The 72,089-nt window shown below is 42.6% G+C and overlaps 2 pseudogenes; both read left to right on the plus strand.

Annotated features, from left to right (window-relative positions):
• Window positions 1–11,256: 11,256 nt before the first annotated feature.
• LOC110553684 (prefoldin subunit 6-like) lies at window positions 11,257–11,672 on the plus strand (annotated as a pseudogene).
• A 31,678-nt stretch (window positions 11,673–43,350) lies between these two features.
• Window positions 43,351–44,143, plus strand: LOC110553686 (ezrin-like; annotated as a pseudogene).
• Window positions 44,144–72,089: the final 27,946 nt, after the last annotated feature.

Raw genomic sequence — 72,089 nt, forward strand, 5'->3', positions numbered from 1 at the left:
TACCTCTCTCTGCTTTACAGTGAAATGTGGAAGGCAGACATTTACAAAAAGTTATACCTTTTGTTTCTGAGCAAGTCTCCTTACCGTTAATTTCAGAGTCCATGGAGGACAGGAAATAAGCTCAGGCTTTGAGAAACTAGCAAGTTTCTGAGTAAACCATGTCTCATGCTTAGAATTAATAACTGAATATATCTATTAAATCATTGAATATCAACTTCAAGAGATTAAAAATTTGTTTGAATTCCCATAATCTCAATGGGCCTTTTATGTTTTGAGGAAGTTCCTGGAGGCTCAGCATCCCTTAGGTTGGTAGAAAATGTTGTGTCTTGCCTACTAGGATACCAATAACAGAACAAAGAAATTATTCCCCCCAAATCCAGCTTTGAACCAGCATGAATGATGGCTTCAAAGAGCTCCTCAGCTATTTCTCAGCAGTTGATTATTGCTTATTCAGTCTTGGGGAATCTTGTAAATTTCTGGGTTTCCTGAGTCTTTGTCGTCTTCCCCCACTGTCCTATGAAGCACTGTGAATGTTTCAATTACGAGGACACAGCTATGGATCAGAAATGAACCACTATTTTACTACAGTTGGCTCGAGGAGACCTTGTTTCGTATGAACCAAAGGTAGAGGCAAAGCACAGAAATATCTGAGTCAATTTGGGATTTGTGACCTTGACAGATTCGTATAACTTCCTTGTTCAGTTTTCTTATCTGGAAAAGCAGCTTCCCTAAAACTGTAGGACATCTCTGCCTATCTATCTTCCACATAGCACATTCTCATCAGATCCAGGCTCAACATCAAGTGAAGATGTGAAGAAAACACTGATTTCTGGCCAATAGTATGTAGGAAGAAATGTCTCTCATAGGCTTCAGGGAATGGGGGTGAGATCAGGCAAGTTGACCAACCCTTGACACCTCTGGTGCAGAAGCCGCTGTACAGACTCCCTTGGGAGTCTTCCAAACTCAACTTAGTCACAGAATGGTGGCTGTTACTGGCACCACATTTCTCTTCCACTTTTAGAAGAAAAATAAAATAAAAAATAAAGCCCTGCTTTTATTGAATTGATAGGAATCTGTGCCCAGGGAGAGTGAGTGAATCGGGAATACTTTTTATGGATTCCAGAGCTGTGCGCCCAGGAAGAATTCACCCTGTCATAAGAATTGTCGGCCCTTTCCTAAGATTCAGGCAATCAGAAGGCATTGACAGGTGCTAATGACTAACTGCTATGATTAATTTATTATAGGTAGTTTGAGCAGCAATTGCACCTTCTAGTTGTTTTTTTTTTCCATCTTGCATTTTTCCTACTCCCTTTTCTCCTTTTTCTGCTTATATTCCTGTTTCTCTGTGGTTTTCTTTTACTAGTTAGCCTGCAAGGTAGCAAGTTATAACTCACAATGATAAAATTTCTCCCCTGGGGCCAGCTGTCAGGGGACTATTAGCTTTCCGGTAACCTGGCTTGTTAGGGGCATTGAACACAGATGTCTTCAAGCACAGCTGTATGCTGAAAAGCTTTTAGCCTGCAACTTCTAGAGTAGGTTGAGTCTCCATCTTACTGACCCTCCTCCAGGATTCAAGGTAGATGCATCTGATGCCTGGACTTTAAGTCCAGAGCAGTAGAAGCAGAATTTCCAAGTAATTGGTGGCTCTTATGCCCATTTCCCCAGACCCTGGAAGTCCTAGCTTACAGTAGAGTGCCCAGCACTGAAACTGGAAATCTCTGGTCAACACATCCTCAGATGTGCCCCATCATCAGGAAGGCAGAACAGCAAACAGCCTGGACTTTGATGGCTTGAGGAGATAGCGTGGTCATTCATTTACCTATTGACAGGGTTACCTATGTAGCCCAGCGTGGCCTCGAACTGAAGGCCCATCTGCTTTAGGCTTCTGAGCACTGGGATTACAAGGTAAATGGCCATGCCTGACTGAGACCTTTTCCTTTATAAGAGATGACCTGTAGACAGATATGCGCATGTTAGACAACAGGGCTGTAGTTGGTTTTAAGGAACTGGACAGTGGGGCTTGGGATTATTTCACTCATCGCTGGGTCAGAAACAGGGACTGCCAAACAATGGCTCAAAGACAAAACCTGACTGGATACCTGTTTCTGTCAGTAGCTACTAGAACCCTGCCAGGAACAGCTTTTTTTTTTTTTTTTTTTTTTCATATTGCTATGTTCATACTACAGAAGTAGAGTGAACACCGTTGAAACGTGTCTGTTCTGGCTCGTCATAAAAAAGGGTTGATGCAATACCTTTCATCCATGATGTCATATGAAATTGGCCCAGGCTCCAGCTTGAAGACATATTTATGATCAGAAGGTTCTGAAAGTCCTCTGGTCTGATTGATAACCTGTGCTGTTTTCATGGTGTGCATGAAGGGTGGACATATGCATAGAGGAAGTGGGATGATTTTCTGCAACAGCCATTGCTTGATGTTGTGGCTTTGGATCACAGTGAATGTGGTGGTGTATTTCAGATCTTCAGGAATGTTTTCTATTATGACCCCTTTTGACCAACAAATGATATATAAAATGGGTATACAAGTAAAACACTTATTGATAATAAAGTATAAAATCTATTTTAAAAAATTTAAATATACACATAACTTTACCATTCATGAGAAACAACAAAAGTAAATTGGCATGCAAATGAAATGCTTGTCCTTGTTTATTTTACGTAAGAAATTAAATCTTGGCTGAATTGTTGGCATATTAGCATTATCCAGAGTTGACTGGTATTTTGATTTTATGATTGTCAATGCTGCAAATGTAAATTCACATAACTACATAGTAGAAATGGCAGATGTTCAGAATCATTTCAGAAATTATTGGCAATTCTGCTTTAATCTCAGTTTAAAATGTATTCAATGACTTTGTTTTTAACTCATGTCAACAACTCAAGCAGCAATTTTTAAAGCCAAACATTCTAATACAATACAAGCTGATTTGCTGTAGGTTGCTGAAGAGTCATGGTAGGAAAATATTAAAAGTCTTGTTTTCTATATCAAATCATCTTTTTAAAAAAATTAAAACTGCCATTTTATATGTATAGTGAAAGCTCTTGATTCTGAACAGATAGCAACCTCAGGTGTTTCAGCTAGCTTTCTCCATTGTTGTATGGCATCGGGTTTGAGTGCACAATGCTGTGTTCAGAACCAAGACTGCAGTAACCTGTACGATCCACACAAGTGAGAGAGTGTATCAGAAACCTGTAAGAAGCATGCATATTATGTTTTGAGTTAGCCTTTCTCCATGCTTTCAGAACCCCTTTTCTATTGTCAACTTTCTGTGGCCCCCGCATTCGGTTTTAAGACCCTATCTAAGGTCATTGGCCCACAGTTTAAGTGGCTATGATTTATTCTATGTGAATAAATAGCATGTCCAAGTGGTATTATGCCAAGTGGTATAAACTGATCAGATAAAACTATTCCTCTAGAACAGATGGGGGATGGACCGACGTCTAGGTTAGGAGGTGACTGAGAATCTAGGTTAGGTACTCATTCACAGTGAGGACAGGATCTAAGGCCACGAACATCCACTGAGCAGCTGTCATAAGCCAGGTCTGACTCTGGGTGCTAGAGACACCACAGTGCAGACAGCAATCCCTCCTGAGCTTTGCTTTTTGTCAGTTTTTGCTAGCCTATGCTTAACTGTCTGTGGAAATTGCCAGGCTGAAATTTTTGTTTAAAATAAACGGGCTTTTACCAGGTGACTTCTACTGCAAATGGTCCTCCAGCGAGGCAAAGGATGCATGGTATGGGGGAAAAAAGCCAGGAAAGAGAATTTTTGTCTCTCTGATTCACTGTTGTATCTTTAGGACTTTCAGCAGGGCCTGGCATACAGTGGGTAATCAGTAAATACTTTGTGAGTGAACACATAGGCACTGTCATAATTTATGGACACAGGAAACACAGCAGCAATACAAGCCATCCTTCATGAGGCTCACACTTCATTAAGGCAAACGAAGCCCATGTGTAATGTACATATCAAGTGTGCTAGAGAGTAGCAGCTGCCAGAGAGAAAGAACAAACCCTGGAAACAGGATCTGGTGTGAGTGTGTGTATGTGTGAAAGAGAGAGAGATTAAAAGGGTGAGAAATTAAGAAAGTCCAACATTCTAAAACTGTTTCCAAAAATAATTGCAAACTTCACATTTGATAAAGAAGTCATAGAGCTCAAAAGCAGAAAGATAAATACTGTAATGATACAGACAAAAGTCTTGAACAGATATATATATATATATATATTTGAACAGGCCATAAAAATCCCCGACAGTATGTGGAAAAGATACTTAACACCTTCCATTACTGGAGGGATGCACGTTCAAATAACTGCATCTCCTCAGAGGATGGCAACTTCCAAAGAGAAAAGAGGTAAGTTTTGCCTGGGTATGGAGGATGATGAGCCCTAGGATGGTGTTAGAAACAGCAGTTGGTACAGCTGTTCAGAAAGCATCATGGAGTACTAAAGAAATCAGAAGAACTGCCACACGACCCTTTGGTCTCTATTTTGGGTGTAACACCAATGGACATAAAATTGTCTCCTCATAAAGACACCTGTGTTTCTGAGTTCCCATGTTCACAGCACACGGCACGATATCAAAGACAGGGAGAGACACAAAAGGCCACCTGAAAGATAATATGGTATATTTGTGCTTGTGTGTAATGGAATATAATTTGGCCTTAAAAAGAGAGAGAGAGAGAGAGAGAGATCTTGCTATTTGCATAATATGGATAGACTTAGAGGGTGCCATGCCAAGTGGACTAAACTATGTGCAGAAATAAAAATAATTAATGATCTCAGCTGTATATGGAATGAAACAGACAGACAGAAAGAGAAACAAACAGAGCTCAGGTATACCGTGAGAACGAAGGTGGCTATCAATGGTGAGGTTGGGGCAGAGACATGGAGGTCAGATTATACAAAATCTCAGGTAAGTAGAGTGACTAGGCCAGGTGTCTAATATACAATATGAGGATTAATTCAATAAATTGTTATGTATGAGGGATTTTTGTCAGATTAGTAGATGGTAGCCACCCTCTAAGCTATATAGGATGTGACTATATAGGATGTGATATTAAAGCTACCTCATTGTAGCAGCCATTTTGTCCTACTTATAGACCTCATACAACACGTTATAAACTACAAACATACACCATAACTATTTATTTATTCATTTATTCATTTACTTATGTGTTGCTCACTTACCATGTGCATGTGTGTGAGCATGCAGAAGCCATGGAGTGTGTATGGAGGGTTTAAGGGAGTTTGGTTTTTCCAGTGTGTAGTTTCTGGGGCTTGAAGTCAAGTGGTCAGAGCTGACGGCAACTAGATCATTGCTGCGTTCATTTCCTTCAACCTGTGGCCTCTTCAGAAGTCCAATGTAAAGTCAAGGGTCTGGAGAGTGTCAATTTGTTGTATCTCAGACCTATTTGCAGCCTTGTTGCTGATCTTCCTAACTGAGTAAAACAAAATCAGGGCTTGCCTTCGTAAAGGCTTTTAAGACATGAGTATAAGGTTCCCCGTGGTGCTGAAACTCCTCACAATAAAAGCTCAGACTATAAATTTTGCTGTGCTTCCCTGCTAAATGAATACTTTGAGTGGAGACAGGCTGGCGGGAGCTGGAAGTTATAGCTTAGAGTGAGTGCCGGCTCCATAGCTTCATCCTAGGGAGCATCTCGGCAGAGGTGAGATGGTGGCGTGTGAGAACTGCTGCACAAACACTGGAGGGGGACAAGGGACGCTTGGCCTGGGTCAGCTCAGTGGCTGAGCTGCCATGCCTTGGCATGGTTACGTCACATAGGCATTAGGAGAATGAAAGCAAGGAATGAAGGGACGCGATGTTTGATAATGAATGAGCCTGTGAGGAGACCCATCCTCTCTGACCCTCAGTTTTTCCTGGAAGTCCCACAGACAAGTGGAGGAGGAACTTGGATGTGCAGACACACAATTTGTACTCAATACAGTGCTTAATAGTCTCTATTTGCTTAGAATGCCCTGGATTTGGGGGATTGTATTTCTTTCTCATACTTAAAAAGTTTAAATGAAGCTTGGCCAAATGCAAAACAAAAATTGCTTAACTAAAAAACTGTCAACCACAGATGCTGGGAATGAATTTGATGAATGCTGTACAGTCAGAACTTAGCACAAGCTCCCCCCCCCCCCCCCCCCAGCTACGTTCTCTAACTCCAGGCCTCTTCAGTTGAAGGAAATGGATATGTGGCCAAAATCAATGAGATCTTTAGCTGTGAAAAAATTTTAAATTATTACCCAGCGTCTCCTGAGTTTTTTCATCAGCTTTCTTTCAGTGTGTTGTGATTGACTTTGATGACGGTAAATCTCTTGTAATGCCATAATTATAGGAGCAAGCCTGATTCAGTTTAGCTTAACATCTGTGAGGAAAATGTGGTGTTTGATTTGTTTCTTTTTAATTTGCAGTTTGGAAGAGTTTGATGAATCTGTTGGTCGAGTCATCTGCTCTTGTCTTAAGTTACACCCATTAGAGGTTGTCATAGATCCATCTGTGTCATTAGGAGTACTGGCGACTGAGTGACTATGGATTTGTAACTATATTAAAAAAACAAAAAAAACCCTATGGCTTCTCTGTTTAGATCACAATGCAGTCAGCACTCCATCCAGCCAGGGCTTTGAGTTTCCCACCGTGAACAGAAATGGCATTCACTTATTGGGTGTCATGACTTGTCATCCTGGCTTTCCAGACCATGTTGAGTCAAAAGTTTAGATTCATTTCCTTAAAATCCAAATATTTGGTTTTGTTAAATCATGTTTGGAAACTGACTGGTTCAACTGTCTCTTGAAAGGACACTCTCCCAAGAGGAAGAGTGTGTGGACAAACACTGGCCAGTCCACAAGTTCTCAGTCTATTTTTCTGTTTGTCTTTTTGTGTGGTGCTAGAGCTGGAGCCTGGGTCATGACACGCCTGTGAGTGTTCCGTCACTGAGCCGTTCCACAGCCATCTTCCTCTCCTGCCGTTGTTGTGTAGCTGAAACCGTAGATGAGCCTCAGAAGGCCAGCAGCCTGACCCAGCAAAGCCACGCTAAAGGGCAGACACCTCAGAAAGACTCAAGGGGTGCTTGTTGGCAGCATGTCACCTATCCAAAGGCATGCGTTTGGTGTGTACCTGGGGAAAGTGAAAACCAGAGGTTTAAGACTTCAAATATTTTCAGTTAGGCCCTTCTTTGCATGTGTGTGTGTTTGCATGTCTATGTGGGCGCATATGCACTTGGGTAGGCATGTATGTAGAAATCTGAGGTCAGCATGTGGGCCTTTACTCTGTGTGTTAGCCTACATCTTAAGGTGTTTTTTTTTTTTTTTTTTGGACATTTTTAATTAAAAAATTTAATAGTAATTACAGTTTATTCACTTTGTATCCCAGCTGTAGCCCCCTCTCTCATTCCCTCCCAATCCTACCCTCTCTCCCTCATCTCCTCCCATGCCCCTCTCCAAATCCACTGATAGGGGAGGTTCCCCTCCCCTTCCATCTGACCCTAGCTTATCAGGTCTCATCAGGACTGGCTGCATTTTCTTCTTCTGTGGCCTGGTAAGGCTGCTCCCCACTCAGGTGATCAAAGAGCCGGCCACTGAGTTCATGTCAGAGACAGTCCCTGTTCCCATTACTACAGTCCATGTTCTACATTACAAGTTCCCACTTGGACACTGAGCTGCCATGGGCTACATCTGTGCAGGGGTTCTAGGTTATTTCCATGAATCCATCTTAAGTTTTGAGACAGGATCACTCACTGAACGTGGAACTTACCGATTCAGCTAAACATGCTGGCCAGACAACTCAAGAGGTCATCTTGTTTCAACCTTCTTGGTACTGGGATAATATGTTTGGCTTTTTATGAGTGTGCTGGGGACTCTGAACTCAGATCCTAAAGTTTGTGTGTTAGCACTTTCAATAAAGTGACTAAGCCATCTCTCTACCTCCCAAGCCTTTTGTTGTTGTTGTTACGGTTTTTGTTTTATTTTGGTTTGGGGTTTTTGGTTTGTTTTTATTTTTTGAGTCAAGATCTCACTATGTAGCCCAAGATGTCCTCAAATGCAAGCATCACCTGCCTCAGACAGTGTGTGCTGGATTGTCCTACCACAATCTGTTGATTAACTTCTAATGTGATGTTTAAGGACAAAAGAAATGTATCTTGTCTCTCAGTTTAATGATGACCATAAATTGAAAGTAATCATTACCTTACAGAGTTGGAAAATAGCATGAATAGAAAGCTAGACAGTGGGGACTAAGAAGAATGAAACACTCAGATGGAACCCCAGTATCACTGGAGAGAACAGACATGGGCTATTTGAGTACTCACCATTTAATTCTTAACAGTGTGTGTCCTTGTGTAGAACGATACTGGAAGCCAGATTCAATGCATAGTCAACTGGTAGATATTTCATTTCTGCACTTGTAATGGGTGCAAAAAGACTTTCATCATTTCAGTCGCATTTCTGAACTCTGAGAACAGGAATGTGGCAGGTTCCCAATTTCCCAAATAACAACCAGGATGTCAATACACTGACCATGGGACAAAAACATTCTCTGGTCAAAAAATTGCTGCATCTGGCTTTCAGATTTAGCTGGTTCTATTAGAGCCCTACTTTAAAAAGGCAACAATCCCTGTTCCAAAGTTATGTTAAACAACTAGGGAAACTTAATCAGTAATAAACATGACAGGCTACTTTATAGCATTTGTATATGAAACGATAATATTTGAAAAACATACATTGACATAAATCGATCTTGACTTGAAGTTTAGAGGTCTAACGATTTATATAGATTTTCAAATTTTATTAAGGAAACAGAATGAAATCTAAAAACCAAGAAGGAAAATAGACACTCAATTGTGACAACAATGAATAATGAATCCTTTATATGTAAAAGTGTCTTTTTCAAAGTTAATATTTAGGATAGTGATAGATAGGTCATAGCATTTTCCCGAGAACAGACATAATGTATTACCATTGATGCTTAGAAACTCTTAAGTATAAAACATCTCTGAGAAGAGGATTTTTTTTCCCCATAAATTTTGGTTTTCAAACATCTTACTCAGTATTAAAAGAGATGACATTTTAGGACAAACGTATTTCTATCTCCCATCTTCCATCCACCTGCAGGCTCTTTCAACCCAAAGAGCACCATGGGGTCCAGCCAAGCTGTGTTTGCTTGAATGGAGAGAAAGAATGAATGACACAGAAGAGGGCTTCAGAAACTAGCCCGTGGGTCATGCAGCTGATCAGGATGCCACTCAATGGGCATTGTTCACAGCCAACTTTTAAAATGGTATCGCTTGAGTGAACTCAAAGAAATGAAGGCGTGTGAGTGAGTCCAAATGTGTATCTTTGTTAACTGAAGGTCGACTCAGAAGGGCCAGCAGTGTACTTGCTAGGGATCAACGTGAAGCTTCTGAATTTCAGCTCAATTAGGTCAGCGTAGCCTGTACAGGCATTCTGCTGCAGGCCTGGGTGACTCGTCCCACAGTTGTTAGAAGAATCAGCTTTTAAGGGCTGATAAGTGGTATTCGGGATGTCTGCTGCTAGAGTCAGGGTACTTGATTAAAGCAGTGTGGGACATCTTTACACGGCCTTGCAACATCAAATTCATTATTAAAGTTTTGTGTCCTGAATTGGACCCGTTGAGAGGATCTTGAGCAATCGCGTTGTCTTTTAGCCACTCCCCAAGCTGACGAAGCTCCTCTGTAAAAATATCTTGTTCGCTTTCTGCTGTCATCCCTGAATTTAATTTGCCATGGATTTTTGTTCCTACTTCTCACTTTTGAAAGGCAACGACAAAATTCAACTCTCGAGTCGGGAGTGTTGGGGAGGAGAGTATGCCAGTCATCTCGGATGACCCTTAAGCTCATGGGATGAAAGTGTTGCATTGGTACACCTGTGGCAATCAGATAGAAAGAACGTGGAAGCCTCTCAGTCATGTTCATCACAGGAGAGGTACATGGCCACAGACCTCCAGGAGACTGAGTAGGCCTGGAAGACAAAGTCGGCATGCTGAAGCTGACTTTCCGAAAAGACTGTGAGCTGAAAATGCCCACAGCTCCTCCAGATGCCTCTGTCTGACAGTGAGCTGTAGCCTGCACTTCACGAGAAATGTAGAAAACAAGACAAAACTCCCCCCTTTGGGGGAGTCTGGGGTGGAGTGTGGACTCAAGAAGGCATCTCATAATGTGGTCTGTGAATCGTATGAAACTGCATTTGCATACGGTAAAGCTCAGGCTTTAAAACTTTTCAAATTAGACTTTGTAGGATATTTGGATGATGACGATAGAAAAGTTCAGTAGGAAGAAAACAGCGCAAGAAACCTGGACTGCAGTCTCTCACTATCGTACCTATGCAGCATGACTTTGGCTAGGTAATATAACCATATGTAGTCTCTGTCTGTCTTCTGTCTGTCTGCCTCTGTATTTTAAAGTTTTCTACATCACTTCTTTTTACTTTTATCTTTATTAGTTCATTGAGAGTTTTGTCCAGTGTATTTTGATTATATTCACCTCCTCCTCCTCAAGCCCTTCTAGATCCATACCTCCCATCCCTGCCCACTCAACTTTGAAGGGGACTTTATGCCTTCTTTAAACAAAAGAAGGAAAGAAAAAGAAAGGAAGGAAAAAAGGAAGGAAGGGTCCAAGTTGTTATGCCTATAGATTCTTGGATGTATGGCCTTCTACTGGAATGTGACCACCCACCCCACCCCCCTTAAAGAAAACTGACTGACCCTCTCCAGCAGCTATCAACTGCCAATAGCTCCTCAGCTAGGGACAAGGCATTGTGCCTACCCCTTGTCTCCACAGCTAGATTCTCTCTGGCTTGAGCCTGAACAGGCCTTGCACTGGCTGTCACAACTGTGAGTTCATACGGGCAACTGCCCTGCTGTGTCCATAAAACAGTTTCTTTGTAGTCATCCACCCCTCTGGCTCTTACACTCTTCTGACCCATCTTCAAAATGAACCTTTTGGGTGTGGTATAAATGCCCCATTTAGGGACACACGTATGAACACACACATATATGCATGCATATATGGATATGCACACACACAGATGTAATGACATAAAAATATTCTGGTTTCTGGTTGCACCTACAAGGGCCTCAGACGCCAACAGTCCATACTGAACAACGACAACAATAAAACCTGAATTTGAGGGTTTATTGACACGGGCTAGAACGTGAAGAGGGCCAAAAAGGGGAGCCCAGGTGCCTTCCAGAGCCTGAGACCCAGCGAGCCTCACCCAGGAGGCTTTCACCTTCACCATGGCTGAGCTGATCCAAAAAAAGCTGCAGGGAGAAGTGGAGAAATACCAACAGCTGCAGAAGGACTTGAGTAAATCCATGTGAGGGAGGCAGAAGCTTGAGGCACAGCTAACGGAAAATAATATTGTGAAGGAGGAACTGGCCTTGGTGGATGGATCCAGTGTGGTGTTTAAGCTTCTGGGACCCATGCTTGTCAGGCAGGAGCTGGGAGAGGCTCGGGCCATGGAGGGGAAGAGGCTAGACCATATCACACGGAAATCAAGCTCTAAGAACCATAGCTTCGGGACCTTGAGCGACAGTCAGCGACAGTCAGAGCAACAGAAGGAACCCCTTGCTCAGCTGCATCAGGGGTTCCAGTGGGCCCAGGCAGCAAAGATGGGGGCTTCTGGAAAGGCCTGACCCCATGGGAGGGGGAGGGGGAGAGATGTATGAAGCTAACCCAGCCAACCAAACAACCAAACAAACAAATAAGCAAACAACAACAAAACTGAATTAGAACAATCAGCAACTCTTGGATATTTAAGAGGACAGGACTCAGAGGTAAACTGCTATCCGAAAAATTGAATAAACCAGAGTAGAAACTTCCCCAGAACAGCTACCAAAGTAGGAGGAACTGAGTCCTAACTGCTGGAGACTAGTGGAGACAAATGTGAAAGTCGAAAAAGCACCAAGGGAATCACTCCTCAGGGGCCCACAGAAACTGACTGGCTTAGGGAAACTGTCAGAGAAAAGTCCCCTCATGCCCCTGCAAGGGCAGGGAGCAAGTGGGTGTTTTAAAATAACCTAGAGTAGCTGGGCTTGGTGGCTCATGACTTTACTCCCAGCACTCCAGAGGCAGTAGCAGGCAGATCGCTAGGAATTCGAGGCCAGCCTGGTCAACAAAGTGAGTCCAGGACAGCCACGGTTACACAGAGAAACCCTGTCTCAAAACAAAAAAACAAAAAACAAAACAAAACAACAACAACAAAACCCTAAAATAATCTTTTGAGTGCCAGGAATGGTGGCACACACCTTTGATCCTGGAACTCAAGAGGCAGAGGCAGGAGAATTTCTGTGATTTCAAGGTCAGCCTGGTCTACAAAGCAAGTCCAGGACAGCCAGAACTGCTTTAGAGAGATCCTATCTCAAAAAACAAAAGAATAACAACACCAACAAAGCCAGAACAATCTGTTGTTGACCAGGCCTGTTCAGGAGAAACTGTTGAGCTGGAGTCTAACCTGCAGAGGCTTTGAGAACCTCATTGAAGTGGGGAAAGTTGCATCCAACTGCCGCCAGATCTAGCTTTCCCTGTGGGAGAAGGGAACTACCCAACTTCAATCATTCCTCACTATTGTGGTTTCAAAATTACACAGATGCCATATTATTACAGGCATCACAGAACTGTGTAATCATTCAAAAGCTCTTACATTATAGAATTTCTCTGCATACCGTATCCCAATCTTATTTTCCATACTCTGAAGCCGAGCACTTGTAATGATACGTTATGTGTAACCCAGCCATGTTTAACCAATACACATACATACGCGTAAATGTGTGCACATATGTTTTAGGACACATAAACAGACTCAAGAGTATGCGCAAGCTTTGCAGAGCTCAAGTTGCATGACCTTAAAAGTCACAGTCAGCAACGTCTCAATGGCCTCTGTCTGATGGGTAATGGAGATTTAGTGATGTGCTCAAGAGTAGCTCTCTCAGGAAGATAGTTCACTGAGAATTGGTGAACCTTCATACTCTGATTTTCTAAATACTTTAAAAAAGACCGCAATTGATTGGGTAAATTAAAAAGTATGTGCTGAGATAACATCCACAGACAATTCTTAGAGCTTTATCAATGACTTTAGAGCATATTTTAAAATTCATAATACATTTTGTTTTATTTTTCGAGACAGGTTTTCACTGTGTAGCCCCGGCTGTCCTGGACCTCTCTCTGTAGACTAGAAATTTCGGAACTCATAGAAATCCTTCTGCCTCTGCGTCTTGAATGCTGGGATTAAAGGTGTGCACTACAATCTCCTGGCTTAATCCTTTTTTTTTTTTTTTTTAATTCACCATAACCTACCTTTAAAAAAGTCTTTGTTTTCCCAAAGAGTTGAAACTTTATGTGGGGTTAGGGGGAGGGGCTTTGTGCTTTAGAAACAAACACCATACATTCCAGCGTTCTCTGTCCTAGCTTCAGTTTGGATTAGTTAGCCCAATGTCTTCCTCTCATCCCTCTCCCTTCCCCTGCCAGCGTATGTCCCCATTATATGAGTCTTCACACTGTGTAACGTGCTGCAAAGAGGCCAGGACGTCCAACTGCTGTGATCTGCTGTGCGCTGGTACCTGAAAGTGCATCATCAATGTCCAGTAAATACTTGTTCAAAGATACTGTATTGATACTCTGTTACTTGGCTTTCGTGGGACCACAGCACGCTAAGCTTTAAAGCCCTACAGCGTGAATATGCTGGGTACAGAAAAATATTTATGGAATGTTATAAAAAATGACTAAAGGATTAAGCCAACAAGTGCATGAAGTAAGGATAGGTCACTAGCAACAAACACAGATATCATTGCTAGACAAGGAAGCTTCTCTTGGCCCAGTTAGAAGTCTGAACTGGGCTTCTTTGCTTCACTGTTAAGGGTAGACTTTTACTTTGTCTTAAAGCTCTCTTGGCCTGCTATCTTTTTTTTTTTTTTTTTTTTTTTCTTGGCAAAGAAACCAGGTTCCTTCAAATAAATGATGGGGTGTATAGATTAAGCTAAATAATCTTTAAAATGCATTGATTAAGTTAAATAATCCTAAAGACATTCCAGTTAGGGCATGACTTCAGAGTTGAGGATGGACCTTGGTGGTAGATTGCTTGTTGCATGGTCCTGGGTTCAACCCTCGGCATAAGACAACAAACAAATAAAAACTCCCATCACTTCAGTAATACTTTTTAGCCTATTCTACATACAGCATGTCAGATCTCATGACATTTTCGTGTCCATGTTCCTTGGATTTTCTTAGGTTTCCTGTGTATGTCTCGTGTGTGTATGTGTTAGCAAGCAGTTCACTTTCTTACCTCATGAGTTTGCTGCTGGATGAGGATAAGTTAAGAATCAAGGACATGCGAAGCCATGTGTGAACTGCTAGCACACACACACACACACACACACACACACACACACACACACACACAAATACCGTCAAGCCTGAAATAATTCTCTCTTTTTAATTTAATCCTTTTATATTTTGGAGAATTCCATATAGGAGAACTGTATAGCATCTCTCTTTTTTTCTATCCAACTCCTTCTACTCCTACTTCTTCTTTTATTTAGTTTATAGACAAACACATAGACAGAATTTAGTGTTACCTATACGTACATGTGTTTAGACCTGACCACTTGGGACTGGATAACCTATAAGGGATCTTTTCCCCAGAGAAAACTGTCTCTCAGCAGTTAGTGATTGGCTACAGCTCTTCATCAAGAGATAGGATCATGGGAAATTTGCCCCTATCCACATGGACATGTCGGCTGAAGTGGTCATACTCAGGCCTTGTCAGTGACTACATCTGAGATTTTACATCTCTCTGCTTGCAACTTTCTCTAATATGTTGCTACATAAGAAGTTTCTGAGATTATCATCCCTAGCCTAGGGCCACTGCAGGGGAGTTTCTTGGCTGAGTGCATGAACTTTTTTTTTTTAAACTAATTGTATTTATCCATAAGTCACTATTCATCATTTGCCATTTACAGAAGACATGTACAATGCCACCCAGATATCCTTTGGAGAGAGCGATTGAATTAAGCTAAGCATAGATGAAGGCACAGGCATTTTACTGGACAGCAGGCGCTCTGCATCCATCAGGGTTTGAGTTTCTGTTGCTGCGTTCATGGATTTCTTGAGACTATGGACTGGCTGTGGCCTGACCAGAGGTGAGTGAGGGATTTGGAGGGAGAACAAAAGCAATGAGAAAGAAACAAGGCACTTACTGACTTACTACTGTGGCCAGAAGCCTAGCCTGATCATGCACCTCAGTCTGTAGCTTATAAACTTGCATCTTTTCTGGGTAAGTGTTCTGTGATTTCTTTCCTACATAAAGAAATGTTCTATTTGGAAGGGCCTGTCAAATAGTGGATTTTGTAGGGTTGTTTGTTTGTTTGTTTGTTTGTAAACTCTGGTTTCTCCTCTATTGTTTTAATGTGCCTCAGGAGTAAAGTTAAAAGTCATGCAAATGAAAGCAAATGGAGATGTAAAGATTTACATCAAAATAATGTTAAAAAAGAGAGAAAAAAATCTACCAGAATAAGCAGTCCGTAACAAACAGAGCTGTCTTGTGTATCTTGAAAACTCTTGTGTTGGGACAGAGCCATCTAAGTCTGGTCTCTGGGACTGATAGGATGGGGGTGGTGAGGTGGGCAGGGTTGGTGGGGCGCAGAGTGGGTGTTCCAGTTTTGTGGTTGGAGGCATGGTTTCCCCTTTAAGAGGTCTGTGTACCTGTCCTGTATGATTGGCACTTCAAACTACTCCGCCCTCAGAAAATTTCTATGTAACAACTGAAAACAATGAACAAACTCAAAGGCTACAGATTCTGAATAAACTCAGAAAGTCATGAAATCAAGAAGGAGAAACTGGAAATTCCATACCGGAGAGGACGTGGCCTGTATTATATTTAGATTTTAGGAAAACCATTGTCATATAAAATCTTACAGGTAACTGTAATCACAGGATCATAATAATAACAATAATGTTCGTCAAAGTAATACAGATACTTGGACAATCCTTAAATCCTTTTTCAAACTGTTTTTATATTTATTATCACTCTAATGTTTCCAGTCCCTCCAGGACAGAAAATTAAGTATAGACTGTCCGCATTTGATGAACAAGAGAATCAAAGTTAGAGCAGTGGCCACTTGGACCTGTTCATGAATGCTGGGAACTCAGTATTCAGAGGGTCCTATTTTTTTTTTTTCCAACAAATGTCGTTTTAGTTTCTTTTGTAAATGTCAAGGGGAATCTTTCTTGGGGTTTCTGAGCAGCTGACCAGCTCTCTGGATTGTTCTGTTATTCATAGGCCAGTGGGTGGGTAGCATTTGTCCTTTGTAACCCCTTCATTCAACCCTAAACACAGATTTTCTGTTTTGATAAGAAGAGCTGGGCTTCAAGAAGCAGGGGTAGGACTGAAGTAGCAGAGAAAAAAGCTGCATGCCTGTCTTGGCTTAGCCTCCCGGTATATCTGTCGTTCCTCCTTAAGCAGTTGCTGGCCTTTTCCAATGAGTTTTCTGTGGCAAATAACTCCAAATGCTTTACAAAGAGAATCGCTTGCAGATGTGGATATGATAACCTGCAGAGCAGGACTTAAATATAGTAATTGTCTCGAGCCTGCTCTTAGCTGTGGCGACAGCGTCTCTACTATGTCATTAGGGAAAGAATTACTGCGTCTTGGAACACAGAGAGCCAAGCTTCTGGCATCAGCTGTCTCTTCCACGTTTTAAACAGAGTTAATTGGCTCCTCACCAAACCGATTAGAGCATGAGGTTAAAACACGTGAGGACGGAAGAGAATAAAGATAACTGGCAGAGGAGAGTGTCCAAAATTTTTTTAAAAGATTTTTATTACTATTACTGTAATAGCTGAGAAGCCATCTTTGTGCTTGACTCATTGTCTCTTTCATCCCAATTCTCTGTTATTGTCTTCAGTGAAATAACGGCAATTTGAAGGTAAGTGGTTTTGAATGCGGAATTTTTTTCAGCAACCCATTTCCCCAGGCCCTTCCAACCTAGCACAGTCAAATAGAACAGCCATAAAACTTTGGGGCCAATGAAATTGAGGCTCTCTAGCCTCAGGTCCACCTAACAAGCAGATGCAAGTGCTTTGGGAAAGAGAATCATGATAATGATTAATAATGTCTGCTTTAGGCTGAGGGGCGGGAGATACACATTTTTAGGCTCTGTCCTTAGATAAAATATAATCATTGTTCTCTTTACATCCTCTGTGAAGACCATAGTTAGCCAGTTTACCATATAGGCTGATTTTCTTGGAATAATATTCCTCTTGAAAAATAACTCTCAAAGGTGAATCCAATGCTTCCAATGTGATCTAGCTAAACAGAAGACAATGGGAATGTGATATCCATTGACCCATATTATTATCAATGTAGATGACAATGGCATTCATTTCTTTGCAGACATTTCATTCTTATGATTCATGCTGATATATGGCCCAGGTTATTTTCATACAGCAGTCATTAATGTAGTGTGATTTGAGAGGGACGGTAAGGCCCAACCACTTCCAAAGTGTGTCCTTACAAGACTGTCTACTGTTGCTCTCTCAACCTCCGGTCTGACACCCCCCCCCATTATAGTTAATCTCTTGAGTTAGACTATTGGAGAATAAACTGAGTTTAGACTATTTCCGTTGGTATGTTAGAAATCATTAACATGTTGATGTGAAGTGGCTTTTTCATTGCCTCAACATATATTCTCTAATTACCCACCATACACTGGAAATATTTTAGGCAGTGTGGATAAGATAATGAACAAAAGAGATGAACTTGCTTTCCTAATGGAGCTCAGATTACAACGCGGGAAGACAGATCATAATCACAAGCAGCGATCAAGGAGACAGTAATAAAAGCTATGGAGAAAGCCCAGAGGAGAAGAGAAAATGAAAGTGATAGGAGAAGAGATTGAAAGGGTTGACACTGAGTGGTTAGGGAATGTCTCACTTGGAAGATTTAACGTAATGGAAGTGAGAAGCCGCCTGGACATCTATGGGGAGATTCCCAGACATCAAAACTGTAGGAGCAAAGCTACGGCACCAGACCTGCCACATTTAAGGGAAAGCAAGATCAGAAGGTGATGGGTGAGAGCCATGTGGGAAACGCTGCATTAAAAATAAGGTGACACCCAAGACTGACCTCTGGCCCTATCATGCATGAGCCCCACCCCATACACATCCTGACTCATGAACACACACACTTACACATGTGCACATGTACACACACACACACACACACACACACCATTATAGTTACATGGAGGAAGATGACAGGGCCAGAATGTGGAAGCTGTATAAACTATCATAAATTGGAAGCCCTTGGTGAGCTCACTATGAGCAATTTCAGTGAAATGGCTAAGACAAAGCCATGATCAGAGAAGCAAGGAGATACCTTTGAACATTGCAAATGACAAGGATAGACACAACATTCTTTCTGGTGGACTGAACACAGAGCTGAATGCCTATCAGGCAAACAGCCTGCCACTGAACCACATCCCTGGCCCCAAGCACACATATTAATACATTCTTCTGAAAAGGAGAACACAGAAATGAAGAGCAGATGGAACTACAGCTAGAAAGGAGAATAAAATCACTAATTCTTTTTTTTTTAAGATGAGCTTTTTTCTCTGATGAAAAGAAAAGACCTAGGAAGAAGGGATTCTTGGTGGAAGGCTTATCCTCAGGATCTTGAATGGATGAAACCCAGGATGAAGAGCTTTGGGGGAAGGAAGAAGAGCATACTTCTTGGGTTATTATACAAGTAGCATGTCTACTCTGTGCAAGTAATTGTTTCCCTAACTTGAAAAACAAGATAGACACGCTTTCTGCCCTTAGGAATCTTACATTGTAGTGGGGAAGACAGATAATAAGCAGGTAATAGAAATTCAAATCACTATAACTATAATGAGGAATGCAAAAAACAACAGGGAAAGAAATGGACACTGGTCAGAGAAAGCATCTGCACTTATAATCCATTTTATTCTCAGCAAGAAATTACATCCCAAGCCTGAGTGAGTAAGGGGTGGGCCTCTGTTTGGCCATTGCATTATTTGCCCCTGGCCTTTCTGTGAGGTGAGCCTGAGATCTGAACATACAATTGTATGTGTCAAGTCTGAGGTATAATTATGGGAAGGTATTAAAACAGTAACAATCGGATAGAAGTGGATACTGGCAGCTGGGGGATGCCTTCTGATGGTTGACTGGAATCTGGCAACTGACAGAATTTTTCCAGGTCTCTCCTGGCTCAGGATCTCAGTTCTGACAAGGAGAAGCAGAGAACATTGGGTAAAGGTCAGAGCACTGGTCATCAGGGCTCAGCCTTAGGGGAATATAGATCATAGGTAAAACATTAAGCCAGCATTGATTAGGAACACTGAGTGTCTGACAGAAGGATTTTAATTACAGAGGTGAACACGAGTTAGCATAATCTGAGAACTTGTCAATGTGCCCATTAAAAGGTTAACACATTTTCTTATGCCAAATTTATGTAAGAACAAAACCAATTTAGTTGATCAAGATCAGTATGGTGGTTTGAATAAGAATAGTGTCTATGGCCTCATAATATTTGAGTGCTTAGTCACCAGGGAGTGACACTATTTGAAAAGATTAGAAGGGTTAGAAGGTGTGGCCTTGCTGGAGTAGATGTGAACTTATTGGAGAATGTATGCCACTGCAGGTGAGCGTTAAGGTTTCAAAAGTCTACACTGTGCCTAGGCTGTCTCTGTCACTCTGCCTACAGATGAGGATGTAGCTCTCAGCTACTGCTCCAGTGTCTGCCTGCATGCTGCCTTGCTCCCTACCATGATGATGATGGGCTAAGCCTCTGAAACTGTAATCAAGCTTTCAATTAAATGTTTTCTTTCATAAGAGCTGCCTTGGTCATGGTGTTTCTTCACAGCAATAGAATGACAACTAAGACAGCCAGCATTCATAATTCAACATCCTTTGTGAAGAAAGGGGGAAATGAAACACACAGGGTGCATAACAAAATGTCAATCAAAATAAACACCAGGTTCCAAGATATTTTGGAAATTCAAATACAGAAAAAAAAATATTTTTTTAAGCCACATGATGTCATGAAGGGGCTGCCTAAGGGGAGACTATTTTGGGGGAGAGCCTCTTGTCATTGAAGTTGCAACTTGTGAGGCTCCCACGTGTGTGGAGGTGGAGTGATACATGTTATTTTTAAGCCCTTGCTAAACTTCCAGCGTATTTAACATGTGCCTCTGGATGGAGTGGAGCACAGACCTGCAGAGGCTCTGTGTGATTTCAAGAGTGGATTTCAGTTCAGATTCTCAATATTCCTGCCTGGCATTTATCTCTTCCTGTGCCTCAAGTGCCACTGAAGGGAGCTGGGTTTTCTCCAGCCCAGCTGGGTTGGATTGCAGTGAAGCAGTGACTTGAAAAAGTTTACAGTTTGCATCAATCCACTCAAACCTAATCATGGCTCACAGTGGGTAAAATTACCCCTTCCTGCAATGCAAGGCTCAAATCTCTCTGCTGGAGTTCTCCTCTGTTCCTTATTGCATGTAACGCAGGTTATGCTAGCCTTTACAATGGCCCTAAGCCTTAATCACTCCCATCTGTTCAATATTACACGGTAATTTGGTAGTGAAAAAGTACTAGGCTAGGAGCCAGTTTGATTTTAGTCCCTAATTAGCTGTGTGACTCCACAGAATGGTTCATCTCTCTCTCAGTTTATAATCTCTTCCTCTCTCACTGAAGTCTCTCTACTCACCCTCTGACCTCCCCAAATGGCAGGGGGTAGAGACACAGCTCCAGGAAAGTACCTTGAGACTTCATACTTGAGGATGCAGAGGTGAAGGGGAAAAAGGGAGGTATCCTTATCTCAGCCTTACACACACACACACACACACACACACACACACACACACTCACACACCCCTCCTCATGTTGGGTTCTGTCTACCTCCTCTCACCAATAGTGGTGAAATGGCCCAGCACCCACCAGAACCCAGGCCTTCTGCTTGAGCTCTGACTCATCTCCTTTTTCTCACAATGCTTGCTCTTCATTTCTTCCTCTTCATTGGCTCTCCTACAATCATGCTCTCATATCTCTCCACGATCTTCTCTTGTCCATATACCCTGCTAGCGACTGTCCATCTCACAGCTACCACGGCCAGTGTGCCCTCGTCCAGTTGTCTTTGTGCACCATCTCAGCAAAGCCTCCAGCAGGGTGCCTGCGGCCTCTACTCTGTATGATACTGCTTTCTTTCTCATTCTCCTCTCCGTGGTTTCACGTCATATGAACAGTCTCCGTGAATGCACTCATGTCTCAGTCTGTACACTCTTGATTTCTGACTATAGTTCTATAATTTGATAACATATTTTGTATACTCTCTAATTTAAAAAAAAATCATACGTGTGTTATTTTTGTCTGGACTAGCATTAGTTATTTTTAAAGTTTTCTTGATTTTCTTTGCCTTTCCTTTTTTTTTCTTTTCCTTTCTCTTCTTTCCTGCCAGTGACCCAGCATTAGCATGTTAATGCACTCTTAGCATTTCTCACCCTTTGGATACATCTGTTTCACTTTTTTTCCTGGAGAGTTCTCTCTGAGGACCTTGTTCTCTATTCTGAACCAGTCACTCCTGCCTATCATCTTGGGACTTCTCTTGACCGTCACTTGACGATGTGAATATGATTCAGGGAAACGTTACTTGCCAGTCATTTGTGAAACATATTAGGACCAGAAAAAAAAAATGGAAAGAGGAACAATGATTCAGTGGGCTTTTGAATGAGTTCAGGCTGGAGAATACCAGCATGATTTCAAATTCTCTCATAGCTCTCAGTGACATGCTTACAAGGCCCCTCTTCGTCTTTCTGTGTTCCTCAGGGTTCAGTCACATGATCAGTGACTCTCAGAGTTGTGGGACAAGTGATGTACTTTCTAACTAGATTGTGCAGTTGTGGGAAATGAGGGGATGTTAGGGGACATATCCATGGCTGTTCAAGAAGCCATGCGTGTCCAGATACCTAGATGTGGAGGTACGAGGATGGGAGAAACCTGTGGTTCTCCAGTAAACAGCAGTCACTGAAGGGCAGCCTCTTCTCTGGCAGGCCACCAGGGCTGGGCTGCAGAGGAGCATCCTCTGGCCATTCAAAGTCTGTTGCTTTCACTTAATTACTGTGACCTCCAGAGGGCAGAGGCTACTGCCCTTCTGTCTCCAAGTTTGAAACCAGCACCTGGTTTTGGCCAATTTAGAATCATTTAGATACATGGAGCACAATTCTAGCTTAATCAAATCGTTTGTGATGGTTAGACTGCACCCCATCCTCCTCCATTTTACATGTCTTAATCTCCAGTACCTCACAATGTGACTGCATTTTGGAACAGGGCCAGCAGAGAGACTATGAAGCCCGGAAGAGGTCATTAGGCTAGGCTTTAACCAGCATGACTAGTGGCCTTTGAAGAAATGTTGACAGATACAGAAAGAAGACTATATGAAGTCAGACAGAAGAGCCAGCTTCAAACCAAGCGGCCTCAGTAGGGATCAACCTTGCAACACCTGACGTGTAACTTCTCATATCTGGAACTGAAGAAGATAAATTTTGCTGTACAAGACTCCCACTCTAGGCTATTTACTGCAGTTCCCTGGTAAAAGAGCGCATTGAGCAACCTAGCATGATGACTTACATCTCGTGTGCCACGGTTAGGGTTCTAGCTTCAAGATCGTTGTTATCAACGAGGCAAACGTTGGTAATCATGCTTGACACAACAGCGATCCAATGTGCTGATGTTCTAAGCTGTTTACGTGTATTAGCTGATTAAATCCACACATGGATAAAATAAAGCATAGCTAACTCAGCTAACTTGCTTCAAGTCACAGCTCCAGAGCGCAGTGATGATGCCAGATGCCAAACCCTGGCAGCCCAGTTGCCCCCTTCCTCTCCTTGGGTCTTTTTGACCTGCAGGACACCTGACCTTTCTTTCCACTTTCACAGCATCACTCTGTGGGCGTCACATCTTGGGTTAATCTTCCCCTTTCAGGGTCATGCATCAAACTTCCCTGTCCTTTCAGTGGATTTCTGCTTTTGTTCTCGGGGGCACTGTGCCAGGGAACCTGTTCTTAGTCCCAGTGCACATATGACCACAGCAGGACAGTGGTGACGAATCCATATTCCCCCAGGGAGTAGAGACTCATCATGTGGTACAGGATTGCTCACATGGGGAAAAGGAACCAGGTAGCCAACATTTATTTCTAGAGCAAAACTAGATTTCTATGCCACCTCTTGCAGCAGGTTGGAGTGTCCCCTCCTGCGGTCACCTGACTACTGGCAGATGTCAGCACTAATCCTGAAGTTTGAAAAATCACATATTTGTGGTACTGTTATTTTTTTTTAATCAAGCCTCAACTAAACTGTATTAAACACAAAGATTTGTATCTATATGAATGGCCAGGGTTCCCAGAGGGCAGATTAAAATACATTTGGAACAAAGAGGGAATAGGGAGCCACTATAAATGCCCAATGAAGCCATGAAATCAGAGTCCTCTTCCTGCTGCTGACAGATTGAATTTTAATTATACATCCTGAGTCCTGAGACAGTCTACACAGAGCGAAGTTGAATCCTTTCCTGATGTTTAAAACACATTCCTTTTTCATTTTAAAAGAAGCAAACGAGGCCCCCCATATACCCTGTCTCAATAGGAAAAGTGATACCCAGCTATATCTCTGACATCGGACATGGAACTACAGGATTTGAAGTTTTCCTGTTGGGTTTTGGTTTAGTATTTCCTCACTATGTCTCCATTTCTCTCTTTTGGAAAGGAAATGTATAGTCTGTGCCATCGTATGTTGGAAGTATGTAACTTGTTTTATTTATTTATTTATTTATTTACTTATTTATTTATTTATTTATTTTAACTTTACAAGGGGCTACAATTAAGAAAGTAGTTTGATTCTCATAAGAGATTTTGGAACTCAGACTTTTAAACTGTGTTGAGACTGTGAAAAAAAATATAGAGACTTTTGAAGTTAGGCTGAATGAATTTTGCATTATATTATGGCCGTGAGCCTATGGGGGCTAGGGAGTGCAGTGTGGTGGTTTGGATAAGAATGGTCCCCAAAGCTCAAATATTTGTATATCTGGTCCCCAGTTTGTGGAACTGTTTGGGAAGACTTAGGAGGTGTGGCCTTGTTGAGGAGCTGAGTCACAGGGAACAGGCTTTGGAGTTTCAGAAGACTCTGTGATTCCCAGTGTGCTTATTCTCTCTCTCTCTGCCTTATGATTATGGACCAAGATCAGCAAGATGTAAGCTTTCACTGTTCCTTTTCTATTATGAACCCTAATCCTTGAAAACTAAAAACCAAATTAAATGCTCTCTTTTGTAAATTGACTTGGTCATGGTGTTTTGTTGCAGTAACAGACAGTAATTAAGATAACAGGCAACTCCAAATTGTATTATTTGCTATTGTTTCATGATAAAACCTTATCACCACTTTTCTTCTTTCTTTCTTTCCTTCTGCCTTTCTTTCTTTCTTTCTTTCTTTCTTTCTTTCTTTCTTTCTTTCTTTCTTTCTTTCTTTCTTTCTTTTTCCTATATTTTGCTTTAAAAATACTCTATTCTCTTTGTAACCTGGAGAACATAAAGGCAGGAATGTCTTCACGGCATGTCACCTCTACTGCCATTCACATGGGGCCCCATGCTTGATATGATCATTTGCATCTAGTTTCTTTTTTTTTCCTTTTTTTTTAATTTTTCATCAATTACACTTTATTCATTCTACATCCCCCCATAAGCCCCTCCCTCCTCCCCTCCCAATCCCACCCTCCCTCCTCCCTCTGCATGCATGACACTCCCCAAGTCCACTGATAGGGGAGGTTCTCCTCTCCTTTCTGATCTTAGTCTATCAGTTCACATCAAAAGTGGCTGCATTGTCCTCTACTATGGCCTGGTAAGGCTGCTCCCCCCAGGGGGAGGTGATCAAAGAGCAGGCCAATCAGATTATGTCAGAGGCAGTCCCTCTTCACATTACTATGTAACCCAATTGGACTCTGAACTGCCCTGGGCTACATCTGTGCAGGGGTTCTGGGTTATCTCCATGAATAGTCCTTGGTTGGAGTATGAGTCTCTGGGAAGTTCCCTGTGTTCAAATTTTCTTGTTCTGTTGCTCTCCTTGTGGAGACCCTGTCCTCTCCAGCTCTTACTATTTCCCAGTTCTTACCTAAAATTCCATTCACTCTGCCCAACAGTTGTCCATCAGGCTCAGCATCTGCTTTGATAGTCTGTAGGGCAGAGGCTTTCAGAGGCCCTCTGTGGTAGGTTCCTAGGTTGTTTCCTGTTTTCTTCTTCTTCTGATGTCCATCCTCTTTGCCTTTCCGGATGGGGATTGGACATTTTAGTTAGGGTCCTCTCTCTTGCTTAGTTTCTTTAGATGCACAGGTTTTAGTGGGTTTGTCCTATGTTGTATGTCTATATGAGTGAGTATATACCATGTGTGTCTTTTTGCTTCTGGGACAACTCACTCAGGATGATCCTTTCCAGATCCCACCATTTACCTGACAATTTCATGATTTCCTTATTTTTCATTGCTGAGTAATATTCCATTGTGTAGATGTACCACAATTTCTGCATCCATTCTTCAGTTGAGGGGCATCTGGGTTGTTTCCAGCTTCTGGCTATTACAAATAAAGCTGCTACAAACATGGTTGAGCAAATGTCCTTTTTGTATACTTGAGCCTCTTTTGGATATATGCCCAGGAGTGGTATGGCTGGATCTTGAGGAAGCGCTATTCCTAGTTGTCTGAGAAAGCGCCAGATTGATTTCCAGAGTGGTTGTACAAGTTTACATTCCCACCAGCAGTGGAGAAGGGTTCCCCTTTCTCCACAACCTCTCCAGCATGTGTTGTCACTTGAGTTTTTGATCTTGGCCATTCTCATGGGCGTAAGGTGAAATCTCAGGGTTGTTTTGATTTACATTTCCCTAATGGCTAGTGAGGTTGAGCATTTCTTTAAGTGCTTCTCTGCCATTCGATATTCCTCTACAGAGAATTCTCTGTTTAGCTCTGTTCCCCATTTTTAAGTGGATTACTTGGTTTGCTGCTTTTCAGCTTCTTTAGTTCTTTATATATACTGGATATGAGTCCTCTGTCAGATAAAGGGTTGGTGAAGATTCTTTCCCAATCTGTAGGCAGTCACTTTTTTCGATGACGGTGTCCTTTGCTTTGCAGAAGCTTTTCAGTTTCATGAGGTCCCATTTATTGATTGTTGCTCTTAGAGCCTGTGCTGTTGGTGTTCTGTTCAGGAAGTTTTCTCCTGTACCAATGAGTTCTAGGGTATTTCCCACTTTTTTTTCAAGCCGATTTAATGTGTCTGGTTTTATGTTGAGGTCTTTGATCCACTTGGACTTCAGTTTTGTGCAGGGTGATAAGTATGGATCTATTTTCATTTTTCTACATGTAGACATCCAGTTGGACCAGCACCATTTGTTGAAGATGCTATCTTTTTTCCATTGAATGGTTTTGGCGTCTTTGTCAAAGATCAGGTGTCCATAAGTGTGTGGGTTTATTTCTGGGTCCTCTGTTTAGTTCCATTGATCCACCATTCTGTTTCTATGCCAGTACCATGCAGTTTTTAAAACTGTTGCTCTATAGTACAACTTAAGATCAGGGATGGAGATACCTCCGGAAGATCTTTTATTGTAGAGGATTGTTTTAGCAATTCTGGGTTTCTTGATATTCCATATGAAGTTGAGAATTTTTCTTTCCAGGTCTGTAAAGAATTGTGTTGGTAATTTGATGGGCATTGCATTGAATCTGTAGATTGCTTTTGGTAAGATGGCCATTTTTACTATGTTAATCCTGCCAAGCCATGAGCATGGGAGATCTTTCCATCTTCTCATATCTTCTTCTAATTCTTTCTTCAGAGATTTGAAATTTTTTTCATACAAGTCTTTGACTTCCTTGGTTAGGGTTACTCCGAGGTACCTTATGTCACTTGTGGCTATTGTGAAGGGTGTTGTTTCCCTAATTTCTTTCTCAGCCCTTTTGTCTTTTGTATACAGGAGGGCTACTGATTTTTTTGAGTTAATTTTGTATCCGGCCACTTTGCTGAAGGTGTTTATCAGCTGTAGGAGTTCCCTGGTAGAGTTTTTGGGGTCACTCACGTATACTATCATATCATCTGCAAATAGTGATAATTTGACTTCTTCCTTTCCAATTTGTATCCCCTTGATCTCCTTCAACTGTCTTATTGCTCTAGCAAGGACTTCCAGCACTATATTGAAGAGATATGGAGAGAGTGGGCAGCCTTGTCTTGTCCCTGATTTTAGTGGGATTGCTTTAAGTTTCTCTCCATTCAGTTTGATGTTGGCTATAGGCTTGCTGTATATCGCCTTTACTATATTTAGATATGTGCCTTGTATCCCTGATCTCTCCAATACTTTAAACATGAATGGATGTTGGATTTTGTCAAATGCTTTTTCAGCATCTAGGGAGATTATCATGTAGATTTTTTCTTTCAGTTTGTTAATATGGTGGATCACATTGATGGATTTCCGTATATTGAACCACCCCTGCATACCTGGGATGAAGCCTACTTGGTCATAGTGGATAATATCTTTAATGTGTTCTTGGATTCAGTTTGCAAGTATTTTATTAAGTATTTTTTGCATCAATGTTCATAAGGGAGATTGGCCGGAAATTCTCTTTCTTTGTTGAGTCTTTGTGAGGTTTAGGTACCAAGGTGACTGTGGCTTCATAGAATGCGTTTGGTAATGTTCCTTCTGTTTCTATTTTGTGGAATAGTTTGAAGAGAATTGGTGTTAGCTCTTCTTTGAAGGTCTGGTAGAATTCTGCGCTGAAGCCATCTGGTCCTGGGCTTTTTTTGGATGGGAGACTTTTGATGACCGCTTCTATTTCTTTGGGGATATAGGACTATTTAGTTGATTTACCTGGTCCTGATTTAGTTCGGTAAGTCAAATCGATCAAGAAAATTGTCCATTTCATTTAGATTTTCAAATTTTGTGGCATATAGACTTTTGAAGTAAGTCTAATGATTGTTTGGATTTCCTCAGTGTCTGTAGTTATATCCCCCTTTTCATTTCTGATTTTGTTGATTTGGGTGGTGTCTCTCTGCCTTTTAGTTAGGTTGGCTAAGGGTTTGTTGATCTTGTTGATTTTCTCAAAGAACCAGCTCTTGGTTTCATTGATTCTTTGAATTGTTTTATTTGTTTCCAATTGATTGATTTCAGCCCTGAGTTTGATTATTTCCAGCCGTCTACTCCTTCTTGGTGTGTCTGCTTCTTCTTTTTCTAGGGTTTTTAAGTGAGCCATTAGGGTGCTTGAATGAGCTGTCTCGAATTTCTTCTTGAAGGCACTTAGTGCTATGAACTTTCCTCTTAGCACTGCTTTCATTGTGTCCCACAAGTTTGGGTATGTTGTGTCTTCATTTTCATTGATTTCTAGAAAGACTTTAATTTCTTTTTTTTTTTTTTTTTTTTTTTTCAATGCAGTTTATTCAGGAACATTGAACAATCCTCGGACCCTGGGGAAAGCCAGCCCACAGCTTAAATAGCCTCTGGGTAGCCAACCCAGGCATGCCACGGGGGCAATGCAGATAGGTCCACATACATGGAAGCAAGCCAGATCCTCGGCCTTAGCCAAATGTGGAGTTGTTCCTGACAGAGAGCACTCACCATCGGGAAGGTGGAAGGCGGAAACCAGCTCCATCTTTAAGGCATAGCATTCTGCAGCTCTCTACAGTTCCCCCTTTTTGTTTTAGACGCATCAGGCAAGAGTAGAGGTCTGATCTCTGATATTAGAAATAAATTGGGACTTTGTACAGATGTTCATTTAGGTGTCATCCACCCAAAGAGCATCGGACCCGTCCGATACCTTTTTCTCAGAGGCGGGACCTGGGGCATCAACCCGCATGCAATCAGACATGCTCTTCTCTGGGTCCAAAGCGGCTGACCCTGAGTGCAGTGCTTAGCCTCGCATCCTGAGCGTATCATTTTAGCTTTTTATGGTATCCAACCATGCTTGGGGAGAATGTCTTGCTTCAATGGCTGTAAAGGCCTGAATGATCATGGCTGCATCACACTGTTGTGAGACTCTAATCTTGCATATATACCACAGGCAAACCAAGGAGACCAACACCAGAAGGCCTGCTAACACTCCCATGCCCGCCCATTCCTTCAGATGATTCATGGCTGCAGCAATCCATGTTGATAATCCTGTGGCTAGTCCTGCGTCCACTCCGGTAGAATTTACTGTGACAATGGCCACTCTCAGCTGCTCCATCGTAGTATCGAATTCTCTAGTCCAATTACCTAAAATATAGCTCGACAATTGTTTAGACAGATTTGCAGCGCAGGAAAAATTCTCATGTTGTATGCTAGTGACACAAAGTCCAGCATACTTTCATTGACAGCCAGGTTGAGCGATTTGCCATAGGGTATCAATTTGCTCCTGCAAGAGGTCAATCCTCTGATTGAACACCATCAAGCTTCCTTTTAGTTGAGCATTAATTCCTTTATGTACAACTAAGGCATGAGCTACATTGGCTAAATGATTATTCAGGGTCTGAGCAGTCTGCCCAGTATGACTCATGGCTAATGCCCTGGTGGTAGCTCCAACAGCCGTCAATGAGATGGTAGTAACAATGGTGGCTGTAGTTCCAAGATCCCTTTTCTGTCTGAAGAGAGTCATAGCGTGAGGGGCATCAATGGGCATAGGCATCCAGTGAGGCATGCGAGTAACCAGGGCATACCTAACTTTACTAGCATTGGGGTTTAAAAAAAAGCGAGTATCATTACCACAATTACTTGGCTCTATCTGGCTAATAATGAATAAAAATGGGGGATATAGACAAACAGGTGTGGGCTTATAGGAAATATTATGAGAAGCCTTAACCCCTCGTTGGAGCATCCTGCGTCAGTTCTAGAACTAGCAGTGGTGGTGTCCGAGGTCTGAGTAGGTTCAGGAGACCATTGCCCCCAGGGGCGAGACGTGCTCCATGCCAATTGACTAACTCCATGTTTGCCTCCCTAATTTCTTTCTTTATTTCTTCCCTGACCCAGCTGTCATTTAGTAACAAGTTGTTCAGTTTCCGTGTGTGTAGGCTTTTTGCTATTTCTGTTATTGTTGAGGTCCAGCTTTATTCCATGGTGATTAGACAAGATACAAGGGATTATTTCAATCTTCTTGTATCTGTTGAGGCTTGCTTTGTGACCCACTATATGGTCTATTTTGGAGAAGGTTCCATGAGGTGCTGAGAAGAAGGTAAATTCTTTTGTGTTTGGGTGTAAAGTTCTGTAAATGTCTGTTAGGTCCATTTGATTCATGACCACTGTCAGAGACATTGTTTCTTTGTTTAATTTCTGTTTTGTTGACCTGTCCTTTGTTGAGAGTGGGGCGTTGAAGTCTCCCACTATTAATGTGTGGGGATCTATATGTGCTTTAAATTTTATCAATGTTTCTTTAACAAATGTGGGTGCTCTTATATTTGGGGCATAGATGTTCAGGATTGTGATGTCTTCCTGGTGGAATTTTCCCTTGATGAGTATGAAGTGTCCTTCCCCATCTCTTTTTATTAATTTTGGTTGAAAGTCTATTTTATCAGATATTAGAATGGCTACTCCTGCTTGCTTCTTGGGTCCGTTTGCTTGGAAAGTCGTCTTCCAACCCTTTACCCTCAGGTAATGTCTATCTTTGTGTCTTAGGTGTGTTTCTTGTATGCAACAGATTGCTGGGTTTAGTTTACGTATCCATTCTGTTAATCTGTGTCTTTTTATTGGAGAGTTAAGTCCATTGATGTTGAGAGAGATTAATGACCAGTGGCTGCTAGATCCCTTGATTTTGATGTTGGCTGTGGTCATCAGGTTGTGTGCTTGGTTGCTTTTTGTTTTACTGAAGTGAGGTTATTTATTTCCTGTGTTTTCTTGAATGTAGCTAGTTTTCCTGGGTTGTATTTTCCCTTCTAGTGTCTTCTGTAATGCTGGATTTGTTTGTAGGTATTGTTGAAATTTGTTTTTGTCATTGAATATCTTGTTTTCTCCATCTATGAGGACTGAGAGTTTTGTGGGGTATAGTAGCCTGGGCTGACATCTGTGTTCTCTTAGGGTCTGCATGATATCCGTCCAGGCCCTTCTGGCTTTCATAGTCTCTGTTGAAAAGTCAGGTGTGATTCTAATGGGTTTGCCATTATATGTTACTTGGCCTTTTTCTCTTGCAGCTTTTAGTATTTTTTCTTTGTTCTGTATACTTACTGTTTTGATTATTATGTGGCGGGAGGATTTTCTTTTCTGGTCAAATTTGTTGGGTGTTCTGTAGGCCTTATGTATTCTAATTGGCCTCTCCTTTAGCTTGGGGAAATTTTCTTCAATGATTTTGTTGAAAATATTTTCTGGGCCTTGGAGAAGGGAGTCTTCTTTTTCCTCTATACCCATTATTCTTAGGTTTTGTCTTTTCATATTGTCTTGGATTTCTTGGATGGTCTGTGTCAGGAATTTTTCGGATTTAACATTTTCTTTGACAGATACTTCGATTTCTTCCATTGAATCTTCTACACCTGAGATTCTTTCTTCCATCTCTTGTAGTTTGTTGGTTATGCTTACCTCTGTAGTTCCTGTTTTCTTCCCTAGATTCTTCCTTTCCATTATTTCCTCCATTTGTGTTTTCTTTAATTTTTCCAATTCTATCTCCAGGTCTTGAGTTGTTTTCTTTACTTCCTTCACCTGTCTGATTGTACTTTCCTGTTTTTCTTTTAGTTCCTTCAACTCTGTTTCTTTTATTTCATTCAGTGCTTTCAGCATTTCCTTTCTAAAGGCCATAAACTGTTTGGCTGCAGCTTCCTCTATTTCTTTGCGGATGGCAATATTCTGTTTGAGTTTATCTTCCTCTATGTCTTTACGTATCTTATTTGTTTCCTCTGTTATCATCTTCATGAGCATAGGTGTTAGGTCATCTTCTTGGATTTCAGTTATGCTGGGGTGTTCAGGGCTATTTGCCCCTGGGTAACTGGGTTCTGGAGATGCCATATTGCCCTGTCTTTTGTTGCTGGAGCTTTTACGCTGGCCTCTACCCATTGTGCTATCTTAGGTGTTTGGGGTTATTTTCTGGTGGTTCCTGGGGATCCTGTGGTGGAGAGAATCCCCTTTGCAGAAAGCTGGTTTTTCCTGAAGGATGTCTTCTCAGCTTTTTGGGTATAGTCCCTGGATGGCTGGTGTTTTTTCAGGAGTTGCTCACCTCAGGGATATAGACCTGAGTGGTAACTATGGTCTTTGTTAGTCGAGAGGGTTCTCCTCTCACCCAGGGAAGTCCTGAGGGCAGCTGCCACGTTTCTGGGTTTCTTGTTGTAAATTTAATGATCAGGTGCTGTAACCCAGTTGGACATCAGGCGAGCAGCAACTGTTTGTGCCTGTGTCTGGAGCACAGCTGAGTGTTGGCCCCACTGGTCTGCTAGACTGCTAGACTTTTTCTAGGGAAGGATTGGGTGATTTAAGTCAGTACAGTCTTCTTCCTTCCCTGTGGATTCTCTGGAGACACGGACTCCCAGTGTCTTTTTTGCCCTGGTGCACACTGCTCAGTGTCTGCCAGCTGGCTGGCCGCAGAAACTGCCTGTGCCTGGAGCACAGTTGAGTGATGGCGGCTCAGTCTCCGCCAGCTGTCTGGTGCGCAGAAACTGCCTGTGTCTGCCTTTGTGGCCTTTGGGAGCCTGGGTGCCTCCCTAAGCTGGGTATTTTTCCGGGGACGTTTTCAGGCTGGGGGTGTCGGCTAAGTGCTCTGAGATCAAACCAGCCGTTTCCCTCCCTGTGTGTTTGCACCGGACAGTGAAACTCTTTCGCTGGTTCCCTGGTGCCCACAGTTCTATCTCAGGCGGCGAATCAGGCGTGCAGGCATGCAGGGCTCTGTGCTGGAGCCTGGGTCTCGGGCTCTGGCTCAGGGCTGGGTCCTAGGGTGCCCGTGGAACCTGAGTCTTTTCCAGGGGATGTCTGGGTGACCTAAGGCCGGTCCCAGTCGTTTCCTGTACCCTGGGGTTATCTCTCTACTGAAAATTCCAGTCTCTGATAGTGTGGTGCGCACGGTTCAGTCTGGGACCGTGACCAGAGACACTGGCTTGTGACTCTGGGCTGGGGCTGGAGCTGGCAGCCAGCAGCCAAGTGTCTGGCAGAACCGGGATCTCTTCCGCGGTTTAGCCGGGTGAGTTAAAAGCTGATTGAATCCCCCACCGTGGGGTATCCTCTCACCTGGGAAACAAAATGACTGTGTTTTATGGCCGCAAGTTCTGATTACTGGTCACTATGCTGATCCTGCTGCTGCTGCTCAGAATGAGAGTCCTCCCTGCGCCACCATCTTGCCCCTCCTCTCTCTGCATCTAGTTTCTTAAAATTCTTAGAGCAGTTGGAAGAAGGGACTCTGTGCTTTCGCTTCGCAACAGGCCTCCAGAAAGAAGCTGTGCCCACTCCAGTTCTCTTTGGCATGATTACTGATTGGAGCAGGAGAGTGGAGTATGAAAGGGTAGAGAATGCATGGCTGAGGCCCTTTGAGACACAGTCCCTTGTCTCCATTCTGTTGCTGTAGTTTCAAAGCACCTACTAGGCTAGGGATGTAGCTCAGTGGTAGAATACCCACTTGCCTGGCATGTGTGTAGCCTAGGGTGCCATTGCCCACTGTTCCCATGCACAGGAAAATGACTAAAGACACAGAAATTAGTGCATTTTGTTAAATCTATTCATAAAAACCAATGGAGGTGATTTAACTCATGGACTGTAGTTGGTGAATCCCAAACCAGACAAATATTTTGGATGTAAGGTACCATGATGCTTTAGGACAGTAGTTCTCAACCTTCCTAATGATGTGATCCTTTAATATCGTTCCTCAAGTTGTGATGACCCCCACCATAAAATTATTTTGATGCTACTTCATAACTGTAATTTTGCTACTGCTATGAACCATAATATAAATATCTGTGTTTCTTGATGACCCCAGTGAAACAGTCATTCGGCCCCCCAAAGGGATCATGACCCACATGGTCAGAACCACCGCTTTAAGACTTGCATAGATGGGGTGGACACTCTTCTATCACCATTAGCATACTCTGAACACATTCATAATTTTTTTCCAAAGCTGAACGACTTATACTATTATTTTTCTTAGTAGTTATTATTATGTTAAAGTTTTGTGTATGTTAGTAAATTGGATAATCCACAACTTCATTGTGATTTATACTGCAAGTAGAATTGAGACTCCAAAATTTTTTTTTGCTCAGCACGATACATAGAGATGTCTAGCTGGATATGGTGTATGCTAAAGGGGAGTAGTTAATGGGGAGTAGACTGTTTATAGATACAGTATTTTATTTCTGAAAAATAAATGATAGCATATTTAATGTTAGTCTTGTAGTAATAGCTTCTCACTCATTAGCATACTTTCATGTGTTTTGTTTTTTGAAGCAGAGTCGCGTGATGTGGCCCAACTTGACCATGAATTTTCTGTCTTTCTGCCTCAGCTTCTCGTACCAAAAGGTTGTGCAGGGGTCACCCAGCCTATGCTGTCAGCGAGACTAGATGAGATGGGACTGTGAAGATGTTGAGGGGAGGAAAGGTGGCAGGAGGATTTTGACACTGAATCTGTGTGTGATCCTGTTGCTTCTGGGTAGTCCTTCAGGGGACTTCTCATTAAGCCTCCAATATACATCCTAAATTCCATCTGTTTTCCTCTTATAAACTCCAAACCCAAACAAATTCTTACTGTGTATATTTGATATAAGATTGTAGACTTTGATTTTAAAAAAAAAACCCTACTTTATTTGGAGTTCCTTAAAGCCTCTACCTCTCTTCCAACCCACCCCCCCCAACCCTAGGTAGGAGGGAAAGAAGGTTAGTAGGGATAGGAGATGTAGACTTTAGACATAGTTTCTTGGCGACAATTTCACTCTTTGTCGTCAGGATGCTCAGCAGTCCAGCAAACCAGCAAACCACCAGCAGCAGCAGCAGAATGAATCATCAATCCAGCAGTAGCAAAAGCAACAAGGACCAGCAGCAATGGGGGCAGCAGCAATCTCCTTGAAGTATTCTCTAAAGCGGGAAGTGAAGCGTCCTCTCTCTCTCTGTTTCTCTCTGTATCTCTCTCTCTGTCTCTGTCCGTCTCTGTCTCTCTCTTTCTCTGGGCTTCTGTATATCTTCTCAGAGTCCACATCAAGATGTTTTTCAGCTGGCAAAAACCATGCACCCTGCACAAGGCAGTTTCCAGCTGACAAAGATCATGCGCCTCCTACGAGGCTGTTATCAGCCGTGGATTCCTGAGTCCCACACTTGGGATTACAACAAAAACATGTTTATGTACCATAACCAAAACTTCCACTACACAGAATTGCTAATTCTGGAGAATGGTAGAGCAAGAGAAGGATGATATCAGAAAATCTCTCTCTTTATGTCTAGAGCTTAACCATTGCTGTAGGGGAAAATAGAATTCACATGTAATAGTTCTAGTCCCCTGGAAAAAATTATGTTGTCCCTGACACCTGGGAACAGGTAAAGGAACACCCCCCCCCCGCCCCAACACTTAATGTTTGCATTTAGAGTTCTCAGGTTATTTAGAGTTCTCAACTGTCTCTCATGGTACAGGTCCAGGTCAGGTTCAATGCCTGTTAGGTTTTCTAGTTGTCATGACAGTTGAAAAAAGACTTATAAGTCTCTTGACAGCCATATGGAAAAGGAAGGCTCTGCTAAGAGGCATGCTGGTAGTATCAAAAGGAAGTGATCATTGGAAGCAAGAAGGAGGGGCAAGAGAAAAAGAAGAAATAGTCTTAAAGTGAATAGAAAGTTGTATAGAAAGATTTTTATGCTTTTTTTTCTACCACAGAATGATATAAAATGAAATTTTTTTTTCCATAAATTTTGAGTCCAGAAACCATATATGGATCATCATTAAAAGATCAGCAATATAAAATTTGGTACCTAAGATTAGTTAGAATTTGTATCCAGATCAAGGGGTTACCATGGGAGCTATACTCTATAAATCTGTGCTTTTAATACAGTATATATATATATATTAATAAAACAATGATTCCAGGGTTTCCTTTTCTCTTTAATTTTTTGTTTTTCTCACTCAGAGAAAAGCAGGCACTTAAAAGTGAGTCATTCTGTCTTCCAGAGAGACTTGTTGACAAAAGTGGAAGTAGAGATATAGAGTTGTTTGTCGGTATCCATGGGAGACTGCATGCTCAAGGCCCTTATACAGAACTAAACACTCTTTGCACGGAACCAGTCTACATCCTCCTGTACACTTTAAATTATCACTTGATTATGTACAACACCAAATACAGTGGAAATGCCATGCAAATACACGCAGCCCTGTGGTGCTTGCCAAACAAAGGCAGGAAAGTCTCCACAGAACCAAGACGGTTGCAGTTCAGAAGTACTACCTCTTGGCCCCTTCACAGAGTTCACAACCTTTCCTTGAGACTCCTGGGGGATGAGAGCACCAGAAAATTAGAAGCCGCAAGCACTCATATTCGGTCTTGAGAAATCTATAGACTTCTATGGCATTACTTTTGCTGTATTCAACTCCATAGAAGTGACTCTTGGGGACTGTGATGTTGTGGTTGTAGAGAGCCTGCCTAAAGTTCATAATCGGGCCTGGGGTTCAAGTCTAGGCATCTCAAAAAAAATCTTATTCAACTCAAGGTAAGTAAGTACTTTAAGGGCAGCCAACTAGGAGGCACAGATTACAGGGACCATCAAAAGCAATCTTCAGATGCTTAGCTGTGGTCAAAATCCACCCTTTAAAGGATAAGGTTGTACCACCCTTGAGGACATTTAAAAACAAGGCTGTAGGTATCAACCACATGACCAGTTGAAGAGACTAGGTCATGGGGGAGAAACACACTTTTGAGAACATAAAGGCTGATGATTGGAACCCTCTATGGTGTCACTCCGATTATATTTTTACTTGTTGCTAATTGGCAAAAACAAACAAACAAATAAACCCCGAAACCTAAAATCTTATTCTGTTTTCCAAAGCAAAACAGGTAAGCAAAAACTTCCTCATGTGAGTGTAGCTCCTTCTAACTTCTAGGGCCCTCAAGATGAACAGGAAAGAGTGATTACCTGTTGTGACTCAGTTTTGTCATTTGAACCTCTAGACCAGTCATTCTCAACTTGCGGGTTGTGACATTTTTGGGGGTTGAACAACCTTTTCACAGGTGTTGCCTAAGACCATCAGAAAACACAGTCATTTACATTACAGTTCACAACAGTGGCAAAATTACAATTATGAAGTAACAACTAAAAAAATTTTTATGGTTGGGGGATCACCACAACATGCGGCGCTGTATCAAAGTGTTGGCCGTAGTGTTAGGAAGGCTGAGGACCACTGCTCTAGATGTGACGGTTAGTGTTGTTCCCTTGCCAGAGCCTACATCACCCGAGATGAACGTCTCAAGGCATGCCTGTGAAGGACTGTCATGATTACACTAATTGATGTGGGAAGATCCATCTTAATTGTAGGCAGGGCCATCCCTTGGGGTGTTTAAAACAGAGGGAGCAAGGTGAGCACCAAACACATTTGCATTCACTGTGCTCTCATTCTGTATCAGGACATAATGTCACCAGCTGCTTCCTGTTCCTGCCGCTGTGACTTTTCTGTTAGAACGGACTGTAACCTGCATGCCAAGCCAGAGCCTTTACCAGAGTATTTTATCACAGCAGTGAGAAAAGAAATTAAGACAATAAGCTGTCCAGATTGAGAACCTGCACCCAGTCTAAGGCCATCATCGTGCTATTATGCCCTGTGTGGTCAGTGGGATGGGAAGAAGACCCAGACCCCAGTTGGATAGAGCCAGACAAGAGAGTAGCTTACCTTACCCTATAAAAATTTTGTTACTTAAAAAATTAAACTCTCCTGGCTTAGAAGAAGGAGAATTCATATTTAGAAATACGGAGATACTGTGAAGTAGGGGGGGAAAATGGTATCTTGAATCCTGGCGGTCCAAGTCCTGTTGGCTCAGAGCCAAGCTTCAGGATGCTTGTTAGAGATGCTCTCGGAATGCAGATTGGGGTGTCTAACTCTCTTAACGGCGGTCAGGAGGGCTGATGGTCTCCACTGCACGCTGTGAACCTGCCACATAAGCAATCACACTCTTGGCACTAGCAGCAGCTCCAGACTTTGGCCTACGCCCAGTTCCCTATTTTGTCCAAGTTGCTGTTAGCCTTTGGTTATTAAGCCAAAGCTTTGTTCTACACAGGCTGCTATTGATTGGGGTTTCTTATCTCTGTCTCCACAGATAAGTTATATATTAGCAAGGCTATTAAGGGGTGGCCTTTCACAAAGGCAGAAAGTCTAACTCTTTGGTAGCCGGGGTAGTTCTCAGAGTCAGGAAATGCAGTGTTGAGGAGTGTTGGGTATCTTGGTGGTGTTTATAGAAGTGATGTCACAAAGGGGTCCAGGGAGACACACCTGGGCAGCCAAGTTGTGAGGAAACATGTCCCTTGTTCACATCTGTATCCCAGTTGGAAGTTGCATCCTGTAGAAGATTTCTTTCAGGGATGGTGTGTGTGTGGTGTGTGTGTGTGTGTGTGTGTGTGTGTGTGTGTGTGTGTGTGTGTGTGTGTGTGTGTGTGTGTGTGTGGTGTGTGTGGTGTGTGTGTGTGTGTGTGTGTGTGTGGTGTGTGTGGTGTGTGTGTGTGTGTGTGTGTGTGTGTGGTGTGTGTGTGGTGTTGTGTGTGCATGTGCGCATGAGTATGTGTGTGTATTCACATGCACAGCAACCCCTGTAGGGATGAGAAGTCTGCCTTGTGTTCATTTCTGCTTTCTTTTGGGGGGGGGGAGGGGGCAGTAATGGAAGTCTAAGGTGGAAGTCTCTTAGCTTATTGTTTCCCTCCTTGCAAGGCCAGACTACGATACTTTAGCCACACACACCCCTATCCTCAGCTGGAAGAGAGTGCGGCAAAGGGTGTGGGAATTGTTACAGTTTGTTCCCAGTTCCTGGCCTCCCCTCTCCCAGTGGTCTGAGCAGTGTTTCAGACAAGCCACTGCTCGCTCACCAGCCTCTGGCTCAGGGTACCAGCATCACTTAGTTTGAAGAAAACAAAGGCTGAAGGGAAGAAAAAAAAAAAAACTTTCCTGGAATCTGTCCTGCATGTGAGAAGGAAAAGAAAAGAACAGAAATGTCAAAGCCTGAGCTTTCATGCTGATAGGATCTGTAAAGAGAGACTTTAATTTTTTTTTCTTTTCTTTAGCTATTATCACATTTTCTATTCACACCCATTATTAAGCGTTAGAAGCACAACAATAGATTATTTCAAGAAAGGGAGGAGCTAACTTTGCTAACAGAACAAATGAGTGAGGCTATTTCTAGTCATCTGCACCCCCTCAAATATGTTACAACTATAAATAGGAAAGAAGCAGGGGATGAAGAAAAGCGTCCCCAGAGAGAGGAAGGATATACAGCACAGAGGTCATGGCCGTGACCACCTTCACACGTAGCCAAACCTCTTATCAGGATAAAGAAATGCCTGGTAAAGGTGTGTTGACATGGACAAAGCTGTTTCACAATATGAGTTAATTATTGTCAGAGCTCTTACTGAATTTTTGGAGCAAGTTTTAGCCTATTTATCAAACATTAGTCTAGGCATGAACTGACTTGCTGTGAGCAGAGCCACAGGCCACCATGGCACCTGGCTGCTGGCGATCTTTTGCTTCAGGGTCTGGTAAGGAGCAAGCTCCTTTTCCAGCTAGTGTGTCTTGGTTTAGGGGTCTGAATGCCCTTGCTGGAAACTGGCCACAAAGTTTTGGAGAGTCCTATTTGAAGTTGCTAACTCAGTTCTAGGGGAAAAAAAAATCTATCTAATAACAAGTCCTCTGAAGACCAGTAAAGCAAAATCCATTAATAAAGAGAATTTATTCCAAATTTTAAGAACTTAATTTCCAACTTGCTGTGTAGAAGTAATAATTGGCATGAGCAAGAGGAAGCCTCCGATTTCTAAAATTTTTATTCGCATGATTTTCACAGAGGAGGCACCACTCTAATGATGTGGGAAGCAGAGGCACGGAAGACCTGAGTTCAGCCCTGCACAATCACATCCTGTTGTTGGAGGCTGATGCACCTGTTCTCATGGGACAGTGCAGCCCCAGGGAAAGGTGGCGTCAGGGCGCCTACAGATGCCACAAAATTACATGCAAACACCATGTGTACATACATGCTTCCAGGAGAAGATGAATCAGGCTTTTAAGTGCGATGTGTAAGGATTTTCCTAAGAAAATGTCCAACAACTTGGAGTGTATTTATTATTTATTGATATTGGAAACAAGAACCAACATTTATTGCTGTGCCAGGACATTCGCTAGGCACTTTACAGCTCACTTGTTAAACCGTCACAGTACGGCTCCACATTCATGAGGGGTGCTGGCCCTTGTTTATTTATTTATTTCCCCAGCTGAGAACCTTTTTCTTAAATTTATTTTTAAATTTTTGGTTGCTTTGAGACAGAGTCTCATGTCTGGGAATCTTTCCCCACCCTGACATTGCCTGGGTTTGCGGTCAAATGCACCAGTTAAGCCTGCGGGAGTGCTATGAGACTACCGTTAGCACACGTGGCCTTTTCTCCACTTAGCCCATAAGATCAAGGAGACACCATTCACTTCTCCAGCTTCTGATTTCTGTACTCGGGAACTGGATGCCTGAGGGTTAAGAATCTGTCCAGGAGTAATTGCTGATGAATTCTTGATGAAGTTAGTTATTATTACTTATTTGCATTTCTTCATTTGTAAGTTAGCAACATTTGCGCTCCTCCTAGCAGATCCTTTTCCTGATTTCAGTGAGCCTTTGGGGGAAAATGAGGTGTCCTCCCCCCCCCACACACACTTAAAGAGGCTCTGCCTTTTCATTCTCCCCCTGTATCATTTGAGCTCAGACAATGGGACCGACCATGTAGCCATCCTGTGGAGTCATTGGAGCAGGAAAGGTCTGCCATCTGGGTTGTGAGTTCTTGGGAGGAGGCTCTAGCTGACCTTCCATTTCCCACCATGATAAATGCTTCTCTATAACCCCTTCTGCTTTCTTCTCTTTAAAGTAACCACCGTCTCTTTCAGACTTCTGAGAAGACTCAGCACATGGCCAGTGTGAGAGGTCGTTGTTGCCCAAGCTGGAGCCTGGGCGAGCTGTTCTGACAGTAGGGGCATCCACCAGGCATGGGTATCTATGAAGAGGGTGGGCTATGGTGAAGAGCAGTTGACTGCTGGGTGAGTCAGGCCTTTCCCACAGTCAGGCTCCGGCACTGGAGACCCTGCTCTGGCTGTGGTGGGAGGATTTCCTAGGTCTGAGTTTGCCTTTTCATTCCCAAAGGCACCAACTTCTCTTTTAGCTCTATGCTATGCTATTATCCAACAATATATGTCAATGTGTTTCTTCCCTCCACACTCTCCATGACTACACAGACTTCTTCTTCTTCTTCTTCTTCTTCTTCTTCTTCTTCTTCTTCTTCTTCTTCTTCTTCTTCTTCTTCTTCTTCTTCTTCTTCTTCTGCTATAGAAATCCCTGGACCTGGCAGATACCAGGTATTCAGGGATTATTTCTTAAATGAAGCAAAGTTGTAAAAGCAGTGAAACCTTGAGATATGAAATACTTAACGGCTTGCCCAACTGATGTTAAACTCTGCTTCCAGTACATTGTGCCAACTTGGGACTGTGTTTGAGTATTTAGGGATGGGTGGAAGGAAGGATTGGTGCCAGTTCCCCGGGTACTGCTGCAGACTTAGGATATGGGTTTGTGCCAGCCAAAGCAAAAGCAGTATCTTTAGATTTTATACTGAACTATTTATGTTTGTAAGGTTATATGTTTTCAAAGACAGTGTTTCTGTTAAAACTCAGACTTCCATGCTGAGCAGACTATATAAGTGTCAGGGTATCGGTGTAAAGCTACCTCAGTATGAATAAAATGGCTGTCCAGACATTACAGTATCGTGGCAATGAAGCACAAACATTCTGTAAATAGCTCCTTTTTTTCTGGTTTGACAGGCTGGGCAAAACTTGGCTGTTCACACAGTCTTTGTACAGTTTATCAAAGTCTCAAATGGAAAATATACTCTTGAGGTTTTAAAAGATCTTAAGAAAAATAGAAGAGTTCGTTTCATCTGCAGACCCAGCACAAGTATTAGCCTGGCCTGCCAAGCTCAAAGTGGAACAAGAATGTGACTATTGCAGCCAAGCTCAGTGCTCATAAATTCAAATATGCATTCCTTCTACTGGAGGACAGCTTCCTTCCGGTCACTTGGAGGAAGAGCTGACTCTCCGATTGCTCACTCTTCCATGTCTGAGTCTTGGAAAAATGCTATAAAGTAAATAAAAATCTTTAAAGTGCCCACGAGATATTTTCTAGCCTATTTTCCAGCACGTCTCATGATGATGCTGAGCAGATGAAATTGTGTAGCCACAGCCAAACTTTATCTCCAAGTTTACCAGTAAATAGTAACTATCAGCTACCAAAGGCGCTGGAAAAAGAAGGACTGACAAGGAAAGAAAACTCTTTCATGCTCTGCTTCAATGAGAAATGTTTAGATGAAGAGAAAAGTTATCCCTTTGTTGTGTCAAAAAGGCTGTTTTAATAATGGTGTTTTGGGCTGCAATAGCTTCAGAGTGGCACCTACTAAATAAATTTTCTTCAGCTAGAGGTTCACATCGTCAGGCTGTGTAAGCAACCAGGACCAGGCTTAGCAAGGAGCTGTACATGCCATCAGATATGTTTCTTTCGGTTATGTGTGTGTTGTGTGTGTGTGTATGTGTGTGTGATTACTATTAGGAACTGTGTCTGAGCTTCAGATGGTGATATGGAGCCCTGAGTTTCAACAGGGATTAAACAGGGGCAGGAGGACATCAAATCTTCTCTAGTGAAGAGGAAGATGGAATCTGTCATGTGTCAGCAGATCAGGAACAAGTCAGCAAGGAGGAGTGTCAACAGGGGCCCTCCTTATTCCAGAAAACCAATGGCGTAACTACCACCATCTTTAAGTCTGATAAAACCTTACAAGCAGGTTGAGAATGATAAGGAATTCCTTCTGCTGGTAGGTTCGGAGCGTCTCAGTTGCTGTGCAGTGCTGAGTTTCCAAAGATTCATACGGCCACCAGCCGCTGAAAATGTTAGAGCTCGCCATCTGGCCAAACACCACTGAAAAACAGCTTTTGATCAGGTGGTAACGACGATTGGCCTCAGGAAGTGTGGGCCTCCAGTGTGTAGATAGTAAAGATTTACTATCTGCTTGAAGCTTGATTAAAAAGGTGTCTGTACAGGAGGCCAGGAAGGAGAACCCTGTCCAATTCCATTTCCTGGCTACATTTTCCCCTGTGGGAGTGTCTGAGGTGTCATCCAGGACAATGGCAGAAGCTCCTCTTTCTCCAAGCTGGGAAGGAGGGCTGAAGGGGTGGGGTTGGGGGAGGGAGGCTCTTAGCTGGGAGATCTACTGCCCCCTGGAGGTGGCAGTACTCCTGGGATCACATGCTTTGCAGACCAAGTTCAGACACTATAATAAGGAAATAAACAAATTTGGTCACCTCCGCTTGCTTGCAGGGCTAGTCCCTCAGTGAGTCATAGACCAGCACAAGCTCATCAAGGACCAATGGGAGGACAGTTTCCAAGTGTGGCGTGCAGAACGTTGCCAGATGCTCAAAGACAGCTATGCTGGAATATTTAAAACTTGCCTGGGACCCGGAAATGTATAGAATCAACTATTTTTAGATTAAAAACAAGAAAAGAATAGACTTTTGGCTTGGAGTTGACAAACTGGACTAAATATTCATGAAAAAGATGACAAGTTGACTCCGAAGATCAGCTTCTCTTGGAGTGAAGACGAGAACATCTCTTCCAATGACGTAAAAGGATGTCCTTGAGGCCACTGACAGGAAGGCACCTGACTTTGTTCTCGGCCTGAGGATTAACAGGTGGGGCCTGCAGCTCTGCATGAAGAAGAAGCCACGCCCCTCTGAGGCCCGACCAAAGAAGGCCCAGGCGTGGGAGGAGAAATGACAGGGGCGTCTGGAGCGATGGCACTTGGAAGCAGAGAAGAGAAGAGAAACTGTGCAGACAGAGAAGGAGCAGGTGCTGAGGGAGAGGGAGGAGATGATGCTGCAGAACCGCAGGAGTGTGAGCACAAGATCAAGACACAGCTAGAGAGCTCTGAGAAGATGAAGAAGGTCCTTCTGCAGGAGGAGAGGGAAGCAGGGAGCCTAAGAGGAGGCTGGCTGTCTGGAGGCTGGTCTCCTGGCTACCCTGCTTGCTCAGGAGAAGCTGGAGAGATAAAGGACCAGGAGCAGCTGGCTACACAGAAGGGGGAAATGCATCATTGGGCGCCAGAGGACGCACGGAGGCACCGGGAACCCGAAACTGAGGAAAGGCAGTGCCAGGCTAAAGAAACTTGGGTCTACCTGTTGAAGTCCTTAGAGCTATACCTGGTGACGTTAGCTCTTCCGCCGACACCACCCCCGGGGCATGAGCCGATATATTACCATGAGTAAGAGGGTCTGCAGAACGAAGGTGCCAAGCCGGCGCTCCTGCACGGAGCTCTCCACAGACGGCATCTCAGAGGACCATGGCAAGGATGAGGGTATCGCCAAGGCTAAGAGGAACGGGTGTGTGCAGCAGCAGCCACGGAGTCTCAGCCGTCGAATAAGAGGGCGCACAGCGTCATTGCAAGGCTGCGACCCCAGGTGCCTCACCGCAGAGCGTTCACACTTGGCCCCTTAACACCCTGAACCTAGAAAACTCCTGGAGGTGCCCCTTGACAGAGAGAAAGAGCAGTTACAGGCAGAACCTACTTTTCAAATTGCAACACAGTGCCAAATAGACCTGATTTTTAAATGATAGTTACCAAATTGCTTCCCAGGGAGTCAGACACGTCTAACGTCCAGCAAACTCCAGGCGGCTGGTGCAACCCAAACTTCAGCATCACTAAGGACCACGCGGTGGCTGACATCTGTACCTGCCGCTTTCTAGTTTTGAAATGAGCTCAAATTGACTGGTTTGCTTTTCATTCCTACGAAGGGTCTACCTTTGTGCTTTGAGGGATGAAAATTATTTTTTAAAATTGAGTGTAATGTGTGCTCCCCCCCTCCCACACACAATGGTTTTGTTCTTCCAGACAGCAAGCTGCTCAGACCTCTGACAGAGGCCACTGTAGCCACTGAGAGTGTAAGGACCAGGACTTGTCATGGCTATCTGTTACAGCCCATTGATGGACTCACATAGCTAGTGATCCAAAATAATTAAATATTGAAAACCAAATAGATTGAGGCTAGCAAGATAACCACAGTGTCCAGATGGAGAATCCAGACCCTTATCAGGTACTCTCAAGTACTCTCACTCCATCTTCACAAGGGGCTAGCCGTTGGCAGCTTCATCTAGCACCCTGGATCTGGCCAGCCCACATCTCTCTTGTCAGGCTTCACCGACTTTGGCCCTGCCTGCCTCAACCTGCATCAGTGTTCCAGATAAGTGTTGTGTTAGCATCCTCAACTTCACCTCTTCATTCTCCAGAATGTTTTTACGGCACAATGGGATTTGGCCTTTTCCTTCAGATCTAAACTCAGCTCTGAAACCCTTTTTCTCAGCCAAGAGAGCCAACTTGTATGCCATGGAACATTTTTATTATTACAATGTTAGGACACATTTGAACATATTAGTAGGTTTTTACCAAAAGTGCATTCTTAAGCAATGGGTACAAACAACAATTAGCTTTCAGACGCTTTCTTTCAGATATTCCTTTCAGATGCTGCTGTTGTTGATATGGTTATACACATCTATGCTCCAAATGTTTTGGAGACAAATTCTCAGGACAGGATACCTAGAAGTTTGTAAAGGGGGAGTCTAATGGAAGGGGCTTGGTCTACGAATTATCTGCCCTCATGGGTGGATTCACACTTTTGCCAATGGGCTTGTTGGGGGGAGGTCTCACTATCTTTTACTCTCTGGTGTGTGAGGGCACAGCATTGGTTTTCTGCTTGACATTCTGCCCTGTGAGGATGCGGTGTGCTGGATCCTGGATTCTGTACTTCCCAACCTTCAGAATTGAGAGAATTTTATGTACCACCCAGAGCAAAGTAGACTGAGACACACACTTTATCTTATCATATGATACCCCAATATTTTCTGCTTACTCCATTCCTCATGTCTGTCTTTTCCTATTAGGAAACAAGCCCTGACCCCAAAATTCCTCACTGTCGTATCTAAAAATTTTGTATCTGACAACAGGTTGTATCTGAAACCCAGTAGATAGTCTATGGTCAAATGAACAATCTTATTTAACCCTCAGTATATGCTTATGGGATGAGTTTTAGTAACTTTTTTTTCCTAGAAGAGAAGAAAAAAAAAATAACCCTGTAAGACAATATGCTTTTCCAGAGTCACAGTCAGCACCAATAGTACAGTCATGTTGAGGTTCAGAGACAATGCTATTCTGACACATTTATTTTTATGAGATTTTCCATAACATTTGCCAGCTTCTCTTGCCTCAGATTTGTTAAGGATTTTGCTTGAAATTAATGGGATCTAAAGGGGAATAATTTCTCAGAGCAATGGTCATGGGGACGGCGATAGATCCGTAGGGAAAGGTGCGTGGCTGCAGAATAAATTGAGGGTTATCCAGGATCAGCTTCATCCTTGCTGTCATCCCTCCTGGGTTCGGCCTTTACCTTTGTTGAGAGCAAAAGAAAGCTCTTTGTGCCTGGTAACCTTTGCATGGTTTTAGCCAATGGATTGGTTCCAGATTTGAGAGTTCTTTGTTCTCCGTCGTTGGTCCAAATCCTAGCCTTGAAGGGCTTGCCACATTCTGATGACACAGAGCAGGGTAAACTTGGATGATTGACAGTGGAACAAATCCACAGGTTTGTATCCCTGCGGCACAGCATATCAGCCTGCTCTGAGGCCACCATGAGTTAGAGATGCAGAGGAAAGAGCAAGACAGCAAAGAGCGGCTCAGCAACGCTGTGCATGCTCGAACCATTCTGTGGATTCCGATCACTCTTGCCACCTGGCTAGTGCCCAGCCCACGGCTGATAAGTAACAAACAGCTGATGACCCGTGGGAGCTCTCCTCTTCCTGTGTGCCCTTGTGCTTTCAAATATGGACCTACCTCACGTTACTCTTTTGTGGAAGATTCCAGAACCTTTTTGGAAGATTGTAGAACCAGTAACTTATTAATTCCACTTGACCGAGGTCCATAGAAGACGATGAAAAGAGCTAGGTTAGACAAAAATAGTCGAAATGGATACAGCCTCTGTGTCTATGCCAGCCAGTTGTTTTCAGCATCTCAGCAAGGATGTAAAGAAAGAGGCCCCTGTCCCTCCTACCCCATGTGTCTGCTGGTTACTGACTGGTACCGACACACTTCTGTGTCAGTCAGCTTTCTATTGCTATGACAAAATGTCTGACATAATCAGCTTACAAGAGGAAATATTTATTTTGGCCCACAGATCTGGAGATTTTCAGTCAATGATCCATTGGTTTCATGGTGAGATGATGCAGATCACATACAGGAGTGAGCCATTCAACTCTTAGTAGCTAGGAACAAAGGCAGGGGGAAGAAAAGTTAGAACTCACTGTACCCTTTGAAGGCATGCCTTCAGTGACCCAAGACCTCTGATAGGTTCTACCTCTTAAGCTTGTCAACACTTGATACCGACACTCAGGAATCATACTTTCAAGGCATAGACCTTAGGAAGACCCATGACATCAAGCTGCAGTACCTGTCTTCTCTTTGTCTAAAGCTTCTGCATTCTGCCCTTGGAATGGAGATAGAGATGGTGATTGCTATTTTCCCACCACCTAGACAAAGTGGTTTCAGAAATACTTGCCACTTGGTGCGTATTTGTGCATGTAGCTCAGTAATACAGTTAGCATAGATACTCTATGATACTCTAGGTTCAATCGCTAATGTAATAAAATAAGACAAGACAAAAATAATATAAACCTTTGAAACCAAAGAAACATTGCCATTTCTTTTCATAGTGGCCCCAAAGTTGAAACAACTCAAATTTCTGCCATCTTTCTGAATGGATACATAAACTGTCCTATAAGAGGAATTAACAGCTGTCACATACTATGACAATATGAACCTTAAAAACATGGTTAAGCAAAATAAGCCAGTGACAAAGGATCATATGCTACATGCTTTTATTAATATGAAACACCCAAAATGCAAATCTAATGAGACTGAATGCACCTGCATTCTTGTTTTCCTAGAGTTGGAGGAGATGGGAAGGTGGGCAGGGGGCTTTTTATTAGGATAATGCAAATATTCTAAGGCTTATTACAATGGAAACAACCCTCTGGGAACACACCAAAGACACTAAACTGCACATTTTAAGAGGGGCAACGCATATGTGTAAATGAGACTTCAGTGAAGGTGGTGGAAGGGAGTGGAAGGAGAAAGATGAAGGAGGAGACCAAAGAGTTTGAGTCAGTGGTTGTACAGTTCTGTTATACAAATTCAAAACCTTGATTTTCCTGGAGTTTGGCTTGAAATAATAAGTCCCAACGCTTCACTTTCCCTCTTCTCTACTTTTCTCCCCCCACCATTGCCTTTGCGTCCTGTACCCTAGAAGTCCTCCTGTTAGGACAGTGGATTGCAGCAGTAAGGGTGGCCTCCCCAGAAGCTCCTGAGCTTCAAGTCGTGCAGAGCACAGTGGGCTCTTTTTACGCACAGTTGCTTAGTGAACGCTTCAATTCAAGCCTGAGTGATGAGCGTTTTCCCCTGGGAGCCGAGGTCAAAGGTTCGCTCCCTTCAGCTCAAGTTGGTTTTCTTGAGCGGCATTCTGCTGAGTCGTTCCCATCCTCATCTGGGAAGGTTTTCTAGCATTCATAATTTCTCCTGGAGAGGAAAAAGTAAACAAACAAACAACAAACAAACCTTGAGCCCTCGCCTGTGGGCTTAAGTTTACCAGGATGGCTTATGGATTTGTAGATCTATTTTGGGTGTCCTCACAAGCCTATCAAGTCTCTAGGCGATGGGCAGAGCTTTAAACGAAGACGTTTCCAGACCACACGGAGTAACTGCAGGCTGCCGTGAACAACAGCATTGTGAGTGGCTGTCCTCTGAGCAAGGCAACTGCCATCCTTGGGCGTTCAGCTAGGCCTGCTTGCAGAAAGAGCACTTACAACCCCGCCTGGATGTTAGGCTGTTAGGGTTGTGAGACTCTCACCTCTGCGTCCAGCTGCTGGCCACCACCTGTGGCGTGCAAATGCTGTGGGGGCGGGGTTAGAGCACAGGGCCCAAGGGAGGACCGGAGGAGTGGGGTGTAGCTAAGGGAAGCCAGTCCTCAGCCCCCTCGGATAAAGGCTTTTTGGGTGTGGCCCGTTGCGGGAGGAGCACCCCACCTCCACAAGCACCCTCAGCGCCCCTGCAGGGAAGCCCAGGAAACTACCTGGTCGGCCAGGGTGAACTTTAGCAGAGTGGAGCCTCAGTTTGTCCTGGGGAGCTTAGGAAAAGAGCCTCGCCAGGGAAGACATTTGAGCAACAGCCGAATACGAAGAAGTGGACTCCTGCGACCAAGCTTGACCAACACAGAGCCCGTACAAGCACACACACACACACACACACACACGCACATTCTTTCTCCACATTCTCTCTCACATACCCAAAAAAATACACAACGACATCCCCGCAAACACACTCCTACAGGTTCCACAGACACTAATACAATTACACACACCCAAATGAACACACACTCAGTTATACACACTGACACACATAAAATGACTCACACCAACACACCTACACACTCTCATGCACACACACAAACTCACACACACTTCAACCCGTTCCCACACACTCATGTACATATTCAAATGCATTCTCACACGAATTCACATACACTTGCAATTCACACACCAACACCCCCACATACCTGCCCAAATTCATACATGTGCACGCTCAGAAATAATCTCATGCTCGCTCACATCCTTACACACATTCATATACTCACATGCATTCACATAGGCTCCCTTACATGCACACACACACACACACACACACACTAACACTAACACACATACTCATACACACCAACACTCAAACTCACTCTCACTCAGACACACTCCCACTCACCTGCACACTCATACTCACAACCACACTCATACACATGCACACACAGACTCACATACCACACACCCAGACATACACTTCCAAACTCACGTACATGCCCCTACCCATATATACTCTCTCTCACACATACACACTTGTGCACACTTCCACTCATATACATACTCATAGACACACATAAATACACACTCAGCCACACACGCTCTCACACAGAAACCAATACTGTGGTGGTCTGAATAGGAATGGCCCCCAATAGACTCATGTGTGTGTGTGTGTGTGTGAATGCTTGGCCCCTAGGGAGTTGCACTATTAGGAGGTGTGGTCTTGTTAAGGAGGTGTGGCTTTGTTGGAGGAAGTGTGTCACTGTAGAGGCGGGCCTTGAGGTCTCATATATGCTGAAGCTCTGCCCAGTGTGGCACACAGTTGGCTGCCTGCAGAACAAGATGCAGAACTCTCAGCTCCTCAGCTCCTTCTCCGGCACAATGTCTACCTACACTCGGCCATGCTTCCTGCCATGATGACAATGGACTAAACCTCTGAGCCTGTCAGCCAGCCCCAATGAAATGTTTTCCTTTCTAAGAGTTGCCTTGGTCATGGTGTCTCTTCACAGCAATAAACCCTAACGAAGACACCTACACACTCATATACACACAAATACAGTCACACGCATACCCATTCATATATCCGTAGGATATATATATATTCATAATTCATTCTCCCCCACTGTTTATACTTTTTGCAATCTGTGTGCAAAGCCATGGCCAGGGATGTGCTGTTTCTGGTCTGTGAGGAGATTAAGGAGGGAATAAAACAAGCACATTTCTCTGTCACCCCATTCACTAAATATGAGTAATGTATTTCCATAGTGCGGTGCATTGGTTATTTTGTGGCTCTTCATGAAGAACGTTTATTCGTAGTCGTGGGTCTCAAACTTAAAACACTGCTCGACTATCTGGAGCACTTGTTAATGAGCATCTGTTGACCCCAGTCTTGGGGCTCTTGATTCAGGTTTAGGGTGGTCCTGGGTTTTGCATAGTTAAGGAGTCCCCATCCTTAGACAAGGGTTATAGACCTTTGGGGGCTGGGCACTTCATTGTTTTAGTGGATATCTAATTGGTGTGTGTGTGTGTGTGTGTGTGTGTGTATGTGGTGTATGTGTGTGAGTTTGTGGTGTGAATATGTGTGTGTGTGTGTGTGCTATGGACATATGGTGTGTGTGGTGGGTATCTTTGGGGTGTGTATGTGTGTGTGTGTGTGTGTGTGTGTGTGTGATGTTTCTTATGAAATGTAGTTTGGTCCAGTGACTTGAAGGTGAGAATTTTACAGCTCATTTCTTATTCTACGTCTTGGTTTTAAACTAGATGGCTGTTATTTTAAGTTTACATGTTCCATTGCAAACATCAGGATCATTCCCAACCTCATTCCCAGTGGGACTGTTGAAAAGCATATTCCCAACCAACCAGGATTTGTTACAGAAAGAGGTTGGAGGTGGCTGCCTAGCTGGCTTCTCATCTGTCAGTGCAGGGCAATCTAAAAATAGGTGCTCCGGGTGGGTCCAGGCAGACAAGAAGGGAGAAGAGGAGCCATCTGCAGAGCTGCTTCCGGGTACTCAGTTTCCCTTTCTTTTCCCGTTGGGACAATAGAAAGGCACTGAATGATCAAAATTCCAAACTGGGTACCATGTTAAGTAGGATTATGAGAAAGGGCCAGTCAGCGCTGGGGACACAGGAAGGCAGCACTCAGTTCTAAATTATATTTGCAAGGTTTGCTGAGTCCACAGGAACAGTGAGCGATGTTCTTTGTCTACATGGTGTCTTGGTATGAAGGAATGCACATGTGTCTTCTTTCATGAAAGTGTCTGTTTTGTCTTTGTTTGAAAACATCACTTGGAGCTTTTAAAACAATTGATGCAATGTGTCACACTTATCAAATTAGGAAGCATGAATTTGCACATTGTGAACAGTTATGACAATAGAGCAAGTCATAGATGTCCTTAGAGGCCCTCATGCTCTTTCTGTTTTTTTTTTTCCTCTCTCTTTTAATTTATTTTTTATTTATTACAATTTGTTCACTTTGTATCCCAGCTGTAGTCTCCTCCCTCATCTCCTCCCAATCCCTCCCTCCCTTTTTCCCTCTTCTCCAATGCCCCTCTCCAAGTCCACTGATAGGAGAGGTCCTCCTCTCCTTCCCTCTGACTCTAGCCTATCAGGTGTCATCAGAACTGGCTGCATCATCTTCCTCTGTGGCCTGGTAAGGATGCACCCCCAAGGGGGAGGCGATCAAAGAGCCAGACACTGAGTTCATGTCAGAGACAGTTCCTGTTCCCATTTCTGGAGAACTCACTTGGAGAATGAGCTGCTGTGGACTACATCTGTGCAGGAGTTCTAGGTTATCACCATGCATGGTCCTTGGAGTATCAGTCTCAGCAAAGACCCCTGGGCCTAGATTTTTTTTCTTCTGTTGCTCTCCTTGTGGAGCTCCTGTTCCCTCCAGGTCTTTCTATCTTCCCCCTTTCATGTAAGATTCCCTGCACTGTGCCCAAAGTTTGACTATGAGTCTCAGCATCTGCTTTAACACCCTGCTGGGTAGAGTCTTTCAGAGGCCCTGTGTGGTGGGCTCCTGTCCTGTTCCCTGTTTTCTCTCTCTTCAGATGTCTATCGCATTTGCCCTTCTGAATGAGGATTGAGCATTGTCTCCAGGGTCCTCCTTCTTGTTTAGCTTCTTTCCTCCCACTCTTTCAAATTACTTATTCTCCATAGAGTAAATGCTGCTCAGTCTTCTGATATTATACATATGTTTTGGATTTTAAGTTAAATCTGTGATTAAAATATAAATATATGGTAAGACAAAAAAGTCAGTTCTACAAAATATAAAATAAAATATGGGAATTTATGTAGTTTAATAATAGCTCATTTGTGACCACTGGTGTGTAATACTCCACTGTATGGATATGCCACAATCTATTTACTCTTTATAGTACCTGCAATAACTTCAGTCTGTGACTATTGTAATTAGACCTGATGTAAGTGCAAGTATGTTCAGGAGTGAAACACTAGATCATAAGCTGGGCATATATTTACCTTTAGTAGATAGTGATAAATCCTGATAGGTTCTATAGAGCATTCTACCAGTTAACATTTTAATCAGGAATGTGTGAGAATCAAGATTGTCTCTCCCTGCAGACATACATGAAAATCTTTATCTTACTTCTGTCATTACTTGGTATTGTATCCTCATGCTCTAACTTGCATTCTGTGATGAACAACAAAGATGAACACCTTTCCTCTTCTGCCATTTGCGCATGAACACACGAGGATTGCTTTGTGGAGGGTATGAGAGGGCCTCTGCTTCTTCTTATTAATGTCTGAATTCTGTGCAGATTCAAGGTCGAGTCCTCTTGCTAAGTCTGAGTTCCGGATGTCTCCCCTGCAATGTGAGTTTCTTTCCTGTGCTCTGTGATGTCCTTTTATAAACACTTTTCTTGTATGATTGCCACCTCTTGTGACCTGTTATTGAAAGCATCTCTATGTTCTTGTAGATGTTTTCTCCACGGGTTTTATTGTTTCGCCTATTGTGTTAAAATCTACAATCTCTTTGGAGGCGATCTTTGTGTACGGTAGGAGGTAGGGCAGTAAATTCACTTTCATATGTAGATAGCCCACATTGTTTGTTAAAATGACTATCTCTAAAAGTACTCAGAGAAGGATTCCTTTAGTCTCTTATTCAAGGTGGCTCGTGGACTCCTTTCTGAAATAGAATTACTTTCCCATGAAGAGATAAATCCCTCTCCCTTATCTGCTGCATCCAATTTGTAGACCACTGGGTTGGTTGCAGCCTCATGGAGCAGAGGATAACTATGTTTGGAGCCCAACAACATCAAAAAGAAATTATAAATGTAGGCTCGTGACAAGGCTCAATGGATAAAGGCACTCACTGCTAAGTCTGACAACCTAAGTCCAAACTCCAGAAGCCACAGGATGGAAAAAGAAATGGACTCAGTCCTTTGCTACACATGAGCTGTGACATGTGTGTGTCCACACAAGTACACACACAGTAATTAATTACAAAAATGTTAAAAATTATAAACTTACTTAAAATATTAAAAGATTGCTTTTCTATTTAGGCAATATAATTACCTCTTTATCATGGGCAAAGAATATACTAAATCAAAAGGATGCTTCCATGGATAGCACATGCTTTTCCAACTAAAAACTTAAATGTTAGCAATAGGGAAAGAGGCCTTCTCTACGGTACTTTAAAAAACTTGTTCAAGTTCTTAAAGCTGCTAAATCTTAAAGAAAAAGTTTTCCCCCTTATTATCTGATGCTTTCATACATTTATGTAATGAGTTTGCTGGTGCTATTTTTTTTAAACTGTGTTTTATTTTGGTTTCTTATGCTTCTTACTCTCTGCTCCACCCTTACCCACCCCAACACCTTCCAACTCCCCAATACCAGGTAGGGCAGAAAGAAGGTTAGTGTGAGAGGGGACCTAGTTCTGTTTTATCACTTTCTGCTGGTCCTTGGGTCCTTGGGTCCTTGGGTCCTTGGGCCAATCCAATCTTCATTTCTGGATATCTCTGACATCTCCTGCACCAACAGCAGCCGGGAGCAGCAGCGGGGAGCAGCAGTTTTTTTTTCTTTCCAGCTCCTGTCTCTCTCTGGGCTCTGGCCTTTATTCCCTCTCAGAGTCAGAATAAAACCTTATGCAGCTGGCAAAGAGCCCTTCTCAGAGGCCACCCGTGCAAGCAATTTTTTGCTGTGGACAATCTGAATCAGCCCCATGTCCCATTCCTGGGATTAAAACAGAAACATGTTTGCATACCGTAACTGAGCTTTTAAGGACACCAAAACTTCCCCTACACAAGTTTCAATTTTTCTCTTTGTCATGTTTATCTTGCCTGTTGCTTCCTTCTTTTCCCTTCTTCTCACGTCTTTGTGCGTGTGACCCCTCCAGTTGAGCCTGGGTGACTTGTCTGAGCGAGGTTGGGAAGTTCCTGGAGCGCAAGCATGGTAGCTGTGGCTGCACCACTGAAGAGACAGTTCTCCCCCGACCCCTTGACACACACACACTTTGATTGCGTAGCTCTGGAGTGTGGACCTTGAACATGATAATGTCACTTCAGAATGTTAAAAGGTTGTTACATCTTTACCACAAATACCACAGCCGGCAGCTGTGTCCCAGTGGCCAGAGCCACTCTCCTGTCTACTCTCTTAGAGTAATAACCCCCCACAAGGCACTCTCATCACAGTCAGCTAATGAAGCACTATTAATTTTCTGTGGCAACAAATGATCGCAAATTACTGGCTTTAAATAGCAGAAGTTTCTTTTTTTCCTTGTCCTAAAGGCCCTGAGTCTGAACTCTGTACAAACAGGCGCAAATGAGGGTGTCACCAGAAACAATCAGGTCTGGTGTGGCCCTTGCCTCTTCCAAACTCTGGGCCTACCAAACTCCAGTTTTCCCTCCCTGTCTCCCTCCTTTCCTGTCCTTCCCGGGGCAGTAAAAAGTTTATATATTTTGTAATTGAAAAATGAGCGTGTGAACAGATGTGGATAGGCCTTTAACTATTTTCCTTTTGGAGAGATTTAATTTGCTTGCATCAAGGGTACTGTAACAAACATCTTTGTACAGCATAACATTAAGCAGTTTGCTACTGTGGGATGAATTCTCAAAGAGGGTGTTAGCTTATAGGATATGTGGAGTTAAAATTTTGATAGAATTTCCAGTTGTATATCCTGATTTATGCTCTTCCTATCCGGTGCCTTCTTTCTCTACCAATGAAAATGGATCATTTGTTTCATAGCAACCAGCTAGGAAGGAGATGAAGATAGTGTTACTGAAATTCATCTGGCAGAAATGAAGATACAAGAAGAAAATACTTTTGTCTCAGACTGACTATCAGGTTATTAAACAATGGCTCCCAAAGAAATGGGGATTTCCAATCAATGTGGCGCTGTGAGAAGGAAAAGGCAGCAGCCAGTGTGGGAACTTGTCTCCCAGAAAGAGACTTTAAACAGTTCTAACAACCATCTTACAGGGTGAGAATGAAGCCCGGATAAGGATGGTCAGAGGTAGGAGTGAGCACGCCTTGGTCAGGGCTGCTTAGATGTGCTTATCCTTGACCTTCTGTTCAGACTTCGCTACCACTTCAGGACCCAGGAAATGAACTTGAAGGGTTTGCTGGATCTTTAGCTCTCTTCCCAATGGGACCTCATTGAGGAAATCTCCTTATTTGTTCCCCGCTGTTAATTTGGTTTTAGTAACCAGCTTGTTGAGGATGGGTGGCTGGACCTGACTTGAGATGACACCCCTCCCCCAGGTTTGATAACAGCGTGGCAATCATGGAGGGATCCACTTCTGCGCCTTCTGCTGCTGTCGACGAGCTGAGGATGGGTGGAGAGGAAAGATGGAAGCTCCGAGTCTGCTGGAGTCTTTTACTCCAGAGACCTATTCCTTTTCTCATTTCAGCGGCGTCGGCATCTGCCGCTTTTTACCTCTGCTCGGTGAGGCAGAAAAAAACGTTTGAACTTTGTTATGGATTCTCCCTTGTTAAGTCTCCCTGGGCACCTTTGCCTTACTGTGTGTCTTTTGACTCCTTTGAGCAATTTGAGGTTCCTTTGAACTGTTTAGGGCAGTTGCCATTTGTTGACCGGCTTTGTCTTTTTTTGGGGGGTGGGGCGGGGAGGGGTGGGGGTCTGTCAATAGTATTGGGACCACAACCGTGGAGCAGGGAGATCTGGAAGGCATTGGGCACCAGGTCGTATAAGAATCTGGGACTGCAGACAAAGGGAGGCACAGCTCAGCCATTCCTACAGTTGGAGGCTCCAGGGAAACATGATTAGGTCTCCTTTGGGATCTACAGGCCCTGTAGGAAGGGCCTGTCTGCTCTGGGAGAGTTTTGACTTTCTAGAGTGACCATAGTCTTAAAGGGGTAGGCTCATAACTTAACAACAATTAAAACGCTTGTAGGGCAGGTCTGGTCAATTAGGAAGCTCTTTCGGGAAAATCTGAAATTCAGTTGGGACTTTTGCCCACGTGACAGGAAAAGTTTCCGGTCTCTCTTGAAGGATGTTGAGATCTACTGTGGTTTATGCAAATAGGAAGTCTTTACTAGTTTGGAAGAATTAGGGGGAAGTGCTGCTGACTAGCCATTTAGGAATGATTTTTAAGACAGCAATGGGGAAAAAACCAGTCTCTGCCCTGGAGCTCCTAACGGAAGTGTGCTGGCCACCCAGTTTCACATTTCTGTATTAAACTCATTGAGATCATAATCATAAGTGGTGTGCTTTTTAAGAAGTTTGACTGCTTGTGTGTATAAACGTGCTCTGTGTCTTTTTGAATTAAGAGCAATTGCTTCTGTGTCCAATTTTTTTTTTTTAAAACTGAAGTCCAAGCATTCAAGAAAAAGAACCTTGTTTTTAGACTTTACCTCTAGCAGGCTTTATCTAAAATTGATTGAAGCGTTCATTTTAAGCTTACCCCTTGCTCATTATGAAAACTTGGGTTGAGGGAAAAAAATATGATTACAAAATTTAGGAATGATAGCCTAAGATAGCTAAAACTCTTCAAAAATATCTGAACTGCTTTTGCTAGACAGACTTAAAAGTGTAAAATTTAAAGATTAACTTCAGGACTCACCTGTCTACAGAGATGTCTCTCCGTGTTCCTTTAAAATGCACATGTAATGAAGACGCTGCAATGGCTAACTCTTGCTTTGAAATAGTTACTAAGAGACATTGCATCATGTTGTTAGTAATGTATTGTAGTATCTAACCATGTTCCTAGTGTTCACTTTCCCGAACTCTTAGTCTTCTCAGTGTGGAAGTTTGAAAACAGGGCTCAAAAGGAAGCTTAGGACCATTCAGTTTGGGAGAAGTGGGAGGGTTTGTCACCAAAGTTAGCTTTTTCCTGGTGCCCGACTTCAGGTTCAGCTATCTGCAGTCTTTGCTAAAGGAAACTGGGAGAGTCTTTGATGGAGGACGTGGTTTTATTCTAGTCCCAGCTTGGAAAAATGGAGTCAAATTGGGAAATGATATCAGGGCTTGTTTGTTTGTTTGTTTGGTTTGGTTTTGTGGGAAAATAGGCAAGGAAAAGCAACAACAAAGGCCTTGCTAGATGAGTTCTTTGTTCTCTAGAGAGAATTTCTTCAAGGGTGGAGATTTGCTCTGACTCTCCAGGAATCTTGTTCAGGCAGACCAAAGACCGGCTTCTCCATTAACATATTCAAAGAGAGGAGATTCTCCCTGCCCCCCTCCCCCAAAAAAATTAGAGCTCCGGGTGAAGAAAGTTGACTTTGCCAGTGAATAAATGTGAGGGCTAAGTTACTAGGTGGGCCTGGCTGGGTGGGGGTGGGGTGGTGTTTACTTTGCAAATCAACACTTAGCTCAGATGGAGAGCTACTTGCCATCTGAGACAGATCTCCTTTTAGAACTTGCTTTTGTCCTTTGTCAGGTTTAGTCTACAATAGAACTATCGTTCCGAAGGTGTAAGGTTAGGTGTGGAGTCTTCGTTTATTGGAGTGTTAAGCTCAACATACATAGTTATAGATAAGCTGATTTTAGGACCTCACTGGGAATTTCACTGTCAAGTCCCCTTTGAAAGTTTACTTTTTGTTTTCTGCCTTGAGGAATAAGAGACAAAGAGCTCCTTCTCCATCTTTCTCTGAGCTTTTTCTTCAGTTTCCACATTTTGTTCAAATAGTCTACTTTTTTGGAGTATTGAAAGCTTGGAATTACAGTAGCTGGGATGCTGTTATGACACAGCGTTGCTAGAGTGTTAGGTGAGCCATATATAAGCTCTTACTAGAGAAGAAAAAGAGAGGAAGGAAGGAAGGAGAAGAAAGCTGCAGAGGCTGGCGGCGGGAGCAGCAGCAAGAGCAGCAGCAAAGCAGTGGTTTAATTGATGTGTCCATCAAATGAAATCCCCCCCCACACACCCCATTCCCATTGCTTAAGATTTCTGGAAGCTGCTTTTGGGAAAGAAAATCAGAGATTCAGACAGGTTCCTCAGTAAGTACTTGACATTTTCTTTACAAATTAATGAGAGGGAGAGAGAGACTGCATGAACAGACTAGTTCAAATCTAACTTAAGTTTGCTTATACAACATTTCTGAAAATGATTTCTGCGTGGTTCATACTATCTAGTTTTGATGGGTCTTCTCTAATTGTAGCCAATATCTTAGTATTTTGACCTGTTAATTGGTTTTAATGTGACCCTACTTAATGTGTCTTGAGTTTTTATTTCAATGTGTGTATGATGTAGCTAATCAACCAGTTTTGTAAATTTTCATTTCTCCAAATTGTGTAAACCCACCTAGTTATTGATAGTGAAAGAACAGCATTTTTCACTTTAGTCCCTTAGGTCTTCAAGTGTGGTGGGGGGATCTGGATGGTTATTTTAAAAGTAACCCTTGTCCTTTGTATGTTATCTCTCTGTTGGGAGCTATCCTGTCATCTTCTAAGAGAAATTCTTTTGTACCGTGTGGGGAACTAAGATAAGGTTTTGTGTTTTGTTTACCTGTCTTGGAAAAAAAAATCTCTCTCTCTCTCTCCATATATATTATATTATATTATATTATATTATATTATATTATATTATATTATATCATATCATATCATATTATAGAGAAACTATAATATAGAAAATAACACACACATATATACATATATATGTTATTTTGTGCTATTGATATTTCAGACTTTGGTGACAAAATGATTATTTGGTGTCTTCTATAACTTTATTTCCTTAAATCTTTCTAGGATGCTTCAGGAAGAAGTCCTAACAGGAAGAATAAACCACAATGCTGCTACATAGATATGCAAAGACATTGTCTAGTTTGAGTGTTGATTCAGACCAGCTCCTGTCTTTTATGTTGCCTAGCAACCTGTGACATCATCAGGTACACTGCTGTAAAAGAGCCCACCCTCTCTCTTGCACTTTCTCTGCCTGTCTCTCTGATTCTCTGTCTGTCTCACCACCCTTGCACTCTCTTCTATGAGTTCCCACACTGTCTGTCTGTCTGTCTGTCTGTCTCTGCCACCATGGCTCACACAGACTATGATTTCCCTCCCTCTCTCCCCCCGCCGTTCCCACAATAAACTTTCTCGTAACAGACGTGTCGCATGGTGTGTGATTCCTATCTCATGACATCCAGGCCAGCTGCACACAGAACGGAGAGAAAAGAGTACAACGTGGATGAATGAATCTAAAAATCAGGACCAACTTAACTTGTGAGACTCAATATCACATAAATATGTGAATATCTATCTATCATTTTCCTATCCATCCATCCATCTATCTATCTATCCATCCACCCATCCATCCATCCATCCATCCATCCATCCATCTATCTATCTATCTATCTATCTATCTATCTATCTATCTTAAACAATTACTGCAAATGCCAGCAAGATAAAAGCACAACATTAAACCAGGTGTTCAATTGGCAGCACAGGGCAATAGAAGACGGGTCATAGCCATTGCTGGGGGCAAAGAAGAGTTAACATCTCAGGGATTTAAGGGCATAGAAGGAACCCAGTGCGTCACACCACTGACCCCACCATCACCAGCAGCACTGTTCTCAGAGCTGCTCTTTCGCTGAGCCATGGCTATGTAGGGCTCATTCTGCACTAAGCATTCAGCAGGTGTGGCTTGCATTATTGTCCCAGGTGGGTATAATTCAGCAGAGAACCCACGCTATGGTCAGAGACTAACACCCAGTCTAAGCCAGCTATCCTTATTTTGCTGTAAACAAGAATGCTGAGGTGTCCGTGGTAATGGCATGAGCCCTGCCTCGGAGCTGGGGTCTCAGGAGATCCCTAGGTAGAGGAATGTCTGAGACTGAAAAGGGACCACTTGGGCAGAGTTGGGTGTTCTCTACAGGTCATCCAGCCAGGAGTGGGAGGAGAGCTTCTAGGGAGCATAGAAGTCACCTGTCTACTTATTTAAATGCAAGTTCTGGGCTTTTTGCCAGCAGGATTCTTGTCCTGTGTGCCTGGTTTTGAGGTTTAAAAGACTGACATTTCATACTGAGGCAAATAGTTTAAAGACCCAAGTTTTTTTTTTTCTTTTTTAAAAATTTTATTTATATTTTTATAAATTACAGTTTATTCACTTTGTATCCTCTCTGCAGCCCCCACCCTCATCCCCTTCCCGCATCTCCTCGCATGCCCCTCCTCAAGTCCACTGATTGGGGATGTCCTCCTCCACTTCCCTCTGACTCTGTCCTATCAGGTCTCATCAGGACTGGCTGCATTATCTTCCTCTGTGGCCTGGCAAGGCTACACCCCCTCATCAGGGGGAGGTGATGAAAGAGCCAAGCACTGAGTTCAAGTCAGAGATAGCCCCTGTTGTCATTACTATGGAACCCACTTGGACACTGAGCAGCCATGGGCTATCTGTGCAGGGGTTCTAGGGATTCTAGGTTATCTCCATGCATGGTCCTTAGTTGGAGTATCAGTCTCAGAAAAGACCCCTGTGCCCAGAATTTTTGGATCTGTTGCTCTCCTTGTGGAGCTCCTGTTCCCTCCAGCTCTTCCTATCTTCCCCTTTCATAAGATTCCCTGCACTCTGCCCAAAGTTTGGCTGAGTCTCAGCATCTTCTTTGATATCTTACTGGGTAGTCTTTCAATGGGCCTCTGTGGTAGGCTCCTGTCCTGTTGCCTGTTTTAATCCCTTTTCCGATGTCGATCCCCTTTGCCTTTCTGCATGAGGATTGATTATTTTACCCATGGTCTTCCTCCTTGCTTAGCTTCTTTAGGTGTATAGATTTTAGTAGGTTTATCCTATATTATATGTCTAATATCCACTTGTAAGTGAGTATGTTCCATGTGTGTCTTTCTGCTTCTAGGATAACTCACTCAGGATGATCTTTTCTAGTTACCACCATTTGCCTGCAAATTTCATGATTTCCTTGTTTTAAATTGCTGAGTAGTATTCCATTGTGTAAATGTACCACAATTTCTATATCCATTCCTCAGTTGAGGGATTTCTGGGTTGTATCCAGATTCTGGCTATTACAAATAAAGCTGCTATGAACATGGTTGAGCAAATGTCCTTGTATACTTGAGCATCTTTTGGCTATATGTCTAGGAGTGGTATAGCTGGATCTTGAGGAACCACTATTCCAAATTGTCTGAGAAAGCGCCAGATTGATTTCCAGAGTTGTACAAGTTTACATTCCCACCAGCAATGAAGGAGGGGTTCCCCTTTCTCCACATCCTTAAGACCGAAGTTTTAAAAAAATATTGTCCTATGATTTACATGGAATTGTCTTAGAAGAGAAGAGAAAAAGCCTTGAATTCTGAGTTGCAAGCAGGTCATACGAAAATGAGGAGAAGGGAGGGAGAGGAAGGAAGAAAAGGAATAATGGAGTCAAGAAGGGAAGGCAGAGATAAAAGGGCCTTTGTGAAAACAGGATCCTGGTGCTGGGAGTGTCTGCAGAGACTTCTTGGCTCCTGTATGGGGGGGGGGAAGGGTGGAAGACCGGAGAGGCAGGTCAGGACTAGACTAGGCAACTCAGGTACCAGTCCTCTACCCAGGCAGGACCCTCGATGCATGGGTCCTTTGTACAGGCCACATCTAGACTAGTGTACTAAATAATCTGCATGTCGGGCCTGAAGTTCTCCAGCTTCAGCAGACATATGGGCCTCACATCCGTTGGCTCAGGAGAGCCCACTGTCTCTCTCGGAACAGCTGCTTGAGGTGAAGAAGTATTAGAACCCGATTCTACGTCTCAGCTGGTCCAAACTTCCTTCTGTTGAGCGACTACACTTCTCCAGCCAGAGTCTTGGGTTGCTTAAGCAAGGCAGCTTTCTTATTCTCCCCACACCCCCTCCCCCATGTAGAATCTGGTGAAAGCAGACCGAAGGCCAGAAAACACTTGGCTAGAATTCCAGGCTGAGGAGTGGTAACTGGAAAGTGATTATTTATGTATTTCTCTGCTTGGAATAGTAACACATTTTAAAAGGTATGGTGTTTAATCATGTCTGAGCCCGAGGAATGTAGAGCCCCTGCGAGGAATTTTGTTTCCAGAGGATAAAAATACAAAACCGGGAGCTTCTGCTGTCAAGCTTCTCAGGACCCTTGTGGCTTGGTTCTCCTTCCCAATTTGTATGTTGCATGACCGTGCTGCGACTAAAGCCCGTTTCTCCACGACTTCAAGCACTCTGCCTTCAATCCTCTCCTCGGTTCACCTAGCTCTCCCAGCATGCATCTGATGCAAGGAGAACAATGCGTGTCACTCCTCGGCAGGAATTACTCGGTCACGTTTATACCTCAGCTCATTACTGCTTCCAAACAGTTTGGGTTTCCTTCATTCCACCCAGTCTTTGAGAAGCAGGCAGATTTTTTGATTCTCATATTCAAAGGATAAAGCCCTGCCAACAAAAGGTGCTGAAAGTAAGATGAACAAATTCTCTCGCCTGGAGACAGAGCTTATCATTTCAGTGACATTCTTAGTGTCTCCTTACACAGTGTCTGAGAATTTGAGAACTGAATCTGATCTCTTTAAATTGCAGGGTAATATATGGCAATGACATCATCTGGGGTGCCCGCAAACAGGGAATTGCTATTTTTAAGCAAAGACAATCCCCACCTTAAAAGACAGTATTACTTACTATGCAAACTTTTGGAATCAAATTTCAAGACACTATGGGTTAAGGTGTCACATCAGACAGATTTGACCTCATCCATACAGGAATGCACACGGTGCTGTGAAAGGTTACATGCTACATGACAGGCCTGTTGACTGAGTTAGGCCTGAAGCAGAAAGCCAGGTGGTGTTAGGGCCCATAACTTACACCATGGTCTCATTTTGTTCCTCTCAATGCACTGATGTATCTAATTCTTTTTAAGTGAAAAAAGTTTCCCCCAGAGGAAATAAAAGAAACAGGTATGCTTGTGCAGGGAATATGCTTCATGTGAAAGTAAATATTTTTAGTTTTGGACTGGCCACAAACCTGATGAGGCCTCCATTGGCGTCTTCAACCTTTTATGGCGTATCATGTTCAACCTTATTTTGGGTTATGAAATCCTCAGCCAGATTTCCATTGTGGGAAAAGAGAGACACGATACTGAGAAATCATAAAAAGCAGAATGATATCCAAAGCCAGGAATAATTCTTTTTGCTACATCCAACATTTGTCAAAGCTTTATTAAAATACACTTCTGATTTTGGGTGTTGCAATATATGGAAAAAAAAAAAAAGTGAAACACAAAAATAATTGTCATGCTGGAAGAAAGAGCCTGTCAGATAGCATCAGGATGTTTCTAAAAGATCCATTAAGTTGACAGTTGTGGATACTTGAAGCTCAGAAGGAACTGAAGGGATTCGGTTTTTTTGTTTGTTTGTTTGTTGTTTTGTTTTCACTCTACAAACAACACATATTCCTGCCACGTCTGTCTTTTGATCTGTAGCCAGACATGATATCGACTGTGCTTCTGGTGGAAGTGGAAACAAGGAGAGGCCAAATGTACCTATATACACAGGGAACAAGCAGGCAAGGGGAGAGCAAAGCCCAGCTCTTCTGATCTCTGGTCTGACATAAAGGGGTGACGTGATGACCTACACCTCTGAAGGAGCCATCTAGAGCCTTTTTTAATTCCCCCAACTATGGCCTTGCTTCTTTCAGGATAGGCGCATGGCATTCTAGGGGGAATAATTTTTGACTGTGTGAATTAAGTGACATCATTTCTATTATATGTTATGTGCGGATCAATTTCAATGATTCATATGGATCAAAAAGAGAAACGTTGTGTTGAGCATCCCTTAGTCCCTGGCTTTAGAAGCCTGCTTCATTTGACTGTAGACTTTCCACATTTAAGAATACTAAAAAGGAAATAGAAAACCGTTTCTTCTAGGTGGTTTGGACACTGCTTTTTCTAAAGGCAAATGATGAGACCTGACTTGTTAAGGGTTGGTTCCTCTAAGTTCAGGAGGCTACTCTACTCTTTTCGGCCCATTCTTCATCTCTCTGTGCACTTAAGCAAACCTCTTAATCGAATTTCTTAGGTTCTGACATGAACTAAATTATGTTCCTACCAAATTCATATGTTAAAGGCCCAACATCCAATAGTGTATTGGCCCCGCGGTTTTGCAGGAGTGGAGGAAAGTTGAATGAGGCCACAGAGGAGGCTCCAGTGCAATAGGACTGGTGTATAACTAAGAGGAAGAAGACACACGACCTCGTCATTTATTGCTGGGATAAGTACCATGACCAGAAGCAACCTGAGGAGGAGTTTATTTTAGTTCGTAGCTTACACTCCTTCGTGAAGGGAAGTCAGGGAAAGAATTCGGGGGAAGAACGTGGAGGCAAAGCTGAGGCAGACGCTATGAAGGAACACTGCCTACCATCTTATGCCTCATGGTTCTCTCACCTCGCTTTTCGTATACAACCCTGGACTACCTAACCAGGAATGGCACTGCTCACACTAGTGCTGGACTCTCCCACACCGATCATTAGTCAAGAAAAGCGCTCACAGAGTTGCCTACAGACAACTTGCTGGTGAGAGTTAGGTCAAGCAGCCAAAAAGCAAAAGCAAACTCTTATCTCCTTTAATGTAGGCTGCCACCAGAAGACATGGCCAGATTTAGGGTGAGTTCTCTGACTTCAAATGACCCCATCAAAAAAAAACTGATCCCTCGCAGATATGCTCAACTGCTAGAGTTTTGCTTAATTCCAGGTGTAATCAAATTGATAATCAAGATTATCCAGCACATTACATATTTTACCTGACTACTATAAGAATTGCTGGAGGTATCACCATCGCAGATTTCAAATTGTATTACAAAACTATAGTAATTAAAACAGTATGGTATTGGCATAGAAAAAGTTATGCTCATCAAAGAAATGGAATTAAATAGCTGGGCATAATTCCATATACCCACAGACTCCTGATTTTTAGCAAAGAAGTAAAACAAACAAACAAAAAAGGCATAGGAGAAAAGACTGAATCTTCAACAAATGGTATTGGTCAAATTGGTTAGCTGCTTGTAAAAAAATAAAAATAGATCTATATCATCCTGCACAAATCTCATCTTCAAATGGATCAATGACCTGAATCTGATAGAAAAGAACTAGAAAACAGACTGGAACTCATTGGCTTTTGAATCTGATAGAAAAGAACTAGAAAACAGACTGGAACTCATTGGCTTAGGACTGGACTTTGAACATAATGCTTGCCAATAGCACAAGCATTAAGACTAACAATAAACAAATGGAACCTCATGAAGCAAAGGTACTTCTAGGCAGAAAAACAAACAAACAAACAAAACAAAACAAAACAAAACCATCATTAGAGCAAAGAGGTAGAAAAACTTTATCAACTATACATCTGAAAGAGGATGGGTATCTAAAATACGGAGAGAACTAAAATATCTGAACAGTAAGAAAAATTTAAAAAATGAGGTATTATCAAATTATCAGAATTATCAAAAGATACAACACAAATGGCTGAGAAACTTTAAAAAATATTCAATTTCCTTAGCCATAAGGGAAGAGAAAATTCAAACTACTTTGAGATTTCATACCTGTCAGAATAAATCAATATCTTTAAGACAAATGATAGCACACGTTGGTGAGGATTTGGGAAAAGGGGGATATTTGTTCACTGCTGATGGGACTACAAACTTGTACAGCCTCTGCAGAAATCAATATTCAGGTTTCTCTAAAAGATGAAAAAGATCAGGTATACCACTCTTGGGCGTATTCCCAAAGGATTATATATCCTACTATAAAAATACTTACTCACCCATGCTCATTGCTGCTGTATTCATAAGAGACAGAAACTGTAATCAGTCTGGCTGTCCATTGGCTGATGAATGGATAATGAAAATGTGGTATATTTACACAATGTAGAATTATTCAGTGGTTAAAAAATGAAGTTATAAAATTTAAATGTCAATGGGTGGTTTTAGAAATTGTCATCTTGACCGAGGTTATCCAAACACAGAAATAAAAAAAATTCATGCTTCCATTTATAGCTAGATGTCAGTTGTTGACTTTAGACACATTGTTTCATTTAGGATACTCATAGAGGCTAGGTAGAGGTGATAAAGAATAGAGTGTTATAAGGGAGTAAAGGGGAACCGGGAAGAAAAGGAAGGAGGGTTAAAATGGTAGGATAAAGAAGCTAATGTGTGTGCGGATAATAATACTTTCAGTCTGTTGTATGGCGTGTGGAAATGGACCATTCTACAAGTTTCCGACAACATAGAAAAGAAATTACATGGAGTTACCGGGTAACGGAGGAGACAGTGCCCCAACCACACAACATGTACTACCAGGTAAAATCCCAAGTGCCAGGAATGGGTATCTCTGTTGAGGCACTGGCCAAAGGGTCTCATATTCCCCACAAACAGTGCAGTCTGTTACCAACACTATTGATTATCCTCCACGATATGATGGCAAAGCCCTGCTGCTGGAGGTACCAGTTATATAGGTCATTAATTATGGAAAAACAGAGGTGGAACCCAACGAGAACCTTAACCCCTATTGGCTAGCGTTGATAGTGCTTGAAAGTACTCTACAAGCTATTAGAGGAGAGTCTCGCCCAGCTACAAACCTGCAGCAGTAACTTGTTTGCCAATTATACTGATGCAGTAGTGGCCCAAATGTTATGGGAAAAACCAATGACATTTTTATTGGATTTGAGGCTCATTTCATGACAAAGAACCAACATATGACACTGTTAATGAGTTCAAGAACCTGAGACTAGACAGGTCATGGGCACTGAAAGAAAACCCACTACTATTCTTCTAAATGAACATAGCAATAAAATGACTGCTATAGTATTAGCTGATATATATGTGTGTGTGTGTGTGTATTTATACACAAAGCATTCTCAATATTAAAAATTCAGCACTTTACAGTAAGCACATGGGCAACTATGCTAACAGCTCTTCTTTCAGTTCCTACTTCTCAAGTAGAGTCATTAGAGATGTCAGGGGAAATTAAAGAGGGTTGAAGATGAAACTTGCTCTCAGAATTTCTCTCTACTCTGTACGATCATTTACCTAAATGCTGGTTTGAACATAGACACTTTCCATTATTTTTGAAGGTGTTGTCAGTGAGAAAGCTAAGGGTGAAATAACTTCGATAAATATTTAGTGTGAGACAAAAATCTAGTGTGATACAACATACAAAGAATGTGTGATGCAAAGTTGCTTTCTAAATGAGAATGTGCATCATTGTATCTATGACAAAGGTGACACAGCATGATGTGGCCAATGATAACATACTGTATCCTTTGGGTCACTTCCCTTCCTGTGATGTGTAAGCTTCATAGATGACACATATAATAGCTAGTAATTTTCTTTTTAGCTCATCTCTGTTTTAACCCTAAATTTTTCTGCATTTCTTAGGGTCTATACATTTCCCACTAAAAACAGGTAGCAGGGACATCTGTAATGTTACCTTGTTCCTGGGATTATGGTTTGTTCTTTGATTCTCACTTTCAGCAAATGGCAACTACCGAAGAATTCTTTTCAGCTCTGACTCAATTAGCCTGTTTTCCCCCCCTAAAGTAAATGGGCTGTAGCCTTTAGAATGTCCTAATTCACCACAGCTCTTGAGCAGAATGCATTACCAGAGGGTGAGCATGCATCAACATACCTGGATAAGGAATACTTCCAGGGAAGATGGAGGTAGAAAGCACAGTCATGCTTCTTGTCCTGATTAGCCAACTCTGTTTCAGGTATCTTAATTATCTGCTGTGACAATGATCAGCAAAGGCAGAGCTAACGGGCCTGGCTACCCAGCTGATTCTGTTAGCTGACTGGAACTCACTGAAATACTTTAGCGTACAAATTAGGCAGAAGGTTTCTTTGAGGACAAAATGTGAGCAATGATTGGTGCTTTCTTTGGGTCTGTCAATACTCATGAGCTTGGTAGCACCAGGGCCGGACCTTTTCCTCTGATGGAGAGAACACATTCCATTATTCAGAGGGAGGAAACCAGCCCCCACACAGCAAAAGTAATGAGTTCACTATCTTGAGCCCAGTTATTAAGCTCTGCTGTATTCCCAAGGAGTGTTATTTTCCTTGGCACAATTAAAAGCCAACTTCTGTAATTAACAAAATCTTAAGTACTCGCTACAAGCAGATAGCAGTGGCTTGTTAGAAGGATGGTTTCATTTTCATGGAACTTTGTAGACGGGATAAAATAGTGTTTAAGAACTTGGTTATTAATCTTGAGAACCTGTTGAAGCGTTGTTTCCTTTCTCACACAAAAAAGGTAATATGGTTCAATGTCAGGGGATCTACAAAGTCTTAGAAACTGTTTCATTGGTCTTTGCAGATGAATATCAAATAGTCTCTAAGGTCAAATAGAGCCTCCTTCCCACCTCTCCATCTCTCATCTCTGGCAGAGCTGTTTGTGACAACCTTCTCCACTTTTGTTTGTTTGTTTGTTTGTTTTTGAGAGAGGGTTTCGCTTAGTACACCAGGCTGGCCTCGAACTCAAAGCAATCCTCTGCCTCTGCCTTCCTGAGTGTTGGGATTATAGGTGTGCACCACCAAGCCCAGCTATCTCTATCTCTATATATCTATCTTTTTGTTTGTTTGTTTGTTTGAGACAGGGTTTCTCCGTGTAACAGTCTGGGTTGTCATGGAACTAGGTTTTGTAGACCAGCCTGGCCTGGAGCTCACAGAAATCCATCTACCCTGCCTCCCAAGTGCTGGAATTAAAGGCATGCACCTTCCTCACTTTTTGACCTAGTAGTACAACCTCTGCCCTGAGAAAGTTCACAGGATGAAGCCATGTGCTGTTTTCTGCACCACCATCACTCTCTCCATCCATCTATCCATTTCCTTTGTCTCTTCCTTCTTCTGTTCTTTATCCCTTTCTTTCTTTTTGTGAATACATGCTTTTTTATTTTTAGTACTCACTCAACCCCAAACCTACACATCTTCTTTAAATCCGTTTCTTCTTTCTGATTAATTTCCATTGTCATAAAGAATCCATTTAGTTGCCTCTTCCATCAGCAACCTATCCCGGCACTTGTCCTCTTTTGGGTTCATTTAGGCGACCCTGCTCTGGCTGTCCACCATCTCCTCTGTACACTAAATTTTCCTTTCTCACTAAATTCCACCACACACTGTGTTACCTGTTTGCAATAAACACTGGCGTTCTTATGCATTTTTAGGATTTAAGAGGGAGCATGCACAGAAATCTCAACACAATTGAATATGATATTGAAAAGAACCAAGGAGGCTGCATGACTCAGTGTACATATTTTTTGCCTTTATATTAAACTATATAATGAAATATAGAAACTATTTCTACATTCATAATGGTTCTTTTATATTATATAAGACATGTTCTCATTTGTATTAGGAATATGGGATTGATATAAATATATTTATATCAAATTGCATATTAAATAGAACCACAAAGGATGGAAATATGTTTTTTCAATTTTAATTTTAATTTTTTCCATAATTTTTTCATTATATATTTATATTGAGGCCCCCTCCTTCAACTATCCCCTTCCTCTAGTCCACTGAAAGGGGGAGTTCTCCTCTGCCATCTTCTCTCTGGCCTGGTAAGGTCGCATTACTAGGGACAAGTGATCAAAGAGCAGGCAACCGAGTTCATGATAGAGAAACATGTTTTTATTGAAGTTATTCAGTCCACAGACAGGGTACCTGCATTCTAACTTCTATGCTAAGTGCTTTGGTGCTATGAATGGTAGATCGTGCCTTCTGGTCTTCATGGAGCTTACAGCCAAGTGAAGCAGCTTTTCTTCCACCAGTGGCCCCTCATGAAACCCATCCAGGAGCCACCAGAAAAACTCTGTGTGTGTGTATGTGTGAGTATGCATGTGTGTGTGCCTGTATGTGTGCGTGTATGTGTGTATGCGTGTGCATGTGCATATATGTGTGTATGTGTGTGTAAATGTCTCTGTTACAGGTGTTCCTCAGAATTTTTCTTTAAATTCAGAACAAAGGTAGTATTTTTATTCCGTGGTAGATGCCAAGGTTTTACGCGCTATAGGTTTAGACCAAACTTAGTGATTCTTAAGGCACGTTTTACTCACTGTATGCAGCGACAAAAATTTCAGCCTTAGCAGGACTGGAAACTTTGTCTCCTGGGCAGTGGCACAGAAGGTGAAATTCCCCTTCAAGTATTGTTCTTGGCCTACTGGACGGTCACAGGAGAGGAGGCCACGCCGAGCAGACACTGTGGGGGTTCCCTGCTTTGAACTCAAGGAGGATGGGAACCAGCTATCCCTGCTTAGATATGCTGTCACCACTCTTCCCAGGACAGTCTCAGGCGCCTCACTGGTTTACAGCTCTAGAATTATTCGGGACATTCTCCAAAGGCAAAAAGAAGAATTCTCTCTGGGAGTCAATTCTTAACTTCTGGATTTGCCTCCCTTGCTCCAGTGGGCTTTTTAGTCACCTCTTAATGCCTTGAAAAAACTCTGAGCCCTCAAGGAAATTAAATATGTATGTTTAAATGTTTCTGTCATGTATAAATTCAGTGACAGAAGAAAGCAAGCAAGCTCAAGACATGTCAGGTATATGGCTAGCAGATGGTTTGATTTTTTTTTTAATCTTCTTCTCTAAGGAAATTTCATGATGTTTGGGGGATATTTTGGTTGTGCAAGTTGGGGCAGGGAAGCTTCGGCACTGGATAGTTGGAGGATCCAGTCTTGCTGCTGATCATCCTCTGAACTAAAAGAAGCCCTTCAACAGACAAATATCAAGTTTCAAATAAATGGTTTAAGCCCGAGATAACAAAACAAGGAATTACGAGAGCTTTGTTCCCCATAGTTACCTGGCACATACTTTAATTTCTGTCATCTTCTCACAAACATATTTTTAAACACAATGCTTGATTTAAGTAAAGTTTCTGTCCTCACAGATCTTGTAGAATGCATTCAGTCACACTGTATTTACTGCTAGAATAAGAAAAACAAAACAAAACAAAACAAACAAACAAACAAAAAAACCTTACACCATAGCATAGTGGATGAAGTAAAGCAGATCATTCACTGATAAATACTTGGTATGGACAGTT

The sequence above is a fragment of the Meriones unguiculatus genome, chromosome 6 (assembly GCF_030254825.1).
Source record: "Meriones unguiculatus strain TT.TT164.6M chromosome 6, Bangor_MerUng_6.1, whole genome shotgun sequence".
Lineage (NCBI taxonomy): Eukaryota > Metazoa > Chordata > Mammalia > Rodentia > Muridae > Meriones > Meriones unguiculatus.